Consider the following 72,089-nt stretch of genomic DNA (forward strand, 5'->3'; position numbering starts at 1 on the left):
CAGAACCCCACCTCCTGCAGAAGAAGAACCACCCTGCAAGCGGGCCCTGAGATCTCACAAGAAGACAGAGTAGGATGCCAAGACCCCCGCCAGCAAAGGATACCCCCTGATGTCATCCCACTGTCCCACATTGTCACCCTGTCCAAACTTAAACTGCCCCTGCTCCATCCTTCCACAGGCATATGGACAATGCACCTGTGAGACTGAAAACTGGACTCTGCCATGGACATTACTCCACCATCACCCATCACCATTTTACAATCATGTTCCTAAATTTAGCACTTTAATAAATTCACTTATTGCACTTAAAAAATCTGGAGTCTGCCTGTATTTTAAACAAATGTATTAGACATAACGGTGCCAAAATGTTTAGTTACATTGTGATGACAACATACCACTGTCACACAGCTGTAGTCCATGGGCAAACAAAGCAGAGGTCACGCAGTGGGGCCCACAGCTCTGAAAACGGAAGGGAAAGTCACAACTCAGTTAACTGGAACTGGGGGGAAACACAGACAGTAGAGAGGCAGGAGACTTTAAGTAAATGTAAAATGGCGGGGTTGATTCGTACCTGTGTGCTGCTGAAAATACTGTTGTATCACTGTGTCCCTGTTGTCTGTGTCGTCCCCGTCGTCTTCCTCCTCTTCACTCTCCACAGGCTCCACAGCTGCTACAACACCACCATCTGGACCATCCTCCTGCAGGAAAGGCACCTGGCGTCGCAAAGCCAGGTTGTGAAGCATACAGCAAGCCACGATGATATGGCACACCTTCTTTGGTGAGTACATTAGGGATCCACCTGTCATATGCAGGCACCTAAACCTGGCCTTCAGGAGGCCAAAGGTTCTTTCTATAATCCTCCTAGTTCGCCCATGGGCCTCATTGTAGCGTTCCTCTGCCCTTGTCCTGGGATTCCTCACTGGGGTAAGTAGCCACGACAGGTTGGGGTAACCAGAGTCACCTATTAGCCACACACGGTGTCTCTGTAGCTGTTCCATCACATAAGGAATGCTGCTATTTCGCATGATGTACGCGTCATGCATTGACCCAGGGAACTTGGCATTTACATGGGAGATGTACTGGTCAGCCAAACAGACCACCTGGACATTCATCGAATGATAACTTTTTCTGTTCCTGTACACCTGCTCACTTCCACTGGGGGGAACCAAAGCCACACGAGTCCCATCAATGGCACCAATGATGTTGGGGATATGTCCAAGGGCATAGAAATCACCCTTCACTGTCGCCAAATCGCCCACCTCAGGGAAAACAATGTAGCTCCGCATGTATTTCATCAGGGCAGACAACACTCTGGACAAAACCTTAGAAAACATAGGCTGAGACATCCATGATGATATGGCCACTGTTGTTTGGAATGATCCACTTGCTATAAAATGGAGTACTGACAGAACCTGCACCAGAGGGGGAATCCCTGTGGGTTGGCGAATGGGGGACATCAGGTCTGGCTCCAGCTGGGCACACAGTTCCTGTATAGTGGCTCGGTCAAGTCTGTATGTCAGTATGACATGTCTTTCTTCCATTGTCGACAGGTCCACCAGCGGTCTGTAAACGGGAGGATTCCTCCATCTCCTCGCAAGTCCCAGCGGACGGTGCCTAGGAAGAACAACATGGAGCACAGAGTCAAGCAACCCACATGTACGTAACCACAGCTTGCACAGTACACGATTCGCTATGCATTGATGGCTTGTATGATTGGCAATGCAAGGCCTAGGCCTGTGTGACGCAGTAGAAATTAAGCCATGTGGGCCCTTGAAATGGCGGCTGCCTGACCTGTGAAGTGTGACAATGGGATGTGAGGTCAATGCGCTGGCGAGGCACACCGTGGCGGTAGGCGGTCGAAGACCGCGGCGCAAAGCAGCATTGGTTAACAGTGAACGATGTGCGCCGGCGTTCGCGGTACGCACCACCGCGGTACGCACCGCCGCGGGCGTGACCGCCATTTTCTATCTGCTTAATCACTCGAGACCTGATCATCCACAGGAGAGGACCTATACTGCAAGTGCTGCTGGGACCTCGGTCTGGAAGAGACAATGGCTTCTGCGACTGGGGAAAGGGCCCCTGCCTTCACATCTGAGGAATTGGAGAAACTTGTTGATGGGGTCCTCCCCCAGTATGCGCTACTCTACGGTCCTCCAGACCAACAGGTAAGTACACAGGGAGCACGTTGTATGGACTATGCCTGTGTTGAGTGGGGTGGATGTAAGATGGAGGGGAGGGGAGCGAATGAGGAATGCAACGCACGACAGATGAGAGCATGTGCCACAGGGCAAGGTTGGGGTGGGAGGGCCACTCTTATCGACCATGCAGAAAAGTGATGATATTTCTTTTTCCACCCTGTACATGTCACACAGGTCAGCGCCCATCAGAAGATTGACATTTGGCGTGCCATCGCCAAGGACGTCCGGGCCCTGGGGGTCCACAACAGACGGGGCACCCACTGCCGCAAGAGGTGGGAGGACATCCGCCGCGGGAGCAGAAAGACCGCCGAGGCTCTGCTGGGGATGGCCTCCCAACCTAGGAGGGGTGCCACATGGCAATTGACCCCCCTGATGTCCCGGATCCTGGCGGTGGCCTACCCCGATTTGGATGGGCGCGTGAGGACATCACAGCAGACACAAGGGGGTGAGTATCAGTACATTCTGCTATATTAGCGCACAGTGGAGGTGTCTGGGTGGGGGAGGAGGGCTGTGGCTATCTCTAGGCCAGGGCGGTTTCTGTAGGCTAGGCCCCTCCATAAGGCATGGCCCTGTGCCCCGCCCCCCACCTCTGTAGGGTGCTAAGAACAGCTATCCATGGGACGGGCTCACCTATGTGTGCATTTGTCGTCCATAGACTTGTAGGCCCAGTGACAATAATTGAGTAGTGTACCCCGAGTGCGCGGCGTAGTGCAGGGGTCTTCTGTGTCTGTCCTCTCCGCCAACGGTGTCGCCAATGCATGCACTCAACATGTCTTTCTTTCTTCTTCCCCCCCTTTTTTTTGGTTTTCCTGTTCATGTGTGCCTTAGCATCATCAGGCGGAGGAGAAGTGGCATCAGCACACGAGGGAGCTGCATCTCACATGGCCCCGGAGGGCCATGCAACCGACTCCGAGTACACCAGTGAGACGGAGGGTGAGGGGAGCTCCACAACGGGGACCCGTGGAGACGTCAGCGACACCGACACGTCCTCGGAAGGGAGCTCCCTTGTGGTGGCGGCAACATCCGTGCCGACCGCAACAACAGGTACAGCCGCCACCCAGCGCACCAGCTCTGCCCTCCCAGCAGCCCCTCAGCGTTCGCCTCGTGCCCACTCGGCCAGGAAGCCAGGCATCTCCTTCGCCCCAGGCACCTCAGGCTCTGCCCCAGTTACTCCTGCTGCCCTCAGTGCGGAGATCATTGACCTCCTCCAGACGCTCATTGTTGGGCAGTCTACCCTTTTGAATGCCATCCAGGGAAAGGGAGGTGCATCGGAGCAATGCATACCTGGAGGGCATTCATTCGGGTCAGGCTGCCCATCAGCGATCGTTCAACGCTCTGGCCTCAGCACTGACGGCAGCCATTGTCCCTGTCTCCAGCCTCCCTCCTCCAACTCCCTCCACCCAGTCCCACTCCCCTGTTCCTCTGCTTATCCCTGACACACCTACAGACCAGCCTGCACACACATCAACACCCAAGGGCAGCTCATCCAGACATAAGCACCACAGATCACACAAGCATTCACCCAAGCAACATCCACATGCAGACATGCCAACAGCGACTGCCTCCTCTGTGTCCCCCTCCTCCTCGTCTCCCTCCTCCCTCCCTGTGACGTCTCCACTCACACCTGCATGCACACCACCATCAGCCAGTACGTCCATCACCACCACACCCACCAGAACAGTCCGCACACGTGCAGTCACCACCCCCACTGCCATTTACACGTCCCCTGTGTCCTCTCCCAGTGTGTCTGTCACCCCCTCTTCCAAACCACACAAACGCAGGCAGACACCCACCCAACAGCCATCCACCTCACGACAGCCTCCGTCACAAGCACGTGCACCCAAAGACAGCACACTTGACTCTCCTACAACCACATCCTCTTCCTCCACTCCCATACCCACTGCACCTACCCTTCCCATTGCTCCTAAAAAGTTGTTCCTCTCCAAAATTAACCTCTTTGCATCACCTGACCCACCCCTCCATCTCGTAAGAGTCCAAACAGCACCTCAGCCACCACAAGCCCTGCACCTACTAGGACCATCGTTCAGGGCTATTGGAGTCCACCAGCTCCTAGGGCAGGAACATCGGCCAGCAGCAAGGGGACAGCCAGCCCACCCCCTGGGAAAAGAACCAAAAAAGGGAAGGGCCGGCGCGACAGGCCTGAGACGGCTGCCCCCAAGGACACCACCATTGCACCGTCACCTGGCACATCCACAAAGGGAGGCAAGGGCCCCAGAGATTCGGCGAAGGAGGGCAAGGGCAGCAGGGCGGACAAGTCCGGCAGCAGGCGAGCTGCCCAGGAGGGCCCCACCTGCCCCATTTGGGGTGTGACGGAGGACACCCACGGGCCCAGGACTCCAGCACAGGAGGGCCCCGCAAGCAAAAGGTCGGATGGCGACTGAGCGGGAATTATTGCCCAGATCTGGTTCCCTAGGAAAACAAGACAAGCACCGCTGAACAGGGCCCAGCCGTGACAAGCACCGCTGAACAGGGCCCGCCAAGACAAGCACCGCTGAACAGGGCCCCGCCGTGACAAGCACCGCTGAACAGGGCCCCGCCGTGAGAAGCACCGCTGAACAGGGCCCCGTCGTGACAAGTACCGCTGAACAGTGCCCTGCCGTGAGAAGCACCGCTGAACAGGGCCCTGCCAAGACAAGCACCGCTGAACAGGGCCCCGCCAAGACAAGCACCGCTGAACAGGCCCCGCCGTGACAAGCACCGCTGAACAGGGCCCCGCCGTGACAAGCACCGCTGAACAGGGCCCCGCCGTGAGAAGCACCGCTGAACAGGGCCCCGCCGTGACAAGCACCGCTGAACAGGGCCCCGCCAAGACAAGCACCGCTGAACAGGGCCCCGCCGTGAGAAGCACCGCTGAACAGGGCCCCGCCAAGACAAGCACCGCTGAACAGGGCCCCGCCGTGAGATGCACCGCTGAACAGGGCCCTTCCTGTCAAGCACCGCTCCGCTGGGCCCCGCCATCTCTGAACTGGTCCGCTGGGCCCTTCCTATCAAGCACCGCTCCGCTGGGCCCTTCCTGTCAAGCACCGCTCCGCTGGGCCCTTCCTGTCAACCACCGCTCCGCTGGGCCCTTCCTGTCATTTACCGCTCCACTGGGCCCTTCATCTCAAGCACCTCTCCGCTGGGCCCTTCCTGTCAAGCACCGCTCCGCTGGGCCCTTCCTGTCAAGCACCGCTCCGCTGGGCCCTTCCTGTCATTCACCGCTCCACTGGGCCCTTCATCTCAAGCACCGCTCCGCTGGGCCCTTCATCTCAAGCACCGCTCTGCTGGGCACCGCCGTCTCTGAACTGCTCCGCTGAGCCCTTCCTGTCAAGCACCGCTGGCCCATTGGCAGGGCCGGATCTGTGTCGGGCAGGGCTTCACGAAGCACTCTGGCCAACATGCCTCCTCCATAACCAGTGGAGTCTGTAATCCACCTGATGGACTGTGGCTTTGCACTCCCCAGGATGGTACAGTGGGCAATCCACCCACTGTAGAGACTTGAGAGACTGTGGCTTTGCACTCCCCAGGATGGTACAGTGGGCATGGAGGCCCCTTGTGGATCTGGCGTCGTGGACTCATGTGGCTGAGGTGCCCCCCCTTCCCTTCCCCCTGAGGTGCCTGTGGTTTTATTATCTGATGCCCCAGCAGTGTTCTCTCCAATGGAATCGGGTCTCGTGTGTGGGCTTTGCCCATGTGTTTATGCACATTGGCCCACGAACAATGGAATGTAGCCAATATGTGCCGAACTTTTGGACTATGTATATATTGTTCATGTTGTAATATATTTATTTTATATATTTCATATTTCACTTGACTTCAAATATGCTATAATATACTTCAATTTTAATGATCATTTTATATTGTCTTTGCATTATTACGGGGGGTTTGTGGGGTGTCACTCTGACTTGTTGCTCTGCATTGGTGTGTAGGGATTTGGGGGTGGGGGGTGGGTGTGTCGCGTATGTGTGTGCCCGTAATCTTTTCTCCTCCCCCCTCCCCTGTGTCGTAGGTGCAGTACTCACCGTTGTCTTCTGCGCCGGCGTTCGTGCTCCTGGTAGAGGAGCAGGAAGACAATGGCTTGTAGGATGTTTAATTCGGGTTCCATGCTGTCCAGATTCCTCGTGGAGTGTGTATAGGTGAGCGTTTTCCCGTTCGTAGTCTGTTTCACTTCTTTCAAAAAGCTTGCAAGGAGACAAATCTCTGGGTCAGTACCTGAATGTCCAAGAAGGTACTGGGGGGATCACCAAAAGGGTAGACAGGTTCCAAACAAGACAAGAAAAGGGGGGAGGCGAAAATAAAAACAGTACTCAAAAGGCACAAAAAGCAGTTCTCAGGGGAATGAGTTCCAATCTCAATTTGACTCAAAGAAAGATAGTTATCCCGGAAAAAAATATTCTCAGGACATTTTCCCCTAAATCTAGGAGTGCTTCATGTAAAGACATGTCAAGGGGGACCCCACTGCCCTAAAACAGCAGTCCCTTATTGCTGGGCAGGCACCGGAGATGGCCAGTGTATTGCTTGGGTAGCAGGTTGCCCAGGTTAGTAAAGGGGGAGTGCAAAGGTTACTCTGATGTCCCTGGGTGACATAGATGATACCTAAGGCTCACTACCTAGCGATACTAAAATGTATAGGCAGTCAGTCACCCTCAATGGGCAGTGGGTGGAGGCTCTGAAAGACACAAGAGCCAGCATGACTACTGTCAGTTGTCATCTAGTGTCGCCAGAGCAGGTAATCCACAATGTATTCCACTGGGTTGTAGCAGGTGACAACCACAAATGTCACTATCATGTGGCTGTGGTTCCCTTTGATTGGGGGAGTCATGGGTTCCTTAAGGGTAGCTGTAAGTTCAGCCTTGCCTGTGAGTTATCTTCTTAGTAAAGACATGGAGCATACCATCTGGAAAGAGGTGGAGCTCCAGTCCCACGTAGAGATGTTAGGGTTGTCTGAGTAGGTGTACCTAACCACACAGTCCATGGCAGTCTGAGAGGGGAGTAAAGAGGACCTGGAGCCTGAAAAATGGCCCAGGTACTGACCAAAAATAGAAAGGGTAGGAGGCATGGGAAATCCACTCCTAAGACTCCCACTGTCCAGGAGGAGGATGAATCTGAGGGTGAAGACCCAGAACCTATATCACTACCTATTAGACCTAACTGAACTGGTCACCCAGCAAGTTAAAGGGGCGCCGTCCTGGGAAGAGGTCTACAAAGCCCAGCAAAAGTGGCCTACTTTTGAGAGCCTAAGGTGAAAGGCAGGGTTCAGGCAGCTGGCAACACCTTTGGTGATCACCGAATACATCTGGAGAATGATCTACTGTTTAGTAAGCCTGAAGTTCCTGAGCCTGGAGAAACCCATGTGTAGGTGGTCCCCCCAGAGCTACAGAGCCTTCCTATTGAATCAGACTTATGAAATACCCTTGGAAGTACATCTGGGACAGGCCAAAATGTTTGCAAAGTTGGTCACACACTTTTATTGGCCCAGGATGAAAATGACATCAGATGCCTTCTCTAGGTCCCATCGCGCATGCCAGGTCAGTGGGAAGTCAGAGGCAAAGCAGGAGGCCACCTTTCTTCCACCCCCTGTAGTGGGCACACCCTTTGAGAGGGTAGAAATAGATGTTGTTGGGCCCCTGGACTCCATGACTACCATAAGCAACAGATTCATCCTGGTTTTGGTGAACTATGCAACCCAGTACCTGGAGGTCATTCCTCTGAGGATAGTGATTGGTCCCACGGTGATGGGGATAGTTACCATAGTGGACTTCCCCAAAGAGGTTCTGTCAGACCAATGTACTAACTTCATGTCTGCCTACATGAAGTCAATGTGGGATGAGTGCGAGGTAACTAGTGGTGGGTGGAAATCACAGAATTTGTGAAAGTTGCAGAATTTCACATAGATTTTATGTAAAATGTGAGATTTTGCGGAGGTCTGCCAACAGGCAGATATTGGCATGTTGCATTGTTTGCGCTGTGATTTAGCGCCGGGAGTGCATTCCGATTTGAAAATCAGCAGGAACTACACCATGTGGTGCTCCAGAGGATGCATCCACTCAAGTTGATTTTGCTGTAGCTCTAGTAGATTTTCTACACAAGTTACAGCCTTCTGGCCACAAACAGTCACGAACGCCCACAATAGAAAAATCTCGCTGTATTTCCTTCTAGCAACTGGAACTCGCTAGGAAGACATCCGGCAATGGGGACACCAAATTTCTCTCACTAACTTACCATTCTGGAGCTGCACAAGAGAAGAAAATTCTGCAAGGTGGTGATTGGCAAAATTTGGCCAGAACTTTGTGTTTCAACAGTAAATTCTCCGGCAGAACAGAATATTTCACTAGTGGTAACTTACAAGTTCTCCATGCCATACCACTGCAAGACAAATTTACTTCTTGAAACATTCAACAAGAGCCTGAAGAGCATTACTATAGGCCTAGCAGAAGCCCTCTTACCATGCCTTCTTTTTGCCTACTGGGAAATGCCTAAGAAGGAAGTGGTGTTTCATAATTTTTTACTTCTGTTTGGCCACCATGTTCATGGACCTCTTGGTCTTATCAAAGAGGGGTGGGAGCAGGTTCACAAGAAATCCCCTCAAAATATATTAAGCTTCATATTGGAACTCAGGTCTCAGATGAAGCGCTTCTGGAAGGATGCCACTGAGAATATGAAAGGCAGCCAGGAAGTGAGGAAGCACTGGCATGACCAGAAGGCCACTTTGGTGGAGTTCCAACCTGGCCAAAAAGTGTGGGTTATAGTGCCTGTGGAGCCCAAGCCTTGAAGGACCAGTCGACCAGCCCTATGAGCTCAAGGAGCAGAAGGGTGGGGTCATCGACTTACTGTACCTCAAGACATCCAGGAACCACATAAGGATCCTTCATGTAAACCCCCTCAATCTCCACTATGAGAATTCCGAAGTAACCATGCTTCTGGTGATGGATGATGTTGTGGAAGAGGAGAGTGAGCCACTGCTTGACCTTGTATCTTCCAAGGAGCAGGATGAGTCAGAGAAAGGAGTTCTCCCTTCCTTTCGCCTACCCTGACCCCTGAGCAACAGAGTGACTGTCACCACTTGCTGGCGCAGTTTGCTTCACTATTCTCACATATTTGTCAAAGGCTGTAGCACCATGTTGGCCCCTGGACAGAGGTGACTTCTAAGTAGCAGCCCAAGACATTGAACTCAACAAAGGCATGCCAGAAGGCTTTTGACATCTGATGGAGGCCTTGTGCATAGCCCCAGTGGTCACAGCATTGGATTTCTCAAAATGATTCCTTGTCCAGGTGGACTCCTCAGAGCATGGCATAAGGACTGTGCTCTCACAGCTGAATGAAAAAGGCCTAGACTTACCTGAAGCCTTCATCATTAGGAGGTTTATTCCAAGGAAACAGAGGTGGAGTGCAGTTGAAAGGGAAGCCTTTGCAGTGGTCTGGACAGTAAAGAAGTGGAGACCATATTTGTTTTGTGACTCACTTCCTTGTTCAGACAGACCACAAACCCTCAGAAAGTTCATGCAGATGATGGGTGAGCATCTCAAATTATTGAGGTCCATCTCTCTACAGGGAATTAAATTTATGGTGGAATATCGCCCTGGAACTGACCACATCAATGATGATGGTCTCTCCAGGTTCTCCTGCCTTAGAGATGAGAACTCCCATCAGGGTAGGTAGATCTTGCTTCTTTCAGCTGGGGGACACATGTTAGATCTAACATCCATGGTGTGGTATTCCCCTCAACCTTTTGCCAGTAGCCCCCTGTTTTGCTGAATTTGTTTTTGTGGACTTGGGGACTCTGTGCTCTTTAGCACTGCAAACTAGTGCCAAACTACCTGTGTTCTCTCCTTCAAACATGGTAAAAATGGACTATGTCTAATTGGCACATTTAATTTACTTGCATGTCCCTAGTAAATGTTATTACTTGTACCTAGGGCCTGTAAATTAACTGCTTCTAGCGGGCTTGCAGCACTCATTGTGCCACCCAATTAAAGTGCTTTTTTAAAATGTGCCTCAGGCCTGGCACTGCATTTTCTAAACTGCCATTTCAACCTGGCTAAATAAACCTTTTTCCCAGGGCTAACTCATCCTTTTTAATACCTAAATGCCACCCATAATGACCCAGAGGGTAGGGAGCATTGTATATAAAAATTAGGACATGTGTGTGTATGTTTTACATGTTCTGACAGTAGAAAACTCCCAAATTAATTTTTCACTGTTGTAAGGCCTATATCTTCCATTGACTAACACTTGATTACCTTATTACCCTTAATAAATGTTATCTTTAGATAGAGAGGATATAGAAATATATATTTAACACTCAAATCAATTTTTATTTAAAATCATCTTTAATGGTAAAGCAGATTTCAAGGTAGAATCCTGAAAATGCCATTTTTAAAAGGTTGATATTTTCCTATCTCAACCATGTGTCCATTCTGCCAGTGACTTTGATCACATGACTTTGAATGGTTCTGCTGTTGGAGTTTGTGCATTGCTTCCAGACAGTAACAAAGGGTGGCATATGTGTGGGCAGATGGGACATCCTGGAAAGATAACTTGCATGGGCTGTACCCAGCCACAATTGCAATTCAAAGGGCTTTGCTTCCAGCACACAAAAAGAAGTCTGACAACAGGCCTTCCCTGCCTTTTGTCAACCCAGTTTTCAAAACCCGATGTGGGAGTAGGGAAGGGAGCACCCCCACACAAAGGCTGGCACCAAGTATAAATAATGGACTTCTGGAGCCACTCATGAGAACATTCTTGTATCTGTGGAAGTTATAGAAGAAGGACAACCCCGCTGCCAGAGGACTGCCCTGCTGCTTGACGGACTTCCTTGTTGTCTGTGCAAGAAGGCTGGACCTGCTTGCCTTCATCCAGGGCTAACCATATTGACTCAAAGGGGCAGCTGGCTGACTTCCTGCATGGTCTACAGAGACACAAGCTTCAGGGACCTCCGTGCAATAACCCGGCCGACCAGCGGCAACTGGATCCAACTGAACCTGCAATTGTACCTGCCTGACCTTGCTGGCCTCTGCTGGAGTGAATCTGTGATCTCCATGAGGTGCCTCCCCAGATCCTGGACTATTGGCTGGAATCAGAGGGCACTCCTTTTGAAGAAAAGGTGAAAATCCTGTTGTTTGGGGTCCTCACGTTTGTGACAAGGCTCTGCTGCCTGAGATGACCGCCAATGAGCTCTTTTGAAACATGCTTTTCACGCCAATGACTGTCTGCAGCTACAGGTAATGAGAGATCTGCACTTCGTGCTACAGCAACAACAGCCAGCAACAACTGCAGGTGTGAAGCTACAGCAAAGACCATCCATAACACCTGAGTGGCTCTCAACGCTACAGCGATGACCATCTGCGACTCCTGATCTGCTCTTCATGCTACCGCAACAACCATCCTCGACGCTCACCATTTTCCTCATGGCCTCTTCTAATGTGAATAGAACTCTTGATGCCAGACTTGGAAGGCAACTTTTCAGTGGGACTAACTTAGTCCCTGTATACAACCCTCACCTTCTCATGGCTGGCCTAAATCTGTGACATTACGTGCTCTTTTCAGTAAAAAATTTAAAATTGCATATCTCTGGTTCCGCTAATTGGATTTTTGTTGGTCTGGTATTATTTTATATTAAAATTGACTCTAATTTTCCAGATTGCTTAGGAATTTCTCTTTTGTTGTGTTTATCCAGCCTAACACTAAGCAGTGCATTTCACTGCCTTCTGTTACTCTGCATTAGAGAGGCGTTCCATAGGTCACTTAAATGATTTCAAAGGAGGAACATGACAGCAGTCTGAATCATCTTTTTGAGAGGCCACAGAACCACCAGCTCACATATACCCCCAGGTAAGAATTACCACAAGTGCCACAAGAATGAGGAAGAGATGACCCACTCCTGAATTCTTGAGAGGTCAGATTGGCAAGATATTGAGACAAGTGGGGGTTCAGAAATGGGGAGATCACTTAGAGAGGGCAAGCTTGATTTCATGGGAAAATCTGAGTGGATTGACCAATGAGAGGACTGAGAAATGTTAATATGCACAACTCCTCTCATGGTTTAAAAACATAAAAGTTGCCACACCAAGATATTTCAGATTTGATGGTGGACACACACAAGAAGGCACCTCTGAAAAAAGAGGGGGCAAAATGGTATAAAGCAATATGCGACATGGAAAAAGCAGTAATGGAGGTTCCATACTTAATTTGGGGAAAGTCTTTGCCAGATCAAGACCTTGGAAAGTTATGACTTTGAACAGCTTGTATTCTAAAGTCTGCCTCCCTCATTTCTTTAAATTAAATAGGTTGTACTAGACACATAAGAAGTTGAGCAATATTAGAGGAGTGTAGGGAACTGGCTCCAGGAAATGCAGGGCCCCATTGGTCGACTATATCCATATGTTTGCAACATGCCCCAACCTACAGTTATAGTGGATAAAAGTAGGTATAATTTGATCAGATATGCTCCAACAAGATATCAAGGAAAGCTCAGCACTAGCATTGTTTGTTGTTATCTGAGCAGATGATGGGGAGATGACACTGGGCAAACCATATGTAAAATAAATACTCTACTAGCTAGATGCTTGATCTATAGATACTGGATTAAAAAATCAGAACCTTCGGTATCAGAGTGGTTGAGGGAAATTTCAGCAGTGTACGAAATCTATACAATGTAGTGCTTGCGAGACTGTAGATACCTTGCAATTACAAGAAAATTGACTTGCGAGAAATGGGCACTAAAGTGTGGGAGTACACTTGGAAAAGTTAGGTCCAACAATTAAACCTCAAACACCAAGCACACGAGGCTGTATGCACTCACTTGTTTTCCATGATGTTGCTCATTGATAGTATGCTTGTGTGGCCAGATTAGGAAAGAAGAGCCTGCTACAAAGTTATATGTGGCCAACAAAAAATAAAAAAGGAGCCTCCCAACATCCACCCATGGATTTTGACACAACCCCAGATTTTCTAAGGTCAGTAAACCTTTGGATTGCATCAAAATGGTGCAGCTCCCAGACCCAGGTATAATGAGAAGAAATATCACTATTTCTCTGTGTTATTTCCTCTTTCCCTGTGGGCTGCATTTTACAGCACACATGGAAAGAGAAATATGGCTTCACAGGCTGTTTTTGTGCAGCAAGGTACTCCCTTCTTCACAAAAAAGTCCTCTCATAGAAGACACCCTTGCACCACGGCACAAGAGTACCTGCATTGGTGCTAGGCGGCAGACAGTGCACTGGCCCAGAGAGACTCCAGAAATGTGCCATATCTTTGTAAATATGGCGCATTTCTACTCTCTCCCTATCATGCAACACAGCGCAGCATGGTCCCTTACTGCGTTGCGTGACTTTTTAGCAAATCTGAGGCCTAGTGTGTTTATTTTGATTCACTTCTGTTTCAAATGTGCCTGTGGCAGCTCTGGTGAATATGTTTTTTGTGAGCTGTCTATGTATGTTTATATGGCTTAGGATATTAGACCTTTGTCATTGCCAAGGTCATCACTGGAGTTATTAATGATTATTGTAATGTTCTGCGTGTGGCCATTTGAACAAGACAGCCTGGCTCAAGGGCAGTTAGGTAATCATTTTGACAATTATTTTCTAGTCCTTAGAAATACGGTCCTATGAAGTACGGGAATCAGGACTATTGCTAGCTATATATATATAGATATATATATATATATATATATATATATATATATATATATATATATATATATATATATATATTCATTTAAAAAAAAAGCAAAGGTTTCAGGGATTTTATAGTTAGGTTCTGAATTTACTCACTCAAAACCAGAGAAATTCAGCAGTTAGAGTTAATTTAAATAACTATAACTTGCGCCGTAAGATAACTATAACTTGCACCCCCGTCAGGCACAGTTTTTTCATAATATTTTGGCTGCTAATCCTTCATTGAGATTTTTATTGACGTTATAAAAGTTGTCATGAGTGCTGTAATATCTGGGGTAATTAGACAGTGCATGGCAAAGGCGCGAGTTATAGTTGCCTTAGGCCACAAGTTATAGTTACTTGACATAAGTCTAACTATAACTGCTGTATTTCTCTGGTTTTGTGAGATTAAATTCAGAACCAAACTATAACATCCCTGTAACCTTTGGTTTTTAAGTAAATTTCTATATTTTTTAAAATTCTATTTCCTAACTATAATGTACCAGTAAACTTTGATTTATTCCATCAACTTCTATGTTTTTTTTAAGGTGAAGTAATTTTCTTTATTATACATTAATCCAACCACAATGACCCTGTGGCCAACCCCCATAACCACCCAACCCCATGCTGCACAAAGCCTTCGGTCATGCCTGGCAGGAGTTGGTCGCAGGGCCTGTCTCTCTGGGTATGAGAATAGGTGTGAGAGGGTGTTTTTGGGTGTGAAAGTGACCGCAGGAGTGCCTGTCTGGGTATGAGAGTGTCTATCCAACTGGAGTACTTTCTACTGGTTAGTTAGTTTGTGCTACCTCGTTGTGAGTGCTACCTCTTTGGGTGCAGTGTGCAGGAGAGGGGCTGTGTGGCCCCACCCTCCCTGGGCTAACTGTCCCCGGGGACCACATCCCCCGGGTCCTGGACATCTCTCCTGGGTGTCCTCCAGGGGCTCTTTAGACATGCCTGCAGCCTGAAGCACTGGATGGAATTACACTACATTTGACACAAAACATAGCTTTTGGTCCGCAGATCACGCTCTTTCTTATTCAGTGTAAATCCGTTCAGTAGGTTTGAAGATATTAAAGGGAAAATAAATGTATATATCTAGGGACACAGATTCAGAGAGATCTCCTGCTGAGATCTGATTGATCGTCTATGAATACTTCAAACAAGAAGTGTTGGCAGACATTTTGGGACTCAGCTTCAGCCCAAAACAAATATAAAAAAGGAAAGGTGCCAGGGTATGAGTAATTTGAGCCCCTAGCCTTGGTCTAGGGGTCCTACGTGGAACTCGCCAGGTCTAAATAGTTTTTTTTTTTAATCTTGGCAAAATCTGCTGCTGGATCCACATGTTTTGCTGAGATTTTCTTTAAAAAAGTGGTCTCCCGCGATTCTTGATTTTAGTTCCCCCAGGTGGGTCAGGTCACATGAGTATTTTTACTAAATAAAAGAGGGGGGCTCACAAGGCCCCCTTCTATGGCTAATGAAAGCCCAAGGGACAAACACCTCTCCAGGGCTGAATATTATAGTATTGGGTGGCTTCACACACCCCCCCTGCACTCGGGACCACCACCTCCAAGAACAACAAAAATTAGTAGGCGGTCCTGCTGATCCCCCTGGGCCACTAGGACTGCCACATCCCTGACTACATTATTAAACTACACGGGGGCAACGTGGACCCCCGCAACATAGAGGCCACCACCTCCCCAGGTCATCATCATCACTTTACTTTATTTCGGTAAAAACATACCATAAAAGTGCAATACATGACAATCCAGAAAAAATATTATAAATAACAAACTCTAAAAAGAGAAATGTTAAAAACAAGGTAAGACAAAAGTATAAAAAAAATATATTTCTCCATAAATATAATACTTGAGAAACATCCAGTCCCGACTAAAGCATAAAGCTAATAGACTTACACTTAAATACAACAAATGTGCACTATAATACCTGCTTCTAAGAACTACTACCAAGTCTTATTCTTTAAAAATCGCTAATCTAAAACGCCATATTGATTCAAGAAATTTTGCCACACGGTAAACTATTTGTACAGATGGATCAGATTTAAATACTCTCTCAGCAGATAAACATTTCCTAAAACCCATTTGTTTGCATGGGGGAATAATCTAAAACGCCCTCTGTCATATGCACAACATTGAAAAAGGACATGAAGATCAGACTCTTCATTCTTGCAGCCCATCGGGCATAACTTAGACTTGTTGGTAGAATTGGGCCATTTATAAGTTAATGAACACAGAGGAAGAGACCCTATTCTGAATCTGATAAAAAAGAGCATGCACAAATGGAGAGAGTACTGCATCCATAAAGGGCTCAAACTCATAATGACATTTGAATTGCAGAAAACTATCAGCCATGCAAGAGGGCAAAACTTCAGCCAATTGAACAGTTTGGACTTTGAGCCAAAAAGTGTCCTTCAATGTCTGAGCAGCATTTTTGGGAATAGAAGTGGGATCCTTCCAGTAAGACCCCAGGCCAAGATGAAATAAGGACCGTTCAACATAGGCACACCACTTGATTTTAGTGTTGAGGTTAGTACCCACCAGATTGGGCAGCCCACATCTAAATGGAATGAGAGCTTCTAATGACCATAGCCGGATCCAAAACAGTAGTGGCCTTAAAGCAGCAATCTGGTTGACTGGATTTTTTTAAAAATTCATTCGGATAGGCAAAGACGGGGTACTTGAAGGAACTTTTAACAACATCTTTAAAAACTGATTTTCCGCCCTAACCAGATTCTCCAAATTGCAGTGACCCCATAACTCAGCACCATACAAAGCCCCCCCCGCTTTGTGATTTGTATATTTCAAGAGCAGGAGTCAAGGCAAAGCTGAGGGATCTGGTTGCAAATCTCGCAATGTCACCCGCCTTTTGCTTCAGGCACATTAATGATTTCTGGAGATGGGCATGCCAGTAGTGTGAATCTTCTAATTATACACCTAGGTAATCAAAAGTGCCCACTCCATTAAGGCACCTTCTAAATAAACAGGTCTCTTCATTTTCTGCTTTTTGTCTCCAATCACCATATATTTTGTTTTTAATTAATTAATTTCCAGGCCATGATCTTTACAGAACTCCATGAACCTTACAAGCTAACTTTAAAGGCCCATGGCTGTTCGGGAAAGTAGCAAAGTATCATAAGCGAATAAAAGACATGGGAACTTCTGCCCTCCCATACTAGAGGCATCACTAGAACAATCCAAGAGGTAGGGAACACATGCATTGATAAATAAGAGAAACAGGGTGGGCGCAAGTACACAACCCTGTCTCACACCGCGAACTGTGGGAAATGCTGAAGTCAGATCACCTGCCAGACCTAATCATACTTTGGCACAATTTCCTGAGTAAAAATCTTTGTTTATATTAAGCATGGAGCCAGGGACTCCAGTTTTACTCATGACTTCCCACAGTTTGGGACGCGGGACAAGGTCAAAAGCGGATTTCAAATCAACAAATGCCACAAAAAAGTGGCCTGAGTCCACATCTACGGTCTTCCACTTTATGGTAGTGAAGCGGAAAACCTGGTCGATAGTACTGACCTTGTCTCTGAACCCTGCCAGGAGGTGACTTAATGCCTGATTTTTCACTATTCAATGCTTCAGCCTACTTAACAGCTGATAGCAGAATATGTTTTGCAAATTGTCTAGTAAGCTGATAGGTCTATAGTTCCCTGGAAGAATTTTCTCACCTTTCTTGTGCATGGTCACAATTATGTACCGAGTCCATTTGGGCAAATCTGATTTATATAAATCTGGGGGAATTCCATCCGGCCCAGGAGCCTTCCCTGATTTTTGGGCAAGAATTGCCAACTCAGTTTCTTTTAAAGTGAAAGGAGGCAGAGAGATCGCCGAAGAGCAAAGTGACGATATCTCTCCGGAGCTGATGACAACGGATTCAGGTGTGGAGCCACACAGCTCCCTAAAGTGAGTTAACCAGATGTCAGCGGCAAAATGGCATTCTGGGATGGATGAGAGATTTGAGACCAGAAGCCAGAAAAGTTTAGCATCATGGGCCCTAGCCGCCTCTGCCAGGTCGCCCCATAGTCTCTCCTCATGCTCGAGTTTGCACATCTTGCATGTGGTGACGTAAGTTCTTCTTGCTCTCACAATAGCTTCCCAATCCTTAGATCTTAACGCTTTGTTAAAAAAACTCTTGGCCTCTCGGCACCTCTTATCAAACCACTTGCTGCTAGATGGAGAGTAGGAAGTTCTTCGATTCATCACAGTTTTAATAAACAGCTCCTTAAGGGCCGCAAAGAGGTCCACGTGAGAGGACATAACTTCCAGTGAGGTTAAAACAGAATGATCGTCAAAAGTCTGGAGACTAAGGCACGCAGTTTATCCCTTAACATTTAGGACTTCTGGAACGAAACCCATCTCACAGCACGCCTGTTGCTGGACAGCTTCAAGGCTCCATGAGCATTGGAAACAAAAAAAGACACAGCTCCTGATAAAAGAGTTCTATCATACACAATTTGTAAAGGCGCATGATCACTAGTATGCCGTGGGCCCACCTTCACATCTATTATGGAATGCCAAACCCTCAAGTAAAAAATAACATAATCTAGAGAACTGCTATATGATCCCCTAAAAAAAGTTGATCTTGCGGGAGTATCAGCTGGAAACCGACCATTGCCAAGGCGAAGACCATGTGTTATTGTAAGATCTATTATCTCTGACACCCTACTACAAACAGTAGATGATGCTGGCTGGGTTGGAAGAGGGGGAATATTCTACACTTTATCTCCAATCTGCGTTGCCTCAGTAAAGACCGAGTTGAATTCAATTTGCACATTAAGGTCGCCTGCAATAATAATGCGATATTTGGGACGAAAATCTAAAATAAGATTATGCAGGAGATCGATGGTAGCAGACCGACGATTGGAAGGGCATGGTCTGTTGTAGATAATAATACACAAGACTGAAGTGCCTGAGTTTGGCAGTATTGCTATTGCCAGAATATTAGGGGAATCTACAAAAATCTCCTTTACTTCACCCACCTCAGTCGTCCTAACCCAGGTGCATTATCCCCCTATTGCCCTACCTATGGGAGACTGCATAGCATTTTTACTATAAGAACAAAACCCTTGCCTGTACACACTTCCCGTAGCCCATGTTTCCTGGAACATACAAATGCAAAAGGTTTCAACATAAGCCCCCCATTCAGAGTTGACTAATTTACTTTTATTGCCAGCCACATTCCAGGACAAAAACTTCCCTGTTAAGTGTGCAGTGCAGCGGGTAGGTTCACTAGATGAATCAACTGGGAAATGATTGTTGTTATGTTCAACATGCAGTACAGGATTAGAGTTCGCAATAAAGACAGTTTGAGGATCCTGTGAAATATGGGCACCTGGACTTGGCGAAATTCTTGAAAGTGATGAGGTCTGTAAGTCAGGTCTAATACTAGAGTTACAGAAACTGGAAAAACATAGTTAATCAACATCTGAAGTGACCCCCTGAAGCTCAGGATCACATGCACTAGTACGTTTGGGAGCGGAACCCATATCAGTCTCAACAGCTAGGCTGGATGTCGGGCCAATAAAAACATCATGGCCTGTTGCATTGATTGGTGCTGGCATAATCATGCTTGATCGAGTGGGCAAACTCATGCTTCCCAAAGCAGAACTGCTGTCACTGAAAAATATATCAAAATTCCTTCCTTGTGTACTTGCATGCTTCCATCTGTAATAGGCCCGTGACCAGAAGGGGACTTGAAAGGTTAAGTTTAATGATATCCCGCCTGCCAGATCGGCCACTTAACCGTTTGGCCGATACGATGTCGGCATGGATAATTGAGCCACAACATCTGACATGCCGAATCCAATGCAAAACCTTGTTGATTAAGGAAGATTTGTCTTCCCGCGATTGTACTGGAAGCAAAGGGACATTGCACATATAAATGCAATTTTCAATGGGCATATAAGAAGACTGGCCAGATACTAATGTAGTGTCCCGATTCCGATCAAGGTTAGAGAGAGAAGGTATAGATTTTGCCAAAGGTGGCACAGCATTTCTACTATGATGAGACCTATGATTGGGACCCTGGATAACCTAAGAGTTCGACGACAAATCTGCTGGCGAGGACACAGGAACTGAGGAATGGTTACATGGCAAAGGCAATGGCTTCAGTACACGAGGAAGAGGTAGATCAGGTTTCTTGAGAAGCTTGAGAACTTCAAGTAATAAATACTTCAACTCTCCTACTTCACTCCTTAAACTGGAGACCAGTGCTAGAAGTTCTTCTCTAGAAGGATCGCAATTGGAGAGCAAGGGAACCAGGGGGATCTGTTGAGCACTGCCCAAATCTAGTTGGTCCAGAATAGAAAAACGATTTGAACAGGAGATCCCATGAATAATAGTATCAGTGACTAAGGCTTCCGAGTTGGACATGGGTACAGAATGTAAGGGAGAATTGACATTTCGAGAGGGGCTATTAGAAGCAAGTGCTTGAGGTGGGACACTCACAGGCTGGGCATCAGTAGAAGAATTAGTTCCAGTTGTTAGAAACGGCAATAGAGTTCCCGATTTCAGCCTCTTCCAAATGTTCCTCTCTTTTTTATTAAGAATTAGCTCCACTTCTATTAAATTATCGATCTCTCTAGACACACAATTGGTGTGGGGTTGCGTGACTCTATTAGGTTTTGACATTTTTGATTTAGCAGGGCCCAAATCAGCACTAGTTCTCACCTTGCATTTTGCCCATTCTGTACAAAAATCTCTCCACCAATATGGGGGCAATTTGAAAAAAGGTAAGCACTACTGTATCAAAGAACCCCAAACCGTACCTTGGGGCCCAGAGGGGGAGCCCAGCCCGGCATCAGATGGTCACTGTCGGTCACAGACAAGCAAGTCCGTGTTCAGAGAGTGCAGCAGGGATCCTGGAGGATTGGAATAAGTCTAATCTCCTCAGGCCTCACTAATCTCTAGTTCCCAGTACAAAAAATAAAGAGGTGTGGCCCAACCCAGCCTCTTCCAGGCGATGACAGGCGCAGGACAGGCCCGCCCTTGGCCCGGGCTTGGCCCGGGCGCGTCCTGCGAAGCGGGCACACGTTGAGATTTAAAGGGGCCTGGCGGTCCCACCCCGATCAGCTGCTCCAAGTCCTGACCCCAGGTCAAGAAAGAAAAAAATTCATAGGGGGGCCTGTGGACCCTCACAGGCCCCAGCGACCACCACCTTCCAGGGGCTACAATATTGAAATATGCAGGGGGCTGCATGGACCCCGAGGCCCAGGGGACCACCACCTTCCCGGGGCTTTTTTAATGGAAAGTAGGTCCTTCCTGTAACTTCCTTCTAGTAGTCGCCAGTAGGTACTAAATATATATATACCTATATTTTTATAAATATTTTCTTTTCACTGAAAAAACAAAGGTTACAGGAACATTAAAGTTAGGTTGACGTTCTACCCATGTGAAACAATGACAATTCAGCAGTTACAGTTATACTTATAGTTATACTATACTTACATTAAGAAATTAGAACTCGTGTCCCAAAGTTACTTTCAGGCATGAGTACTAGTTTCTTCACATAAGCATGGTATGTTATGTTGTGTTATGTTAACTTATAGAGCGCATGGCTACCCGAAGGCCTCCAAGCGCTAGGGGTGGAACTCTGAAAAGTAGACCGAGGAGTTACGCTTTGAACAGCCAAGTTTTTAGTGCTTTCCGAAAGGAGAGTTCACGACTGGTAGGGAGTTCCAAATCTTGGCTCCATGATAAGCCAGAGAGCTTCCACCCCATCTAGAATTATTTACTCTAGGAATAAGGGCCAAAGCAGCTGTCGAGGACTGAAGCTGTCTAGAAGGTATGTAGAAAGAAGCCAGTGTCCTAAGCAAAGAAGGAGCTCTATCATACAGGGCTCTGTGAGGAAATGGCTGACTCATGCCTCAGTATATTCAGTATATTTAGAAGCAAACGGGCAGAGACATTCTGCCCCACCTGCAGCTTTCTGATCACAAATTTGGGGGATCCAATGTGCAGAGCATTACCATAATCTAGGCACAAGATGATCAGGGCCTGGATGATAAGTCTTTTGGCAACAAATGAAAGGATTTTAAAAACCGTCCTCAGAAGCCTAAGCAAACCAAAAGAGGTTGAAGAGACCTTATTGGCATGATGCACTATAGTAAGCTGAGGATCGAGCCAGACTCTCAGACTCTTGATGGGTTCTTTAGGGGGAGGATGATTTTCCAAATAGAAGGGTTAGATCTCAGATGTGAGTGATGTCCAAGTATCATTACCTCGGTCTTATTGTCGTTAAGTTTAAGCCTACTTTGGAACATCCATCCAGCCACTGCTTGAAGGCAGGGGGCGATTAATTAACAGTTTGTGCTGGTGTTTGAAGATAATGAAACTACCAACTGAGTGTCGTCAGCATACAATACTAGGGACAGTCCAAATGGCTTAACAATCTCTGCCAAAGGTAACATATAAATGTTAAATAAAGTAGGGCTAAGTGAGGATCCCTGTGGCACTCCACAACTGATCTTAAAAATGTCAGAAAGAAAGGACCGGTCCAGGACCTGAAACGATTTACCCTCCATAAAAGATGAGATCCAGTCCAGGGCAGCACCTGAGATTCCAACCTCTCTTATTCTACGAAGTAATATGTCAGAATCAACAGTATCAGGCGCAGCACTAAGATCTCGTAGAATAATTGCCGTTACAATAACCTGATCAAGACGCCGTCTAGCCTCTTCTGTGACTGCAATCAGAGCTGACTCTGTGCTGTGAAGGGGTCTGAATCCCATCTGGGTAGAATGAAGGATACTGTTATCTTCCAGGAAACAGGATAATTGAGTATTGACATGCCTTTCAATTATTTTGGATAAAGCAGGCAACAGAGATATAGGCCTGTAATTACTAATTAGTGAGGTGTCTAGGTTAGGCTTTTTCAACAGGGGTTTGACAATGGCATGTTTCCACTGTTCTGGTACTATACTCATGGACAGTGAAAAATTGCAGAGATTGGTAATAACAGGTACAATAAAATGTGCACCAAATGCCAGAACATAAGGAGGGGCTGGGTTGAGAGGGGAACCTGACTTAAGAGTAGTAAGTGATTTCAAGACCGAGTCTTCGGAAATAGGACAAAAATCCGAAAAGGAGGTAGGGCATAAGGTCTGCTTGCCTATCAACTCAGAGGACTAAGTGGCAACTGCTGGGAAGGTACAATCGATGTCTAAAACTTTTTGTTGGAAAAAACATGCAAGGTTGTTGCTGTGTTCTTGAGAGGCCTCCATTAGATCAGGATGATGGTGTGGCTGGATAAATTCTTTAAGAATCTGAAAAAACTCCTTAGGGGAGTTCGACGCATGCTCAATTCTGGAGGCATATTAAGTAGATTGGGCTAATTTAATTTCTAAATGGTAAAACCTGATAGCTCTCCTATATTCCTTTTTTAAGGGATCGTCATAGAATTTATGCCATCTTCTTTCCAGTCTCCTACATTCTCTTTTAAGGTGGTGAAGGTAAGGGGAAAACCAGGGGGCGTCTTTCCTATGACATCTTCCATCTTAGTACAATAGGGAAGCAGCATGTCTAGACCATTAGTAATCCAACCATTGAAGGTTCCTAGCAGACTCGCCATTTTGTCCTTGGGAGAGGATTTCAGCTTCTCCAAGGTGTTAATCTATGTGCTGACTTTAAGATTATGCCAGCGTCGGGAGGGTTGAATTGTAGTCTGAGGAGATCTTCTACTAATTGGGGTAGCTAATTTAAGAGTTATTAGAAAGTGATCAGTCCAAACTAGTGGGAGGGGAGGCATGGAAGTCAGACTCTTAATGTTTGTAAAAACTAAATTGATAGTGTGCCCCTTCACATGTGTAGGACCCTAACTAGTTAGGACCCTAACTAATTGGTCTAAATCTAGTACATCCATATCCAGAAGTAGGGATCTGGTGGAACAATTTTTTGGGTCCTCGGCATGAATATTAAAATCACCCAACACCGTAAAGTTGGGTTTGGTACAAATTAACTCAGAAATGTGTTCTGAAAGAGAGTTTAGAAAGGTTTCAAGTTACCTGGGGGATGATATAGCAAAGCTCCTGAAAAGGTCAAGTGAGGATTCAGTGTAAAGGAAAAATACATACTTTCACAGCCTATTAATTGCATAGGAAATGAAGTAAACTGTAATGTGTCTCTATAAATAATAGCAATTCCCTGACCTCTGGAGGCATCTCTGTGGAGCCTATTTATCAAATAACCATGAGTTAGGGCTAAAGTGACTTCAGGGGCAGAACGCTCATGAAGCCAGGTCTCAGTGAGAAAAACAAACAATGGACGAGAGCTCACCCAGAAGCAGATTTGCATCCAATTTGTGTGCTGCCAGGTAACGACAGTTTGCCAGGAGAAAGGTACATGTGTTTCCATCCTGGAGAAAAGATCCAGAACCCGATTCAGGCTGGGGGGACCAGAAACATGTAGTGCTAAGACCAATGGCATTAGTGGGTCGAAACTATGAAGACATGTTCCGAGGGAGGCAGGCCTAATTGAGGAAGTCAGAAGAATATGAAATTACTTTCCTCCTAGAAAGGAATGGGGTACTGGCCCCTGGGCCTGTCCAGGCGTGGACGGGTGCAGATGGGCATGCCTTTGGAGCGCCAGCGGTGCGTCTGCTGCGTGTCAGGGATAAATATAGGCCGGGAGACATAAAAGGGGCAACTAGGCCACTGACTAAATAAAATGGCAGCTGGAGGAGTGCTAGTGGAGAGGAGAAAAAAAAGACAGCCTCTGTGACCGAAACATCAACAGAGTTGCTCCACTAGCCACCGACAGCAAAGTGCAGGCAAAGAGGAACAAAATAAATATCTGCCCCCGAAGCCACTGAATATTTTTAAAGAAATATATGGTTTCCCTGGGGGCCATGATCACAACGCCCCCCCAGGGAAACCACACAGCTAGTAAAAAAAAATATACATACACATTTCCTTACAATAGAAGAAAATGTCAGGACACAATGCTACAGCTGAAACGCATTGGGAGGAATGCTCTGTGTGACAGTACACTTTTTGCATGTGGCTTGAAGTGTCCTAACCTTTTCTTCTATTGTAAGGAAATGTTTTTGCATTATTTATGGAATTCCCGAATCCATGGTCGGACCGCCACGTGAAGAGCCTCGGTATTTCTTGAACAGTTGGGTGGAGTTATATATATATATATATATATATATATATATATATATATATATATATATATATATATATATATATATATATATATATATTTGATATAGAGAGAGAGAAAGAGAAAGAAACTTTAAAGAGGGAGAGAAATCTCTGTCTCTCATATATATATATATATATATATATATATATATATATGTGTGTAAATATTGTATATACATATGTGGTTATATGTATATATATGTATAGCATGATCACTTTTGTCAATAGATGTGTGGTTTCTCTGGGGGCTGTGATTGGCCCCCATGGAAATCACACAAACATGTAAAAGTGATCTCTTTACATAGACACTCTCTCCCTATATATATGTATATTATATATATTAGCCATTTGCCACTGGTTGTCTCTCAGCGGGCATCTTCAAAGCAATGCACATACTCCAACCAACGCATTTCGACCCTAGGTTTTAGGCAGCAATAAAAATGTCAATATAACTCTTGTGATTATGTTCGTGCTAGAGAATGAGATCAGACTTTTGTCTAGTGGCAGTTTTGATACCATAAAATATCGCAGAAGGTTTATATGCCTGCTGCCAAGAATAAATCTCTGTATTTTATGTGAATAGCCAAGTGGATTAGTGAAGCCAGCCATTGCCTGCACTTTAAAACAAATTAAATGTATGTGCGAGAGGGTCTATGGAGAGATGAAGGGCACTTTTGCTGGGTTGTAGTGAGGGAATCTGAGGAGGAGGTAATGGGAGTGGGAGCACCAAAAATGATTGTGGGACTGGGCGCCACAGGCGCTAAAGACTTTGATGATGGGTATGTGGCAAGGTGAAGTAATAGTGTGTCTTTTCTTTTGTTCATTGTCTCAGAGAACCTGCTGATTGAGGGAAGAAGTGAAGGTAAGCTGACTGACATTTACTGTTGCACACATGACACACACACACACACAGCCACTAGCAATTTTGTTACAGTCTACGTAGGCTAGTGTTTTAGCAGGACAGTTTAACAAGCAGCACAGATGGCGCTTTGTTGGATGACTGGTGTTCAAGCCCTAAATCAGATTTTGGAGGACAATTCTGACGCACGATCAGAGACTGAGACAGCAGATACTGAGACAGCATCTGAGGGAGAGGACAATGAAGCAGACTCTGGGACTGATTTTTTAATTCGGAGGAGTCCCATCAGACAACTCTTCTTTTAGTGATTCTGAGGGAGGCCATAAGGCCAGTCATGCTGTCCCTTCTCAAGCACAGTTTGTGCAGCTAACAGTCAGTTAGTCCAACCCGGGGAGCAGGTACATGCTGCGGCAAGCACAAACAGAGTGCTCTCTTGGCAGCTCCTCAATTTAGTTCAACCCCAAGTTCCCCCTTTTACTGGTGACGCTGGATGTAAAGTCAATATGGCCAACTTTTTGCCAGTCCACTACGGCCATCTCTTTTTGCATATTGACTTCCTTCAACAAATTGTGCAGCAAATTTGTTGACATGCTTTCTGGGGGACCATGGAGGCAATCTAGGGTCCCGTTCTAGGACAAGCCAGTGGACTCCCACTTTGCTGGCAGAGTTGAGGATATCTGGGGCCTTACGCTCAAAATGGGGTTAGTGCTGAAACCCACCTTGCAGTTCTACTGGACAACTTGCATGGTTTGGGTAATTCCCATCTTCGCACAGGGCCACAACAGAGAAGGGCCCAAATTGTATGGTGGAAACGTCAAAGTTATCTTTGACAAAAAACAAACTGGTTTTGTAAGGCATGCACCTGCGTTTTCCGTCCTGGACTCAGCTGCAATATAGAGAAACCTATCAAACCTAGGCATTTCTGAAAACTAGACACCAGGGGGAGTCCATGGAGGTGTCACTTGTGTGGATTCCCCAAAGTTTTCTTACCCAGAATACCCTGCAAAAGTGAAACATTGAATACAAATTCTATTTTTCCTTGCATTTCTGTCACACAACCTATAGAAATATGCAGGGATCCACAAAATTCCTACCACCCAGCGTTTCCCCATTTATCCTGATAATGACGCTACCACACTTGTGTGCATGTGCCTAGTGCTTGCGTCAGGGATGGATCTCCCCAGGGTCAACAGTTGCCATCATGTGAGGACTACCGTTGACTGTTGACTGTTGAGTGATGCATTCATGTCATCGGCACTAGGCCTACCCACACAAATGAGGTACGATTTTTATCGGGAGAGTTGGGGAAGTGCTAGATAGAAGGAAGTTTGTTGCTCCCCTCAGATTCCAGGACTTTGCATCGCTGAAATGTGAGGAAAATGTGTTTTTTAGACATATTTTGAGGTTTGCAAAGATTTCTGGGTGACAGAACCCCACAAGTCACCCCATTCTGAATTCCCCTAGGTGTCTATTTCACAAATATGTATAGTTTGCTAGGTTTCCCTAGGTGCCGGCTGAACGAGAGGACAAAATTCACAGCTAGGCACTCAAGTTAGTTTTCAGCTGAAAAATGTCATGTGTCTATGTTGTCTTTTGGGGTGTTTCCTGTCGCGGGCACTAGGCCTAATCACTCAAGTGAGGTACCATTTTTATCGGAAGACTTGGAGGAACACAGAATAGAAGAACAAGTGCTATTGCCAATTGTCTTTCTCTACATTTGTGCCTTCGAAATGTAAGACGGTGTGTAAGAAAGAAGTCATTTTGAGAAATGCCCTTTAATTCACATTAGTATGGGTGATTTCAGAGATGTACAAGTAACCACTGCCTCTAAACTCCATATATTGTGCCAATTTTGGAAATACATAGGTTTCCTTGATATCTATTTTTCACTCTTTATATTTTACCAAATTAATTGAGGTATACCTGGTATACAATGAAAACCCATTGCAAGATGCAGCTCATTTATTGGCTCTGGGTACCTTGGGTTCTTGATAAACCTACAAGCCCTACATCTCCCCACAACCAGGAGGGTCCAGGAGATGTAACAGTATATTGCTTTAAAAAATCTGCCATTGTTGGAAACAATTACAGAAGAAAAAGTACACAAAATGGCTGTTATTTTCAACTCAATTTCAATATTTTTTTATTTTAACTGTTGTTTTCTATAGGAAAACCTTAAAGGATCTACACAAATGACCCCTTGCTAATTTCAGAATTTTGTATACTTTCCAGAAATGTTTAGCTATCCGGGACCCACCATTGGTTTCACACCCATTTCTGTCACTAACTGGATGAAGGCTGAAAGCACAAAAAATTGAAAAAATGGGGTATGTCCTGGAAAAATGCCAAAACTATAATGAAAAATGTGGTTTTCTGATTTAAGCCTGCCTGTTGCTGAAAGCTGGGAAGATTATGATTTTAGCACCACACACCCTTTGATGATCCCATTGGCAGGGAAAAAATGGATGTGTTCTTCTGCAGCACTCTTTCCCATGTTTCCCAAAAAAACTCTAGCTCTATTTTGGCTAGTTTCTCTGTCTCCTCCAGGCAAACCCACCAACTCTGGGTACCTTGCCAGGACGCAAGGACACAAAATGGGCTTGGATAGCTTATGTCGACAAACAGTTATGGGGACCTAAGTGCAAACTACCCCAAATAGTCAAAAAAGAGCTACATTACATAATTTATTTTATATTTTGTATTTATATTTTATATATCATTATTACAATATATTTAAATTGACATGCTTAGTAACAGTAAGATCTTTAATAACATTTACAATACTTTGCGGTACATACAGAGTTATACTGTAGATCTTCTCCACTTTGCAGAGGAAGCTTATGCAGCTAACTAGGGATACAGTTATATTTCCCTTAAAACTGTAGCAAAGTGCAGCATCTGGTTGTGATGACCTTGGGATGTCAGTATTAACACCAATGCTTCTTGAGGTGTCCAACCGGGGTCACACTTAGGCCCACGTCATGCCCTTAATCATTTTCTTTGTTGAGCTCACTTTGAGGTTTCTGCTGTAGGTGTGCAGAGGGTCACAATGTGTTGGGCCACTAATGAACTATGGGCCAGTGACTGGATCACAAATCCCATCCTCCTGCCTGCAACTATGCCCATTCTTGAATGCACCGCTCAACAGGATCAGCTACTTCATGTCAGAAGGGGAATGTGGTTCAGTTTTAGGCTCTATTAGCAACTCTAAGAAACTCATGTAAGTAGAGGGTTCAATTTCAGACTAGGGTCCTGATTTAGAGCTTGTAGGAGGGGGTTACTCTGTTACAAACGTGTCAGATATCCCGTCCACCATATTATGATTCCATTAAACCCAATGGAAATTATAATATGGTGGACAGGTGTCCATCTCATTTGTGGCAGAGTAACCCATCTGCCAAACTCTAAATCAGGCACTACGTCTTTTCCAAGTGCTTTTGAGACCTACCTCCTTATTTAGCACAGCTCAACAGAAGTGTCTCGTTTCTATAAGTATAGCCCATACCTCTCAAAGGGAGCCAGTCAAGAGGTCCACCTCTGGCCTTTGTGTAACTCTACAAAGGTGTAAAGAGCTCCTTCACCCAAAGGTGCTCAATGAAGAAGCCAAAATAGGCAGCTTATGTCCAGTCTTAGGGCTGTTGGCCTGAAGAATACAACTGTCCAAGCAGATTCAAAGTTAGCACCAAACGTTAAGAGGCAACAAATACAAGATAAGTATGTGCAACGGAGACAACCCAATAACCCCAAGAACCACGGTAGTTATATAAAATCAAAAGACTGTGGTTTAACCACAAGGAGTGATGCTATAAAAATAAATTAAAACACATGCATGGTTTTGCAGTAAGCTTAACACCCAAAAGCACTCCAACATATATACGCCCAAAATAAATTACTAATAAATCCCTAATATGATACCAATGACCAAAAAATGGATAAATATTACAAATTGTTCTTTGTCAAAGAAGGAATTTAATCAAGCACAGTTTAAGAGCAGCACAAAAAGGACTGGCATAAGCTGTAGAGCGTAATAGGCTGCCACTAATTCAGCAAAAAACAACAAATAATTAAATCTGATAAAAAAATCTAATTTGATTACAAAATCAAACATACTGATTTTTCAACCAGTTTCAAAATTAGCCCCAGGGAGGTGGTGGTCCTCATGGTAACTAGCTCTTCCAAATGTTTTTTTGCCTGCTTTTAGTGCGTCCAACAAACAGATGTGCAGCTGATATTCAACCTTCGTAAACATGCAGTATGGTTGCTGATTTTGCAGACTTTGCCTGCAAGATTGGAAAAAGAACAACCATAGAAGTGACTCTTCGTATAGGTGAGAATTATGAAGAGTCCTCTGGGGGAGTGTAACCTTAATGGAGGGTAACAGACCTGAAATGTATCTGCAACAGAGAGTGGCCAGTCCAGATAACTATGCATATGAATTTAAACACAATGCGAGAAGGTCAGTTTCAAGCAGTTGGCTTCTCTTCAGTTTAGGAAAGCTCTCAAAGCCCACATTTTCTCACATAAGTTCTTACCTTTGTAAATGCTGTCATGGTTTGCCACTATCTTCCCGAGCAAGATACCCTGCTGGGTGACAGTTCACGCTTTTTAAATGCCCCATCATCACATGTTGAAACATATTTGCCATGTTCTCTCTCTCTCTAGCATAGATACTTTGTAATTATTTTCTTCGTCTTACTTTTTTCCAGTGTCAACTTTTGGTTTATTAAAACAGATAAGGGGTCCGTTGCAGATCCTTGGCCCCAGGGCTCACCCCCTCCCTGGGGCTATTGATGTCAAAGGGGGACTGCGCAGCCATCCTTGCGGAGCCACTTATGGTCCTGGGGATTGCCACATATAGGTCTAACTCTTGCTATGTCCCGGGGTGCCCACCCCACAAGAGACATAGATGTTTGCTCTGACTTGACTGGAGCTTTGACAGCTCCCACCAAGACAGAGCAAACACTTCGCTCACAGTTAGAGAGATCTCTTAAATTGCTCTTCTTACTGTGAGCAGAGGTTTCCTCTGTTTCCCTGCCCATAAAGGTGCTGGCAGGAAAACAGAGGAAACATTGCTGTCACTGAGAGAAAGCTGCTTTAACAGCTCCCTCTCTATTACAGCAATGCCGGCTCCCAAAGGAGGTGGGGTGCCAGGCTGGACCGTGGGGGCCTTCAGGCTCACCCCCCAGTCCCCAACATTGTGACTGGGTGCCCTGGAGGGCAGCCAGGTCACCTGGCTGGGTCCCGGGGCATGGGATCCCTGGGGCTGAGATTGGCTGCAGAAAGGGGGGCTGCACACCCCCTTCTCAAAACAATAATTAGGCTGGGCCTTGGGGGATGGGGTCCCTGGGGCCGAGATTGGCCTAAGGAGTGGTGTCATGCCTTTGACCCCCCTTCAGCCATGCCCAGCTCAGCGTTGGGTGATTATAGGGGTTGGACGCCTGCCAGACCCTGTGGCCAACCCCCCGTGCATAATAGAAAGCTGTGCCCAGCACGATGTGTAGGAGGCGCCTGGCTGTGCATGGCCAAATGCTGTTTCGCAGCATAGGGTTGGTGGTTATAGGGGTTAGCCACAGGGCCTGGCTGCAGACCAGGTGCTGTGGCCAACCACCACCGCAAAACAGAAGACCAAACCATACAAATTCACCTGTTTTAGTTAGAGTTATCTCAAGTAACTATAACTTGTGCCCTACGGTCATAGGCTGCCAGTCATTACAGGACCCAGGGACTCAGGGAATCATTACGAACCCAGTGGTTCAGAGGTCTTTTCTGCCGCCGCCGGCATGGCAGTCTGAACCACCATATAATTAACACAGGGAGGGCTGCCTGTAGCGGCCCTCCGCCACCGCCAGTCTACTGCCGACAGGCAGCCTGACGATGGCGGATTACATTATCCGACAGGGCAGCGCTGCTCGGGATAATGCACCCTGTTTCCCCCAGCCTTTCCCTGGCGGGCTCCGCCTCCAGGGAAAGGCTGGTGGAAGGGGTGCTCCGGGGCCCCTCTGGGGGCCCCTGCACTGCCCATGCACGTGGCATGGGCAGTGCAGGGGCCCCTGAGCAGTGCCCTGCCACGCAGGTCACTGCCCGGTTTACGGGCAGTGATCTGCGCAACGGGTGCTGCTGCACCCGCTGCACTGAGGCATTGCCAACGGCTCCATGTGGAGCCAGCGGCATTGTCCCGGCCCTGCATTCTGCTGGGCCAGCTGGCAAAAACACTGATTCCGCCCGCCGGCCCAGCAGAATGTTCATTATGCGGCCGGCGGGGTCTCTAGAGGGCTAGCGGTCTATGGAAAGACCGCCAGCATGAACACGGCGGTGTTTACCGCCGTGTTCAGAATGACCCCCTATGTCCCCTGTCCTGAAGTTATACAACAATTAATATAAAAGGCCAGGGTAGGCCTCCATGGGGCTAAAATTGAAAATAAAATGACAACTTTTGCCAACATTCTGCAGGAATCCTGTGAGATTGAAAAAAAAAAGAAATGGCAGCCCGGGTGCATGCTTTAATTAAGGAGAGGGCGCCCGCAGACCCTCTCCTCTGCTGTTTTCAGACCTGGGGACCCCATGTGGCCCAATTTATTTAATGAGTGGGACAGCACAGTCCTAGCTGCATTTGGCCTGGGGCCTGATGTAAATTACTAGTGGAAGGAGGCTCCCAGCTTCCCACCTCATGCCATTTTCATTCCCTTGGGCCCCATCCCCTGGGACCCGATTTAAATAATCGGAGGAAGGGGGCTGGAGGCTTCCCTCCCCAAGCCAAGCATTCGGCCCCAGGGACCCCATCCCCGGGGACCGGTTTATTAAATATGGGGAGGGACCCCTCCTCCCTTAGCCAGTAAAAGATCATGGGGATCCCATCCTCCAGGGCTGCTACTTTTAAAAATAGGGATCGAGGCCATGTGCCCCCCACTCCCTGAGCTATTAATGGCCCTAGGGTCCCGATCCCCCAGGGCTGGCTCCTATAATGTGTCCAGTGAAGCCCAACCCAGAGACACAACAGTTCCCCTGCTTGCCCCGGCGCTGACAGGGAAAGTTGTGTCTGCTCTTGCCTGGCAGGAGCATTTTTAAAACTCCCACCGAATGGGAGCAAACACAAAATCTACTCCCAGTGGGTAGGAGCTTTAAAAATGCTCCTGCCAGCCGGAAGTACAGTTGAGATCTGTTTCCGTGCCTGGAATTATACAGGCAGGGAAACAGATCAACAGATTTCTCCCCTCCGGAGGGAACAGCAAAAATAGCTACTCCCTCATACGTGAGCCATGCCAGCTCCCACTGCATGCTGGGAGCTTGCTGAGACCACAGAGGCTGTGGGGAGGGGCTCCCTCCACTGCACCTCAAATGTGTTTGTGGGTGCCCTAGGTGGGCACTGGGGCACCCACCTATTTTAAAGGTATGCCCGGGGGATAGGGTTCCCTGGGTTGAATACGGCTTGGGGTGGTGGCATGGCCTCTCCTCCCCCTTAAAATATGCTATGGGGGAAGAGCCTATGGCTCTCCCTTTTAATTGTTGCTGATTTTGCAAAGGTGCCAAATCACCTACAAGCTTCACCCATTTGGTTAGTACTATGCATTGGTGTTTCCTCCATTTTCCAGGTTGATAGACAGTGTTTTTTGTTTGTAATTACATGTTGAAGGACGATCTGGAATCCTTGATGGAGGTGAATGAATCATTGATTTATTGTAGCACACTGAGTTCTGTAATGATTGTCCAAGATGAGTGGGGTCTTTCTTGTTATCTCCTGGTCTGAGAGCAGAGTCTATGGTTCTTCCGTTTAATTGCTGTTAGGTATGCAAAGGTGCCAAAACACCTACAATGTCTGCCTTTTTGGCCCCGCCCTTTCTAGTTAGTAGAATACAACAGTGTTCCTGCTATTTTCCAGGCTGACAGACAGTGTGTTTTCTTTACAATTTATGTTGAAAAACAATCTGAAATCCTGGATGGATGTGACTGCATTGTTGATTTATTGGAGCGCAATGTCTTCTGTAGTGACTGTCCAAGATGAGTGGGTTCTTTCTTGTTGTCTCGGTTCTCCCTTTTAATTGCTGCTGAGTATGCAAAAGCACCAACTCGTCTAAAAGCTCCACTTGTTTGGCCCTGCCCCTTACAAATTATTAGTAAGCAATGATGTTGGCTCTGAATTCAGTTGGTCCCTTCAGCCAGGTGCTGTTGCTAGCCCCCTGCTGTGCACATCCAAAGGCCATGAGCAGTTTGGGGTTGGCTGCCTATAGGGGATTCTGTTACAGGGCCCGTTGCATGGCCAAAGAACAGCTGGGGTTGGCTTTACATATGATAATTAAATATTATATTACATCACAAAATCCTGTAGAAATTCACTGAAAAAACAAAGCTTAAGGAACATTATAGTTAGCTGTGATAAAAAGATATGTTTTTGTTAAAACAAACCTTAGTAATTAATTGCAAAAACTAAAACAAAGGTTAAAATAACGTTAAAGTTAGGTGAGTATGTCAGTGACAACATTAACATTTTGAACAAAAGAAAACAAAGAAATTCACTAGTTATAATTAGCAGAGCTAACTATAGCCTGTGTCCCGCCATACAGTGCTTATTACTTCACATATTGCGTCACTCATGACATGTTCCCTGATGTCATTTATAACATCACTCATGGCATCTCAAATATCATCATTAATGACATCTCTGATGACATCACTGTAAAATGTCAAAGATATATTAAAAAGTAAGTAAGTTAACTTCTGCAGGACTTCCACCTTGACCAAGTTGACTCAACCAAACTCTGTCAAGTGTAAATTGGTCCATTTTCTAAAAAGCATTTTTTCATCTCTCCTACCACCCTTTTTAAATTCAACACCGGGATCCTCTATCGTTAATATCTCCTGCTGCAGATGGGACAAGCTTTTACCTACATCTGCAGTATAGATAATAAGGTCATCTACATACAGAGCTACCTTCCTCCTAAAGCCCTTGCACTCAAAGGGAACTATCATTTGATTCAAACTGAAGCTTTGTACAATGGATTCTATATACAGATCAATTAAGAGGGGAAAGGGTACCCTTGTGTTGTCTCCCACCTTATTCTAACCTGCCCTGTTAGATTTTAATTTACCAGAATTCTTGCAGTTGAGGCTGTGTATATTATCTTAATGAATTTAAAAAACTGTGAATAGTCCCATATGCTCCAGTATATCCACCAGGTACCATCAATTAACCTAGTTGAATGCCTTAGCCACGTTGGTTAAAAGCACCGCTAACGGAGAAGAATAAGTTGAGGTCAAGTACACAGCACCAATCTGTTATATGTCAGTTCATGCAGACAGTGGCCGGGGGTAAAACCCTTCTGAGCTTTATGGACCAACAATTCTACTTGTTGAGTGTAGGAAGTTGGCTCTGTGTACACTATTTCAAAGTAAGAAATAGTGTGCACAGAGTCCAAGGGTTCCCCTTAGAGGTAAGATAGTGGCAAAGGTAGATAATTCTAATGCTCTATTTTGTGGTAGTGTGGTCGAGCAGTAGGCTTATCAGAGGGTAGTGTTAAGCATTTGTTGTACACACACAGGCAATAAATGAGGAACACACACTCAAAGACTTACTCAAGGCCAATAGGTTTTTATACTGAAAAATATATTTTCTAGTTTATTTTAAGAACCACAGGTTTAAAATTTATATTAAACACTTTCAATGTAAGGTACGTCACTTAGATACTTTAGGAACTTTGAATAAAAGCAATATCATATACAGTCTTCGTAAAAAATGGCAATAAGCTATTTTCAAAGTGGACAGTGCAAAAATCAACAGTTCCTGGGGGAGGTAAGTAAAGGTTAGATTAGGAGGTAAGTAAAACACTTACAAGTCTCAGTCCTGGGGCATTGGCAGCCCCCCGTTGGGGGTTCAAGGTAACCCCAAAGTTACCACACCAGCAGCTCAGGGCCGGTCAGGTGCAGAGGTCAAAGAGGTGCCCAAAACACATAGGTGCCTGTGGAGAACAGGAGTGCTCCGGTTCCAGTCTGCCAGCAGGTAAGTAGTTGTGTCCTCGGGGGGCAGAACAGGGGGGTTTTGGGGAGACACAAGTAGGCACACAAAACACACCCTCAGCGGCACAGGGGCGGCCGGGTGCAGTGTGCAAAGCAGGCGTGGGTCTCAGGTAGGAAACAATGGAGGGACCTGGGGGTCACTTTAGCGGTGCAGGCAGGCACAGGGGGGGCTTCTCGGGACAGCCACCACCTGGGCTAGGCAGAGGGTTGCCTGGGGGTCACTCCTGCATTGAAGTTCGGTTCCTTCAGGTCCTGGGGGCTGCGGGTACAGTGTTGGTTCCAGGCGTCGGGTCCCTTGTTACAGGCAGTCGGAGTCAGGGGGAGCCTCTAGATTCTCTCTGCAGGCATCGCTGTGGGGGCTCAGGGGGGTCATCTCTGGTTGCTCACCGGTTTGCAGTCACCAGGGAGTCCTCCCTGAGGTGTTTGTTCTCTGGACCTCGAGCCGGGGGCGTCGGGTGCAGAGTGTGAAGTCTCACGCTTCCGGCGGGAAACGTGCAGTCTTTGAAAGCTGCTTCTTTGTTGCAAAGAAGTAGCTGGTTTTGAACAGGGCCGCTGTTCACTGGAGTTTCTTGGTCCTTTAGTCCAGGGCAATCCTCTTAGGCTTCAGAGGTCGCTGGTCCCTGTCGGATGCATCGCTGGGGCAGGTTTTCGAAGTTGGAGACAGGCCGATAGGGCTGGGGACAAAGCAGTTGTCGTCTTCCTCCTTCTCTGCAGGTTTGTAGGTCAGCAGTCCTTCTTGTTTCTTCAGATTGCAGGAATCTGATTTCCTGGCTTCTGGGGTGCCCCTAAATACTCAATTTAGAGGTGTGTTTAGGTCTGGGGGCAGTAGCCAATGGCTACTGTCCTTGAGGGTGGCTACACCCTCCTTGTGCCTCCTCCCCGAGAAGAGGGGGGGGCACATCCCTATTCCTATTGGGGCAATCCTCCAAAATCAAGATGGAGGATTTCTAAAGGCAGGGGTCACCTCAGCTCAGGACACCTTAGGGGCTGTCCTGACTGGTGGGTGACTCCTCCTTGTTTTTCTCATTATCTCCCCTGGACTTGCCGCCAAAAGTGGGGGCTGAGTCCAGGGGGCGGGCATCTCCACTAGCTGGAGTGCCCTGGGGCATTGTAACACACAGCCTGAGCCTTTGAGGCTCACTGATAGGTGTTACAGTTCCTGCGGGGGTGTGAAGCACCTCCACCCAGAGCAGGCTTTGTTTCTGGCCCCAGAGGGCGCAAAGGCCCTCACCCCAGGGGGTCAGAAACTTGTCTCTCAGCAGCAGGCTGGCACAGACCAGTCAGTCCTGCACTGAAGGATTGGGTAAAATACAGGGGGCATCTCTAAGATGCCCTCTGTGTGCATTTTTTAATAAATCCAACACTGGCATCAGTGTGGGTTTATTATTCTGAGAAGTTTGATACCAAACTTCCCAGTATTCAGTGTAGCCATTATGGAGCTGTGGACTTCGTTTCTGACAAACTCCCAGACCATATACTTACTATCGTCACACTGTACTTACAATGTCTAAGAACTGACTTAGCCACTGTAGGGGCATATTGCTCATGCAGCTATGCCCTTACCTGTGGTATAGTGCACCCTGCCTTAGGGCTGTAAGGCCTGCTAGAGGGGTGACTTACCGATGCCACAGGCAGTATTTTGTGGGCATGGCATCCTGAGGGGGATGCCATGTCGACTTTGCCTTTTTCTCCCCACCAACACTCGCAATCTACAATGGCAGTGTGCATGTGTTAGGTGAGGGGTCCCTTAGGGTGGCACAACATATGCTGCAGCCCTTAGGGACTTTCCCTGGTCACAGGGCCCTTGGTACCACTGGTACCTTTTACAAGGGACTTATCTGTGTGCCAGGGGTGTGCCAATTGTGGAAACAATGCTACATTTTTAGTGAAAGAACACAGGTGTTGGGGCCTGGTTAGCAGGGTCCCAGCACTTCTCAGTCAAGTCAGCATCAATATCAGGCAAAAAGTGGGGGATAACTGCAACAGGGAGCCATTTTCCTACATTGAGCTAACCTCTTTGTCAGGATGATCGTAATTTTTTTATAATTGCAATTTAATATTGGCCTATAAGACATGCATCAATTCGGGGGGTTATTTGGTTTCCGAGTTAAGGGAATTACAGCTTCCTTCAACGAGGCTGGAATTTGAGAAGCACCTTCAACACTGGGGTTATTTTTTCCAGCGGGAAAAAAATAACATAGAGCTCTGTAGAAATGTCACCCGGCCTCGAAGACTTCTCTTTCTCGCTCTTTTTATTCCCTCCATAATCTCAACTTCACTATTTTCCTCAATGGGTGTCCTTTGTTGGTCCAGGCCTAATCTATTTATATGCATTTTACCTAACCAAGATCTTAGTTTAGCAATATCCGAGTTTAATTCATCCCTATCCCCCAAAAAATATTTGAAAAAAGTATAAAAGGTTTTTCCTATTTCCCGAGTAGTGTTAACGGAACTATTTACACTATCATCTATAACTTACTTTATATTGTTTCTATTCCACTCAGTTCTCGCTTTTCCAAGTTAGCAGTTTCCCACACTTCTCACTATATTCAAAGTTAACACCCTTACTAGCCTCCTGTTACACATCATCTTACAAAATCTTTATAAGCATCCCATACTGTGTGAATGCCATCAGTTTCTCAACCTAAAGGAAAATAACTCCCAGTTTCCGCCCTCAATTTTTGAATTATATTTTCTTCCAAGTGGACCCTTCTATCTGAGATCCATCTTGACTCACCTCAATATTCTTGTTCAGGGTACCATGGCATCCTGCTGAGCCAGCAGGACGGCAGCACATTTGCAAGACCAAGAGGCAGATACTGTAAACGGTAATGGCAGCAGTAAAGAACAGTGAATCAATGGACATTTAACTAAATTTAAAGAAAAAGGAAAGGATGTAGAGGAAAATACTGATTCTGCTGAATCTCAGATATACCTCCCCGCATGTTGCCAGATGCACCGCAGTGGTTTTGTGCGGCGCTGGAGCTCGGGAAGGGTCATGCGGCGTCCCCACCTATACTCTACTGGGTAAGAGTGCGTAGAGTCAGTACAATCACCGGGTTCTGCAGTGCTGAGAAGCAGTGGATGAGTAGTCTGAGGGGAACCGCTGACCTACTGATTGGGCAAGTGACCCACAGGGTGTGAAATCACAGCAAGGAATGGGCTGCAAGCAAGGGCACTAAGGCAAAAGTGCAGGACACTGCAGGCTCCATGGATCTCCAGGGACTGCCCCCAAGTAAAGAGGGAGAATCTGCACTTTCTATCAGAACTGGGACCAGTGCCAGCAGGCTTAGGAGTGCAGTCTGAGGTATTGGAAACCCCATGAACTGGGGAGGATTTGTGCTGTGGAAGGAGGAAAACTGTGTGACTCTCAGTGTGGAGAGCTAAAGGAGGTGAAAGGAAAAGACCTGAGCTCAGGAATAAAGTGAATGTAAAATCTGAACTACACCAGGAGGTCAGCACCATTCTGGGAGGTAGAGGTAGGCAGGTGAAAGGGCGAAGTCCATCCTTAAGGTAACCACCTCACTTCGCTCCTTTTTTAAAGTAAAAACTAGGCACAGGAAAGAGAAAGATATCTTGAAAGGTCAGGCAGCGGAAAGCCTGAGTAAAAACCCTATTGAGGTAGCCCTGGGTACACTCAGGAAGGTGCGAGATACAGAGCTTGTGTGTTACCATTAATAATAGATATGAGCCCCTTGACACTTTTAGTGTTGAAGACACGAAGAGGGGTATTTGGAGGGAAGTATGACATGTGGAGAGAGGGGATACCAGAAACTGTGCACTGTAGAACTATGGAGACTATAAGGTCTGGAGGGATGTGGGGTCCAGTGAAGAAAAGACCACTCGGAAAATGCTCCCAAGGCTTTTTGCAGAAACGAAGAGGGTCTTTGAAAATTCTTAAGTAAACCAGAAGTAAATTCGGAGCACATGTGCAGGTTTTGAGGAAAAAAAAACTGCATAGTTTAGCCACCCATACTGAGATATTAGAAAAGCAAGTTGAGAAACTGAACAGGGAGGCAGAACGGATAGGGTGGAAATTCAGCTGCAGAAGCAAAAGAATAGAGAAACCTTGGTTAAGGTGGAAAGACTGAAGAACAATGCAAAAAGGAAGAGCCCACGAATGTTGAAAATTAGGGAGGGTGTACAAGGTAAATGACCTTAAAAGTTTTATACTGCGTCTCACTCACACACTCAAAAGTACTTTATTTCAGTTAAGAATCTTAAAAAGCTGTACATAAATAAAACACACAGTATCACACAATTAATTATCATAATATAATAAAGTGCATCATAGCAATGGGGGGGTCCAGAAAAAAAAGAGAAGCTCAACAGAGAATTTGTGTCAAAGCACAGTCCAGTGCAAAAACCTAAAGACTGGTCTGTCATGCCATGCAACTGTGCTTAAAATCTACTGATAGAACCTATAGACCTAGGCCCATAATTATACTTTTTGACGCAAACCAGCGCCGGCGCTGGTTTGCGTAATTTTTTTTACTGCCGAGTAACATCTTTCCTACGCGCCAGGCATATTTAAGGATTGACGTTAGCTGGCGCTGCGGGCTGGTCAGAATAAAAAAAAAAATGACTCAAACGAGGCAGCGCCAGCGTAGGGAAAAATGGGGGTTGTGCGTCAAAAAATGGTGTAAGTCAGGTTTGAGTCAAAAATCATGGTTTAAACCGGACTTGCGCCATTTTTTGACGCACAACCCCCATTGAAATGATTCCTGTCTTAGCAAAGACAGGAGTCATGCCCCTTTGCCCAATGGCCATGCCCACGGGACTTGGGCACAGTGGCATGTAGGGGGATCCAAGTTAGGCCCCAAATGCCACTTAAAAAATATATATATATATACTTACCCCAACTTACCTGTACTTACCTGGGATTGGTCCCCCCATCCATGGGTATCCTCCAGGGGTGGGCGAGGGTGTCAGGGGGTGTCTCTGGGGGCAGGGAAGGGCACCTCTGGACTGCTTCCATGGTCAGAGACCATGGAAGTGGGCCCACATGTCCCTTAACGCCTGCCCTCACCCAGGCGTGACAAAACGGTGCACATAAGGCTATGCGCCGTATTTAAAGCCTGCCCCCTCCTGGGGAGGAGTATAAATAAGGCGCACAGGCCTTAAAGTCATTTTTGGATGGGAACGCCTACCTTGCATGTCATTAATGCAATGCGGTTTCCCACATCCAGAAAATGACGCACACAGAGGGATTTTGACGTTAGCGGGGTCGGGCGTCATTGTATAAATATCGGGCAAGATTTGCGCTGAATGTGCGTCAAAATTTTTGACGCACATTCGGCGCAACCAGAGTATAAATATGGGCCCTAATGTCATAGAGGTTAACCTCCTTGTGCCTAAACATAAGTGTGTGATAATCAATCAGTCATGCTGCATCTCGCTGTATCCAGCACAAATAACATACAATAAATATAGCAGAAAATGCATTGATCGTAAAAAACAATTTGTTCATATAACAAAAATACAAAAATGCATTCATAGTATGAACTACTATGTCCATTTAAAAAATAGAAATACTTTAGATGAAAGTCATTTCAATGGCCTTAGCATGTGCTAAAAAGAATTAAAACTCTTTACCATTCGTCTTTCTAATTAAGCATACAATGTGCAAAAAATGTGCTCAGGTCAAAGACAATAAAAAGGGAAGTATCAGTTAAAAGTATTCTAAGCGCTAGTTGAAAAGTTCAGATACCCAAGGTAAGACACAGATGTCTAATCTACTTACTTCTAGGTTTTGAATATATTGGACAGAAAAGTAAAATATGTTTGATATTTTCAACAGCCCAATTAATGCACATTTTGCATAAGGCCCCATTGTCGGATCCCTTTTCACTCTTGGCTATATGTATGTTAATTTTAAGGACTCCAACGCAGCTTCATAAACAAGGACCTGGCCAACGGTGGTAGAATAAAATCTACATATGCTTCATACCTAGGAAATGGCTCATGAAGTATGAACCTGTTCGTGAAGGTGCCTAGGGAGATGCGCCTGTGTGGGACAAGTTGGATATATTCCGAAAATGCTGCTTTAACTATCCCTCTAGAACTCTGTGGGATTGTACTAGGGTTACTCCAAAGATCACCTATGCCCAATTTCTGATACCATTGGCAAATGTGTTGGGACCATGGAAGACTGGCGGTACCAGCCAAGGAGAGTTTTTATCTTTTAATGCTTCCCTATATACAAGCAGTTCATCAGTTACCCACGGCCTAACTCAAAATAAGAGATGTTGCAGGGAAGCACAGAACTAAATACGTTTAAGGGGGATGTACATAAACATGTGAATTAAACGGGCTCTCTGGGGAAATTATTTTTTTGAACAGTTAGATGGGTTCCAGATGAGTACTCTCAGATTTCAGCCTCATAAAGTGCTGTAGTTTGGGCTGACAGACCTCAGCAGCTGGTGAAAGGGCCCTGAATCGGGCCACCTTAAAGAATTTCAAAATAGCAACTGACCTATGAGTGAGAGTATCTTTGCTCTTCTCTAGGTGTGGCTGCCAACAATGTCTGTCATCAAGTTTAATTCCCAGATACTCAGAACTAGCAACTCGTATCTAGCACTCTTCACTCCATTCTGATATTCTCTTTATAGCGTTTATGTTAGTTGCAGATCATTATCTCTGACTTAGAGATGTTTATTTCCAAACCCTTTTATTTGATATACAATATGATTGAAAAGAGGGTAATACATTTTCCAGGTCTCAAGCAGAGATCAAAGCAGTGTAATTGACAAACAATAGCACCAGAACAGATAGCCCATTTGACATGCGGTAAGATGGTCAATGACATTGTTTATACATAACGAAAAAAGCCTAGGGGCCAGAACACATCCTTGTCTTACCCACCTCCACACAGGAATGCATTCCGTAAGTTCACCATTACTGCCTCACCTTACCTGTGCCGAATGTTCCTCATGAAGCCCCACTATGATGTTAAGAAGGGCAAATCGAACTCACATGGATAGAAGTGTTCCCCCTAGGAGAGATCTTGGAACACTGGTTAATTGAGTGTACTTCCATAAGAATAATATCAAATGAAAGACCTGATCAATCATCCCTATTTTGCTCTAAAGCATTCTTGAAAGGGTGACAATATGCTGTTTTGTATCATTCAGTCATCCAATGTATTTAGGACCTGGTGAGTGAAAATAATTTTAAGGTTATCCTAAAGGCTTATGAGCATATATTTTGAGGGATGTCCTTTGTTGCTTTTTTTAAAAAAAACTGGCATTATTTCGCTCCCTAGCCAGGTAGATGTTACTTGGGCACCTGCAACAATAAAGTTAGACAACATATTGAAAAGGGACCCAAATAGTTAGTTTTGATTGGAATAAGTCTCCTGGTATTTTATCAGCCCCATTGGCCCTATCTGGTTTTAATTTATCTATGGCAGCCACGGTTTTGGTCATGAACGAAAAATCAATGTGCAAGGGATGTGAAAGGTTTCCACCTTCTACTGGATAGACAATACCCTGGGAGCAATAGCTACCGTGATTCTTCCACAGAGTATGTGCAAAAGGATGCTCCCACTTGGGCAGCTCAATATGATGTACAGTAGTGGTAAAAGCCTTAGTGCTTCCATGGGCAATAATGTGCCAGAATAATGCTGTGGCACTATGTTTAGAGACCTAAAGTAAGTCTAACCAGTTATCTTCCTCCCATTTAGATTTGCAAGAGCGAATTATCTTATAGTAACTGGTTCTAGCAAGTTTAACTCCTTCAGGACTACCTTGCTTAACAGCTTTAATTAATGTAGGTTTGGGCTTGCGGTACTCCTGGGTGAACCATGGAGAGTAGTCTTTGTTTCTGGAGCTCTTTGAAAAAAAATATTTTCAATAATGTTCTTTTAATTTGGCAAATAATTGCTCGTGAAGCTTAACTAATGGGATCTGGTTGACCGAACAGTTAATGTGAGGATCAAAAATATTGTAAAAACTCTGGTACATTAAATCTACTGTGTCCTTATTTTCTACAATTCTTGGCCATTTGACAAAGCTATGACTGTTCCCAATCTGAAAGACACAGTGAACACTCCCAGAGGAATCTAATGATCCTTCTAACATGGGGATAGTCAATGTCAAGCTCAACAAAGTGTGGACGATAAAATCAATCATCTTATGTCAGAGAGATATGTAGAGTAAAATGTAATTTATATGGCTATAATACAAGCCTCTGGTGAATATAGATGATCTTTGTTGGTCAGACACACAGGCCATGGGACGAAATTAAAGAAGCCAATTGACTGATTGTGACTGTATGGGGAAAGCAGAAGGAGGAGTCAGTAATGGAAATTCCACTCTGTTCAGCTTCCTCGTTTGTATTTAGTTCTATACATTCAAGGGGCTTGAACGTTACATACAAATCACCCCTATAAGGCAAATAGGCTTAATGCTAATATTGGCTAAATAATGATCCAATGTTACAACACCAGGAGACTCTTGTACAGAGTATATATATATGTAAGGTTTCTTGCCCTATCCCCACAAGTGATATACACAAAATGACGTTACAGACAAGTAATAGTTGTTTATAATTACATTTGGCAAAGATCTTTGCCCAGATCAGTAGTCCTCCAGATGCTCTTCCAGAGGTGGAAGCCTCAGCAGTAGTGAAACAAGTTACTTAGTCTGAGCAGAATGCTAGTTGAGTTAGACAAGTCTCTTGAAAAAGACATATATGGAAATTGTTCAAGTAAGTGAGCCAGTCTGGGTTGCTTAATTTAGACCAGCCACGTTCCAGCAAAGAACACTTAGGGAGAAGGATTCACTCACCTCTGTAACAGTAGCAACACTTGCATTCCGGGGAGGAGGTAAAGTTGCTCTATAGGGAGTTAGACCTATCTGTGATTTCAAATCCTATTCGAATACTGGACTAGACTCATGGCCAGGCAAATGGGGATGTTATTGGACTTATCTAGATGGTGATCAGGGATAGAATCAGCTCCCATGGCTCCTCTCACTCCTCTCGCCTACTAGCTCCTCAGGCCTCCTGAGCGAGTCCTGCTCTCCTCAGATGTAACTGTAGAGCATTGGGACCAATTATTATGGAGGGTGGCTTTAACATTCTGCTGGAGAACAGAATGGATAGATTCTCTGGGTTTATGGAAGTGCAGAACCCCAAAACATCGGCATACCTGTTCTTTTTTGAGAATTGGGACTTACTGATGTATGGAGGTCAAAAGCCAGGAGAGTGTAAGGGTGCACCGAATTCTCTGCAAAGTATAGTTATTACTCCGGATTATGCTACTTTTTAAGAGATAGCAATAAAGTTGGTGATGTGACTAGAAGTGAACATCGTCCAAAACATATATCAGACCACGGTATGTTTTATATGGCTTGACTAATGTCAATCAGTGTATGTCTAGGACTTATGGATCTATGTTCAAGCTTTCAGAATAGCAGCATAAGATTTGTTTAACCGCAATTAATCTAAATGGAAATAACTTGCATGCTGAAAATGTAGCATGAATTGATCCACTTGCACCTACATTGGACACCCTCATTAATAACGGTTCCATTGAATCTACGCCCCTCAGGCCACCTATGGATTGCCTGGGAGCACCTGTAACTCCTTCACTATCTGAAGACTGAGGAGCCCTCTTTAGATGCGGCTCACACACGACATTTTCAGCTGCCTGGTCTGGCTGCCCACTTGGCAGGCAGCCACTCACGGACGTGCCTCTCTCCGGTGGAATTTCACAGCTCAGCCCATGATCAATTGCCAAGTCACTAGACTCCTGTCCAAAGGGCGCTCTGTAGCCCCTGACAGAGCTGAAAATATGTGAAACCTTGTAGCTAACAAAGCGTTGGCCCTTCATGCCAATGAATCCGCTGGCAGCTGCCAGCCATGATGTTCACGCTGAACTAATGAAGGCTCGGCAAGGAGACAGCTGTACATCAAGGTCCTACACAGCAGAAAAAACATCTGTGAACAGACAGGGCTGGGAGGCAACAAAGATGGAGTTTGTATAAACGGTAGACCGATGAAGATATCTGATGTATCATTATGAACAGTACGCACTAAACCATGACACCATCGGTTGACAACTTGAATACCAAGAAACATCCCACACTGCTGAGGCATTTACTCCCTGTTATTTCATTCTAAGATGTTCTCATAATTCAGGGTGCTTGTAGTTCCCCTGGGTATAATAACCATCCCGAGTTTCGCACGTGGGGTAAGGGTAACAGAAAGGGTACCGTAGATGCGGTTTCACCACATGGTGCAAAACTCAGAATCCTGCAGTTTTTCTTATCTCGATTTCTGTAAGAGACTACTTTAAGATCCTACCTGCATAACCAGCATTCAGAGGAATATACGAATCCATAAGGGATATACCTACAATTATCTATTATCAAAAGAAGTGTAGGCATATCTGTTTTAGCAACAAACACTCTAGCACAATTTTGGAAGTCTGCACATGTTCATTCAGCAAAACAAGAAACGATTCCTTAATACATTGCTTTAAATGAGGATACAGGTGGCAGAAAGTAAAACAAATTGCCAGGTAGACCTGCTCTCATGAGAAAAGTGAGAAAAGCACTATAGAGATACAAGATATGTAAACTTTCCATACAGAGCACATATTAACATGAGACGCTTAAGGTAATCAAAACATAGCTTTTTCCTGGGCTGATCTCTAACTTATCTTGTTCAACTTTTGGAACAAGAAGGCACACAGGGGGTCATTCTGACCCCGGCGGTCAGAGACCGCCGGGGCCAGGGTCGGCGGGAGCACCGCCGACAGACCGGCGGTGCCCCGCAGGGCATTCTGACCGCAGCGGTTCGGCCGCAGTCAGATTCGGGAAACCGGCAGTCTCCCGCCGGTTTCCCACTGCCCAGCAGAATCCTCCATGGCGGCGGAGCGCGCTCCGCCGCCATGGGGATTCTGACACCCCCTACCGCCATCCAGTTCCTGGCAGGTCTCCCGCCAGGAACAGGATGGCGGTAGGGGGTGCCGCGGGGCCCCTGGGGGCCCCTGCAGTGCCCATGCCAATGGCATGGGCACTGCAGGGGCCCCCGTAAGAGGGCCCCACAAAGTATTTTCAGTGTCTGCTATGCAGACACTGAAATACGCGACGGGTGCCACTGCACCCGTCGCACCTTCCCACTACGCCGGCTCAATTCTGAGCCGGCGTCCTCGTGGGAAGGCTGATTTGCCCTGGGCAAATCCCAAAATACCCTCAGCGGTCTTTCGACCGCGGAGCGGTATATTGGTGGGGGAACTTCGGCGGGCGGCCTCCGCCGCCCGCCGAAGTTAGAATCACCCCCACAATCTTTAAACAAAATGTACGTACTGAGGAATCTTTTCGATCTTTCTTACAAGAGCTAATGAAATTTACACTCTACTGAATTTGCGCAAGCTTCCACTCTGGATGATAACCGTTTGGTGTGTGAACTAATAAAGTCCCACCTTTCCATAGTATTTCTATTTGGATTTATTTTATTTCTGAAGAGCAAACAGATGCCAAAACAAGCTATCAACAAGGTGCGAACAAACAAAACAATACAATAACACCAAACATTGAATAAATAACAAAACATTAACATAAGCTAAGGTAAAACAACTCAACAGACAGAAGACAGGAAAGGAAGTAGTCCTAATAAATTCTAGCACATAATTTGTATGATAATTCCATATGCAATATGATTCTATAATGACAAAAGCGGTTCTGGGAAGTCTACAGTCTAGATTAGAGCAGCAACACTGTTAGCCATTTGTGGTTGGGTTGCACGAAGATATACTACTAAATTATCGAATTCTAAACATCATGTTACAAAAATGTAACAAATACTGAGAAAAAACAACATCAAGGAACGTATATAGGTAAGTATAGATTTACCATACCTCACTCCACAGCAACATGCCTTTGTTAATATAAATATAGATAAATGTATTGTAAAGGTATGTAGCTTTGGAGTTAATAACAGCAAATCTATTCTTCTTACTTACTTACCTGCACAATATTTTGGTTTACAATAATTTTGCTTCAATATATTAGTAGAAAAAACATGTTTGTGGTCTATATTCTGACATACAACCTCCTCGAGATCAGAATGCATGATATTTGCACGGATTTGGGAGCACTTTCGTGCCCCTGTTTTTCTTACCTTACGAGCTTTAAAACATGCACAACATCTGATCTTTACCCACTGATGTCTTACCGTGTCCTTTGTGAGAAAACCGGCAGCAGAGATTTTGGTAGAAGTTCCAGTATGAGTTTGGAATAAAAGAAGGTATATAAGATAAGCCCAAGGAGCGCAGGCAGGAGCCTCAGGAAAGAGCTGTTGTCCATTCCAGCAATCCATTGTAGAATGCGTGATGGACAACAGCAGGAGCTAAGGCAATAGAACTACAAGTCAGTCATATTAAAAACAAACAAGGCATTTAAAGTAACATGCATTGTTATACAATGTGTAAAACAATAAACATGTTAAAGCCCAATACAACATCTCCTTTTCTATCAAGAGAACAGCAAAAGAAAAATGAAAGAATAAGTAAATAAAGCAAATATCAATACATATAATATTCATTATACTTTGAGGGCAATACAACTTCCCCCTTCATACCACTAAATGAGGAGTCAGAAATGGTTAAATTAGAATCATTTACAATTTGACCCTCACCATTTACAGACACATCAAACTCAGAATTTTCTCCATTGTTGTCATCCACTCTGCACATTTCTGAATAAACAGTGAAACTTCCCATTCACGACTGGTCTTTGAGAGAAGCAGTCTGATGTGCAGAACTAGAAACATCATTACCCATTCAGAAGTCCCATGTGATGCATTAATTCTCTTCTTTGCACATTTTTTTCATTTATCTCCTCCTGAAAGAGTTTGATATTCACAACCGCTCCTTTATTTCATAAACATAGTTTTTAAGCAAAACCACAGAAGGTGTGACCCTTACGAATTGTACAGGATCTGAAAAGTTAGAATCACCTTTAACTGTTTTCTTAGGTTTCTTAACCAACACCCATTCCCCTATTTTAAAATGTTTGGAGCACAATTCTTTGTCACTGATAGATTATCTTTGAATTTAAAAAGCTTTATACCTAAGTGCAAAATACTCTCACACACATCAATACTCAAAAATTCCTTCAACCTTTTTTCAATACAACCCTTTTTGTAGGATCATTCCAGCTAGGAACCAACATATTCCTAGAAAATCTTTCTTTTAACAGAAAGAAAGGAGAAAATTCAGTTACGGAATGAAGGGGGTTATTCCAACTTTGGAGGAGGTGTTAATCCGTCCCAAAAGTGACGGAAAAGTGACGGATTTACCACCAGCCGTATTACGAGTCCATTATATCCTATGGAACTCGTAATACGGCTGGTGGTATATCCGTCACTTTACCGTCACTTTTGGGACGGATTAACACTCCTCCAAAGTTAGAATAACCCCCGAAGTGTGTTCAGGTAGCTCGAAGTATTATACCTTTCCACCAGACCATTAGCTGCCGAAAAATGAAGAGGTGTCTTCTCATGTTTTATGTCATGTTTTTAAAAAACGCAGTATTTTTGTTAGACGAAAAATGAGTGCCACTGTCAGAAACCAAAACCTTTGGACTCCCTCCAGTAGCAAAAACTTTGTTCAAGAATTCAATTACTACATTGTTTGAAGGCATAGCTACAAAATCATAACTTATCCATTTTGAATAATTATCTGTTAGAACAAAAAGGAATTTCATATGCTTTTGTAATCTCTGAAAAGGTCCCGGATTATCTATGGCCAACTTGTACCATGGTCCTTCAGGCTTAGGATTGACAGCTGTTTTGACTTTATTGACTTTCCAATGTTTATCGGAAACCAGACTTTCTGGACAGTTGTTTACAAAACGTTATTGTCGGAAATGGCCTTTCTGCAGGGTCACCCCCAAACTTGTTTTGCCTTCCGCCTTCTCTTTTTCTGCCCTAATTTTTGATGGCTTTAGGACTCTGCACATTTTATTACTGCTAACCAGTGCTAAAGTGCATATGCTCTCTCCTTAAAACATGGTGACATCGGCTCATACCCATTTGGCTTATTTAATTTACTTGTAAGTCCCTAGTCAAGTGCACGACATGTGCCGAGGGCCTGTAAATTAAATGCTACTAGTGGGCTGCAGCATTGGTTGTGCCACCCACATAAGTAGCCCACTAACCATGTCTCAGGCCTGCCACTGCAGTGCCTGTGTGTGCAGGCAGTTTCACTGCCACTTCGATGTGGCATTTAAAAGTACTTGCCAAGCCTTAAACTCCCCTTTTTCTACATATAAGCCACCCCTAATGTAGGCCCTAGGGAGCCCAGAGGGCAGGGTGCTATGTAGGTAAAAGGCAGGACATGAACATGTGTGTTCTATATGTCCTGGTAGTGTAAAACTCCTAAATACGTTTTACACTGCTGTGAGGCCTGCTCCTTTCATAGGATAGCATTAGGGATACCCTCATATACTGTTTGAGTGGAAGATCCTGATCTGAAAGGAGTAGCCAGGTTATATTTAGTATGGCCAGAATGGTGATACAAAATCCTGCTTAATGGTGAAGTTGGGTTTTATATTACTATTTTTGAAATGCTACTTTTAGAAAGTGAGCATTTCTCTACACTTAAATCCTTCTGTGCCTTCCAATCCACGACAGCTCCCTTGTGCATTCACTCAGAAAACCCCAAACACAGGATGCTTTTGCACACTTACATACATCTGCATATTGAATGGATCTTTCTGGGCTGGGAGGGTGGAGGGTCTGACACTTACATGTCAAAGGACAGTAGCCTGCCCTCACAAAAAGGACTGCCACACCCCCTACTGGGACCCTAGCAGACAGGATGGAACTGAAAGGGGTCCTTGTGCACTTCTAAGCCACTCTTTGAATTTTCCCCTACTTCAAAGGCACATTTGGGCATTTAAAAAGGGCCTCTGCCCCTACCAACTCAGACACTTCTGAGGTAGACACTCGACTTGATCAGACACTTCCTGGAGAAGAACCTGAAACAGAACCTGCAACCTACCAAGAAGAACTGCCTGGCTGCCAATGCACCCACCTGACTGCTTTTCAGAGAGGGACTGCTGCCTTGCGGTGTCCCCTGCTGCCTTGCTGCTCTCTGGATGTGCTGAAGAAGTGCTCTCCAAGGGCTTGCATAGAGCTTGCCTCCTGTTCCCTGAATTCTCAGGACCAAAAATACTTCATTCCTGCAAGAAGAACTCCCTGTGTGGCAAAAATCGATGCACAGCCTGCAAGAAATGACGCACAGACTGCATTGCGGTAAGAAAATTACTGCACGCCGAACCGGAACGATGCAGCCCGACTTTGCAAGGAGAAGATCAACGGAAATTCAACACACTGCCCACTGGATCAATGCAAAGCCGAGCCGGACTGACGCAGCCCGACTTCCTAAGAGGAATCGACGCAGCGCCTGCTGTGTGGTAGAAATTTTCACGCAACGCCCTCTGGATCGACACAGCTCCTGTGACTTCGTCCTGCAAGTGCTGGATTTCAACGCATCATCACCAGGGCGTCCTGAAACCCCAAAACCCGAAGAGGATCCAAGTCCGCGTGCCAGAAATCAACGCAAAGCCTTCCCTGCGTGAAAAATAAATGATGCATCGCCGTGTGCGGCCCAAGAAATCGACACACACCTCCCTGTTTTCCACGCATCTCCTCCTCTGCAGTTCCTTGTGGAGACTTGTGAACGCAAACCAGGTAGTTTGTGCTTGCAAGAGACATTTGTTGCTTTTAAGAGACTAAAGACCCTTTATATCATTTTTGCAGTGATATTTCAACATATACTTATTGCATCTTGATCCTTTTGACCTGCGTCTTACCATAGAAATATTGTATATTTTTCTAAACAATGTGTGGTGTATTTTTGTGGTGTTCTGCTGTGTGATTGAATGATTTATTGCACGCATACTTCACACATTGCCTTCTAAGTTAAGCCTGACTGCTCAGTGCCAAGCTGACAGAGGGTGGGCACAGGATAATTTCAATTGTGTGTGACATACCCTGACTAGAGTGAGGGTCCTTGCTTGGACAGGGGGTAACCTGACTGCCAACCAAAGACCCAATTTCTAACAGTTATACATTACCACCTATTACTGGCCACTAATAATACTTCCTAATTAATTTCTTGGTACTAGACATTCCAGCATGCACCTTATTAGCAGCACCAATCAACCTGCCTCTCAAACATTCAGGTGGGATGAACAGCTCTTGCCTAGTGATCAACTCATTTTCTAGGGATGATTCTGCAGAGATTTGTTCATAAGGAACAAGACTCTAATGCAAATTTCTGACTGGTGGCCATCAGTCTTTTTTCTTACTCTTCTAAGCAAGCACAGGATTTTGTCACAAGCTATGATCCACCCAGTTACACCAACACAGCCTGAAGAATGAACCGATGCATCAACAGCTGATACAAAACATGATTGTTCTTGATTTGTCTCATATTAATTTTCAGATTTGATTGGCATATGAGATAAGCAATCTGCTCTGTAGTTTTTTCCACTTGGAATGTATTTTATCTTGAAATTGCACTCTTGTAATTTAGACAGCGGCCTTACAACATGGCTGAAGCCATCCCAGTGCTATTACCATTCATAGCATACATAAGTGGTTTATGGTTTGTGATTAGATCAACGTCATGACCCAACAATACAATTTAAATTTTTCAACAACCGCCCAGGCACTGCTGTAATGAGATTCTGTGTTGGTCAATGATCTCGAACTGAAAGCTATTGTGTGTTTTTTCCGTGATGTGACTGTGTTAGAATTGCTTCAAGTCCAATTGAACTAGAATCCACCATAACTGCACATCTATCAGTACTACAAAAGGGTTGCAAAGCAGGTGCTGTCATAATCATGTTTTTGACTACTCGAAAAGCATAGTCATGCTCATTTTCCAAATGAACTTCTCCTTTTTTCTCAGTAAACATCTCAAAGGTTCAACATAGATAGCATATTCCTGCACAAATTTAGCATAATATTCACTGACACCCAAAAAGACCGCAGACAATCTCCATCTCTTGGAGCATGAGTTTGGCTGATAGCTTCAACCACGTCTTTTTTTGGTTTTATGCCCTCTGCAGTGATAGTTTGCCCTAAATGCACAAGGTCTTTAACTAGAAATGTGCACACCTCCTTTGAGACAGTCAAGCTTTTTTTATTATGCACATGCAGACCATTCTCTAGAGTGGCATGTGTTCTGCAATACTTCTACCATAAATGAGAATATTATCTTGAAATGCCTGCACATCCTTGATGCCTTTAAATAACAAGTCCATTCGTTTCTAAAATATGCTAACAGCAGATGCTAGTCCAAAAGTAATCTCATAAATGTAAAGGTGCCAAAGGGTGTAACAAACAAAGTTTGATCTTGTGATAGTAGTGACAAAGCATCCTGATGAAATGCCAATTTGAGATTTATGATGGAGAAATACTGAGCATCACCAATTGCCATCAACATTTATTGAATTTTTGGCAATGACTTACAGTCCATCACAATGTTAATGTTGAGTGTACGCAAGTGAGCACATAAATGCTACTTTTCATGCTTCTTTTAGCTAGAACAATGGCTGACACCCATTCTGAAGAATCAGTAGGTTGTATAATGCTGTTGTAGCACAACTCCTAATGCAATGGGTTGATCAGTTTTATCCTTCCTAAGTCACGACAACCAACGATGTCCCAATCTTTTTTTGCAACATATACTTTGGTTTTTATTTTGCAACCTAGAAGCATCAAGACATCCTCAAAGTAACCTAGCATAGCAATGTTATGATCACCACATGCTTTCCGGTGAAAATAAGAATTGGTAAGATTTCTACTAAATCTTTTAAAGCTTAATGCAACATCAGACAGTATCATTATAGGCGAACCAGAGTCAGCCATGACTTCTAATTTTTTGTCTCCAATGTCTACGATACCAAACTGTCTACAGATATTGTTAAAATAAATTTGAAATAAATAAAAGCACTACAAAGAAAAGTAATGTAAAAGTAAATTAAGAAGCTCACTTACTTATTTTGTGGCAAAAGGAGGCTTAACATACTGTGGAATGATGTCTTAAAATATTTTTCTTGGATGCCGATGTACAGAGCACCCCACAATGCTTAGCATGTGTTTATTTTTGAATTGCGTGTTGAGCACGCCCCCGATTGTACTCTGCTTTTACATAGACATACGCTTCTTTGTGCCCCAGGATTTCTTGCGGGTAGAAAATGGAGATTCCAACACGCGCTTGGCTGGAGAATTAAGAAAGACCAATCTTTCTTGCGCTGACAATATTACACATGCGCTGGGATAAGATGCACTCACAAGGAGATGAAGCTATTAGGTGGCTGGCAAGTGCAGCTTTGAAAATGACAATAAAAGTACAGAAGGCGGAGAAAAGCAAAGTTGATAAAGTCTCACCTAATCCGATAATTATGATGATATATCGTAAAGTACAGATGACGAGATGCCAAAAAATCCTCCTATTGAATCCGAAATGATTAGAAGTGCTACGGTGGGCTAAATTGTAAGTTGAAGATGAGTTTCCCCTCATTGGCAATTTATAGTGTGTCCTTTGTGGGGAAAAAGGCAGCGGAGGTTTGGTAGAAGTTCCAGTATGAGTTTAATGAGAATAAAAGAAGGTATACACCGTAAACCCATGGAGCACAGACAAGAGCCTCAGGAAAAAGCTGTTGTCAAGTCCAGCAATTAAATGTAGAATGCCTGATGGACAACAGCAGGAACCAAGGCAACAGAAATACACATCACACATATAAAAAACAAACTAGGCATTTAAAGCAACATGTGTTGTTATGCAACAAGTAAAATAAACATAATAAACCCAAAAACAACACTAGCTTAAAAGCATTCATAACATCTGATCTTTACTCACAGATCTCTTACTGAAAATACATTGCTCCAAATTGAGATTACAGGCATTGTTTGTTTCTCTGGTGAGCTGTGTAGCTGTTTCTGGGTGCACAGCATATCAGAAATGGCGCTTGAATACTCCTGCCCTGAACCAAGTGAAGGAATATCATCTCTCCCACCTTGGGAAGCCAATATTAGCTTGCTGTGAATTAGACAACGATGCCTCAGTTATCTTGTGGGGGTTTATTTAGTGTTTGGCAGGATGGGGGAAATGCTGTAAATCGTCAGTTTTCCTTTACTGTCAAATTCATGGTTCCTGCTGAGTGACTTCTGATTGACTGCTGATAGACACACTGCTGGCTCCACTGGCTGGCAATAAAAGGTGGTGCGCCCCCCCCAGGTATTACTGAGATAGAATCTGGAGGAATTGCAGATCACCAAGCGCATTTACTCAAAACTATCCCAAACAATAATTTTGCTAGTTCCATCTGTAGCACTTGGGAGGCAGTATTATTGAATTATTTAGTGTATGGGGCAATAAGCACATAATGACTGTGCCTCTTCTCAGCATCTTCGCCTGTAGTCTGCATTGGCTGTAAACAGTTATTTTTCTGAGTTGTCTATATGACTGCTTGTGGTATGTATTTCTTTATTGATGTCTCTTTAAGTGTTTGGAGACTTATGTTCTATGTTCCAAATGTGTCATGGGGTTCCATTGAACATCAGACAGGCAGTTGGCTTTCGAGTGCTGGAGAGGACACGAGGTTTGCTGTCAGCTGGATGTTCTATGTTGTGGGTTCATCTACATTAGGAAATAAAGGATTTGAATCGTTTTCCACTGCTTGGCTGCCTATGTTTTGATATCTCACTCCGGCAACTCTACATTTTGGTGTCAGGAGTGGGGTTAAGTTTATGTCTGAACCCACCAATGAGAATTTTTTTTCTTTGTTGGAGGAAAAAGACCGGCGCTTCCAGATGATGGTTAGCAGCGAGGCAATCTTGTCCTGAAGAAGCAGGGAAGCTACATTTATTCCGAAGGACCGGTTTTACTTCAACGCTCGTGCGCGTGTGCTGTGTGCTTGAAGCCTTGTTGCCTGGCAACGTGCTATCGTTTACGCTTGAGTAAGCGTGTGAAGGACTCCAAGGGTTACTGAAAGCTCCATGGCAATGCTTCTTAGCAACCAGTGACGCGCAGTTTTCACGCTGAAACAAAATAACTTGTAAAGAAAGAATTGTTTTAAGTCTGTTTCAGAACTGTCTGCAAGTGTTGTGTTCTGCTTTGAAACCTTGAACATTTCTGTGTATAAGGAGAAAAAAAAGGCTTAAAAGTTCCTGAACTTTACGTTGCCAAATTGTGGAGATCTTTATTTTGCCTACATATGCTCTGTGTTTCATCCAATGGCTACAGTACAAGATGCTGTGCAACCACCTCCATTTCTGTAGCAGGCCGGCAAACCTGACAATAAATGGAAAGAATGGTTGTGAATTTTTGAGTTATTTACGGACCATAAGCCTCTTGTTTTTCTTTTAAGTGGTAGTGGTTTGGTAAAAGCTTCTGCAAGATTAGTTAGGCTTCTATCCAAATTAAAAGAGTACAATTTTAAGATCAAGTATATACAAGGTGGGAGAAACTTCAGGGCAGACTGTATATTTCGGATACCTCTCAGGGAAGATAACACTGAGATTTTCAAAGAAAAAGAATGTGTCATAGCTGTTGTTGATGTTTTATCAAACTGTGCAGGTATAATTTCTGAACAAGAGTGGTTGGAGGCTATGGAAAAGGATGAAGTATTAAGAAAAGTACTTCACTTCATAAATGTGGGTTGGCCTGAGGATAGGTCACTTTCAGGTGAGCTCAAATGTTTTGCACAAGTGGCATCTGAATTGTCTTGTGAAAATCAAATATGTGTATGCAAAGATTTTATTGTACCACCTACTGCAGTAAGGAAACGTTTATGTTCAATAGCACACGAAGGACATTTAGGAGTTTCAGCCACTGTCAAAAAACATAAACAACATTTTTGGTGGCCAGGCATAGACAGAGCAGTTTCTTAATTTATTGAACTTTGTCCTCAGTGTATTGTTTCAGATAAACATTGGAAAACCAAACACAAACCTTTATTTCCTGTAGAAATGCCTGAGTCTCCTTGCGTGAAGGTGGCTTTAGACTACTATGGCCCTTTCCATATTCTTCCTAGACAGCAACGTTATCTACTTGTGCTAGTGGATTCTTTTTCTAAATGGATCTATTATGATTTTGTCGAGTCACCCGGTACGAAGTCAGCTATTGATTTTTTAAGAGAACATGTCAAATTGAAGGTCCTCCACGCTACATTGTCACTGACAATGGAATGCATTTTGTGGCAAAAGAAATGAATGAGTTCTTGATAAGCTTAGATATTTCACACATAAAAGTTGCTCTGTACAGTCCATCTTCTAATGGCTTAGTAGAGCGAGCCAATCGTTTCCTCAAAGAGGGTATTCGGACAGCCATTTCATTGAACATGGATGTAGAGAGTTTTCTAAAAGAAAAAATTTGAACGTATGTATCTACTCCTCATTCCACTACTAATTTTTCTCCTTTCAGAGTGCTACGAGGCAGAGACCCTAGGACAAAACTTATTCCTCAGTGGTTGAATTTAACACCTGATATCACTGACATTACTACAGATTTTGAAACTGTTAAGATGAATGTACTGGTCAAATAGATTAAACAGAAGGACTATCATGATAAGAAGAAGAATGTACGCGAGGTAACAATAGAAGTGGGTGATTGTGTTTTAATTAAAAAACCTAACACATTTCTAAAGGGGGAAACAAAGTTCATGTCTCCTGTGAAAGTATAGAAAATCACAAAAACATCTCTTTTGTTACAAGGGAAGAGATGGTGGAACGCAGATAGTGTGGTTCCTATTTCTGATTTGCAGGCTCACATTTATCAAGATTTCTGTAAAGTAAAACATTCAGAAGATTCTATGCTTTCTACTGATGTTTGTCAGGATGTCAAGTGTGTTGATGACAAATCTGGTTCGTCACAACATGATAATCAGCATCCAGCTAGTGGGGGTATTACATGTAATCAAATGACGGGGAAATTGCAAAATACATTGGGGGTCATTACAACATTGGCGGTAAAAGGCGCTAACCGCCGTGCCGAAGACCGCCAATACACCGCTGCGGCGGTGGGAGACCGCCACAGCTATTATGACACACATCACGGAATCCGCCGAAATTTAGACACCCACACAAGTCCGCCACACCAAAGGTCAGCGATAAATATGCGGAAACAAATCCTCCACCTCCACGCCAACAGAAACACGCCCATGCTATTACGACCCACGAATCCACGCGGCAGTCTTTCAACCGCGGTATTCCATTGGCGGTACACACCGCCGCGCTTAAAATACACACACATCTCCAAAACACTGCCACATTGGACAATTCAAAATACACACACCTGATACACATACACACACCACTCCCACACATCCAATACAATATAAAACACACACTCACATCATCCACAAACCCCTACGACCACAAATTAGAGACGAAGGCCAGAGAGAGACAGCACAGAATAGATAACACCATCACACAGAGGCACACTACACCATCACCCACACAACATCCACGCACAAAACACCACATACCACTACACCCACCACACTCATCAACACATACACCACCCCACACATCACACACACCACCCCATGTCACGCCAAAGACACCCCCGCTTCTCTGAGGAGGAGCTCAGGGTCATGGTGGAGGAAATCATCAGGGTAGAGCCACAGCTATTTGGCGCACAGGTACAGTACACATCCATAGCCAGGAAGATGGAGCTATGGCAAAGAATAGTCGACAGGGTCAACGCTGTGGGACAGCACCCAAGAAATAGGGAGGACATCAGGAAGAGGTGGAACGACCTACGGGGGAAGGTGCGTTCAACGGTATCCAGGCACCACATCGCGGTACAGCGGACTGGCGGTGGACCCCCACCTCCTCCCCCACAACTAACAACATGGGAGGAGCAAGTCTTGTCCATCTTGCATCCTGAGGGCCTCGGAGGAGTCGTCGGAGGAACGGACACTGGTAAGTCTAATCTTCACTATCATATCCCCCACCCTACCTGCATGCTATCACACACTCCAACCCTCACACCCTCCCCTATCACCCTAACTCCTCACTAATCTACCCATAACACCAACCACCCATCCCAACCCCAAAACCTGCATGACACAACTAAGCATGGACACCCATCACTAAAGCATGCCCACTGCACAGACCCACAACACCCCACAACCATCACCACACAAGCCCCCACACAGGAATGCCTGCACTGGGGTTCACACACACCCATCCATAGCACACCATGAAACACACACATGCAATAATCATGTTCTCATACCCCTGCAGGAACCCGAAGGACCGTCACCATACCAGAGGGTCCAGACAACACCACTCAACCCCAGAAGAGGCCCACAGTGACGACAGCAGCTCTGCCCTACTGGATCTTGATGACCAGCCCGGACCATCGTGGGCCTCAGGACAGTCGGTTCCCCTTGCCCAGCCACAGGCCAACACCGAACTGCCACCCTCTGGGAACACCAGCACAGCACCCACCCAGCGGACCTATACCTCCCTACCCAGGACAGGTCAATCAGCGGTGTGTCCACCACTACAGGGCACACAGGCTAACCCACCACCCCAACAACAACAGGGACCTGGGGGCAGTGGTAGTGGGCACACGGTCCAGGGGACGGAGGCACAGGAACACAGGGGAACTGGGAGGGCTGATGTGAGACAGAGGGAGGACAGGCCAAGGGAACCCACTCTCCACAAGGCCCTATCCTCCATCAGGGGAGCATACCACCACTCCCAGGAGACGATGGCAACGGTCCTGGACAAGTTGCAGGAGACCCTGCGCCTGCAGGAGGAGCAGTATTTGGGGTTCAGGGAGGAGCTCAGGACCATCGGCTCCGCCCTGGGCACCATCGTAGGGGGGCTGACGGACATTCAAAAGACTTTGAGGGACACCGTGGCACTCCAAGGGGCCCCTGACACTAGCCACGACGACGAACTGCCCACCACCTCCGCCGGCGCTAGTGGACAGGAGGCCCGGCCACAGGACCACCACACCAGCACCCCACCCCCTGCAGACGGACAACCACCACGCAAGCGGGCCCTGAGATCCAGGAACAGGACACAGCAAGAAATAAGACTACCTTGATTGTCCCCCCACTGTGCCACTTTGTTACCCTGTCCAGATTCGAACTGCCCCAGCTCCACTTCAATGGCCAGATGTGCAATGTACCTGTGAGACTAATAGACTGGACTCTGCCATGGACATTATTCCACCATGACCTCTCGCCATTTCACAACCCCCCTACATTTTTATGCACTTCAATAAACACCCTTGAAACCTCAATAATATTGGAGTCAGTCAATGATTGTGAACTTTGTATTGTCAATTACAGTGTTAAAAAAGGTTAGCCATTGGAAGGTCAACATACCTATGTCACACATCACAAGCCTTTCAAGGGTGCAAGCTGTTGACAGGTAGGTCAACACATTAGTGAAACTGAAATGGAAGGGGACAACTCAGTTAACAAATAGTGAGTGAAATGTAGGTACAGGATAGACATAGACGTGTGAGATGTAATATAATGTGAAACATGAAATTGTACTCACCTGTGTCTCATTGAAAATATTGCAGTATGACTGACTCCCTGTTGTCGTTTTCATCTTCATCAGCTTCATCCTCATCACTGTCCACAGGCTCCCCAGGCTCCCCCGCTGCAACAACACCGTCATCTGGATCATCCTCCTGCAGAAAAGGCACCTGGCGTCGCAATGCCAAGTTATGGAGCATGGAGCAGGCGATGATGATGTTGCACACCTTTTTCGGTGAGTAGAATAGGGACCCACCTGTCATATGGAGGCACCTGAACCTGGCCTTCAGGAGGCCGAAGGTCCGCTCGATTACCCTCCTAGTCCCCCCATGGGCCTCATTGTAGCGTTCCTCTGCCCTGGTCCTGGGATTCCTCACTCCATGAGGATTCAGACACCCCCTACCGCCATCCTGTTCATGGCGGGAAACCCGCCATGAACAGGTTGGCGGTAGGGGGTGCCGCGGGGCCCCTGGGGGCCCCTGCAGTGCCCATGCTAATGGCATGGGCACTGCAGGGGCCCCCGTAAGAGGGCCCCAAAAAGTATTTCAGTGTCTGCTTTGCAGACACTGAAATACGCGACGGGTGCAACTGCACCCGTCGCACCCCTGCAACTACGCCGGCTCAATTCTGAGCCGGCGTCCTCGTTGCAGGGGCATTTCCTCTGGGCCGGCGGGCGCTCTTTTGGAGAGCGCCCGCCGGCCCAGAGGAAATGTTTGAATGGCCGCCGCGGTCTTTTGACCGCGGTGCGGTCATTTGGCGGCGGTACCTTGGCGGACGGCCTCCGCCGTCCGCCAAGGTTAAAATCACCCCCTGTGTGTCAGCCTTGTGGGTTATTCGACTTGACCTATACTACCAACTGTTCTACACTCATCCTGGCCATTAATTTGTCATCATACATAAGGCAGGCCACTCCTCAAAAAGTATCCATTGAGTCATCAAAACATCAATGTATTTAAATAGTTCCACATAGCATTCTGGAAATTTCCTGCAAAGAAATAAAAATTTAACGTGCATAATAAGAACACTAATGTTTAAGTATGTACATTCTGGATACCTTCAGCCTCCTGGCAAGCCCTTTTTCCTCATCCTTGGGAAATTCTTTACAGCACATCTCCTTGTGCGGTTGCACTCTAGATCAGATCGTAGCTTTGGTAATTTTTAATATGGTCCTTATCTGAAAGGACTGACCATCATTATACAATTTTTAAATAGGTTTTAGATTGAATGGACAATTTGGAGGGTCACTGCTGGAAACCAGTCCTTATTTATGATCTGTCAAGTTAATATCATGTTACACTCATTTTTAAGTAGGACATTTTCTTACTATGACATTCCAGGGGCCATATGTATGAACATATTTTCCCATAGACACAAAATGGGTAAAACCGTTTGATACATATGGCCCCAGAATACTCCTTAAGTCTAAGGTACTCTTATGGAAACTCAGGTAGAAATATCAGTTTAACTGAAAACATGAAAACATTGTGATCTAGCCAGCATGCAGTGACACATAGGTGGTCATTCTGACCTCGGCGGTAAAAGGCGCCTACCGCCGGTCAGAAATCCTCCATAATTCCGCCGCGGTCGCGGTAACCCGCCACGGTCATTCTGACCCGCAGCAGCCAAACCTCCGAAAATCCGACAGCCACAACAGACCGCCAGACCAGCGGTCGGCGGAAAAGTGGAGGTGACCAAACCTCCACCGTCACGCCAACAGAAATACGCCCATGCCATTACGACCCACGAATCCACGCGGTGGTCTTTCAAACGCGGTTTACCATTGGCGGTACACACCGCCGCGGTCAGAATACACACAAACGAACAAAACTCAGCCACATTGGCCGATTTGAATTCCACACACCTGATACACATACACACACCACTCCCACACACACAATACAATATAAAACACACACCCACATCACCCACAAACCCCTACGACAAAAAATTCAGAAAGAAGCACTGAGAGACACATCAGCGATCACAGAATACCATCACACAGAGGCACACTACACCATCACCCACACAATATCCACACACAAAACAACACACACCACCACACTCAACACACTTAACTACACATACTCCACCCCACACATCATACACACCACTCCATGGCACCCCAAAGACAGCCCCGCTTCTCAGACGAAGAACTCAGGGTCATGGTGGAGGAAATCGTTCGGGTAGAGCCCCAGCTCTTCGGCACACAGGTCCAATACACCAGCATTGCCCGGAGGACGGAGCTATGGCAGAGGATTGTCGACAGGGTCAACGCTGTGGGACAGCACCCCAGAAATCGGGAAGACATCAGGAAGCGATGGAACGACCTACAGGGGAAGGTGCGTTCCATGGTATCCAGGCACAACATCGCCGTGCAGAAGACTGGCGGAGGACCCCCACCTCAACCCCCACAATTTACAACATGGGAGGAGGAAGTCTTGAACATCCTGCTTCCTGACGGCCTCGCAGGAGTCGGCGGAGGAATGGACACTGGTAAGTTGAAGCTTCACTACTGCTTCCCCCCCACCTGCATGCCAAATCATACCCCAACCCTCACCCCCATCCTCGAACCCCACCCTCACCCCCACCCCCATCCTCACCCCCACCCTCACCCTCACCCCCACCACCATCCTCACCCCCACCACCATCCTCACCCCCACCACCATCCTCACCCCCACCACCAGCACACCTATTCCCTGCCAATGTCTCACCATCACAACCCACACATCCCAAAACCTAGGCCTGCATGCGTCCACTAAGCATGGACACCCATCACCAAAGCATGCCCAATGCATATACACATCCCCCCCACAAGCCACCCTCACCAAAGCCCCCACACACGAATGCCAGCACTTGGGGACACGGGAACCCACAGATACACCCATATGCCACACATTGAAACTATAACCATACCTCTATACCCCTGCAGGACCCGACCGTCAACACACCGCCACGGAGGGCCCAGAATTCTCCACACCCCCCACCCAAGAGGCCGTCAGCGATGACAGCAGCTCTGTCGACCTGGACACCGATGACCAGCCCGGACCATCGGGGACCTCTGGACAGTCGGTTCCCCTCACACAGGCACAGGCCACTACAGACCCAAACCCCTCTGGGAACACCAGCACAGCTCCCACCCAGCGGGCCCATGCCTCTGTCTCCAGGGCGCGTCAATCTGCGGTGTGCCTACCACTACAGGGCACCCAGGATAACCCACCACCCCAACAACAACAGGGACCTGGGGGCAGTGGTAGTGGGCACACCGGCCAGAGGGCAGAGGCCCAGGGAAACAGGGCAACTCGGAGGGCAGCTGTGCGACAGGGGGGGGATGGGCCCAGGGAACCCACTCTCCACGAGGCCCTCACCACCATCATGGGAGCATACAACCGCTCCCAGGAGACGATGGCGACGGTACTGGCCCGGTTCCAGGAGATCCAGGTACTGCAGGAGGAACACTATCGGGGGTACAGGGAGGACATCAGAGCCCTCACCTCCACCCTGGTTACCATGGTAGGGCTGCTGCAGGACCTCATCAACACCAGGACGGACACTCAACAACAACAAAGGGCCCCTGCCACTAGCCTGGACCAAGAACAGCCAACCACCTCCTCCGGCGCTAGTGGACAGGAGGCCCCCACACAACAGCAGCCCACCAGACCCCCACCTCCTGCAGGAGAAGAACCACCCCGCAAGAGGGCCCTGAGATCTCGCAAGAAGACAGAGTAGGATGTCAAGACCCCCGCCAGCAAAGGATACCACCTGATGTCATCCCACTGTCCCACATTGTCACCCTGTCCATCCTTGAACTGCCCATGCTCCATCTCTCCACAGGCCTATGGACAATGCACCTGTGTGACTGTTACTCTGGACTCTGCCATGGACATTCCTTCACCATAGCCCCCACCCACTTGAAACCACCCATCCCATTTTGAGCACTGAAATAAACACCCATTTAGCACAAAACTATCTGGAGTCTGGATGTGATTTCAAAATATTGTAATTGACATGACAGTGCAAATATGTCCTTGTACATAGTGAAGTCAACAAACAGCTGCCACAAAGCTGTAGTCCATGGGGAAACGAAGTACAGGACTCGTAGTGGGGACCCCAGATCTGAAATAGGGAGGGAAAAGCCACAACTCAGTCATCATACACTGGGGCAAATAGACAGGCAGCAGAGATGCAGGAGAGTAGTTCACATTCACTAAATTATGTTTGAATTGTTACCTGTGTCCTATTGGAAGTACTGTTCAATGATTCTGTCCCTGTTGTCTGTTTCAGCCCCGTCGTCTTCCTCCTCGTCACTCTCCACAGGTTCCACAGCTGCCACTACACCACCGTCTCAACCATCCTCCTGCAGGAAAGGCACCTGGCGGCGCAAAGCCAGGTTGTGAAGCATGCAGCAGGCCACGATGATGTGACACACCTTCTTAGGTGAGTACATTAGGGATCCACCTGTCATATGCAGGCACCTAAACCTGGCCTTTAGGAGGCCAAAGGTGCGTTCGATCACCCTCCTAGTACGCCCATGGGCCTCATTGTACCGTTCCTCTGCCCTGGTCCGGGGATTCCTTACTGGGGTCAGTAGCCACGACAGGTTGGGGTACCCAGAGTCCCCCAATAGCCATAGACGGTGTCTCTCTAGCTGTTCCATCACGTAAGGGATGCTGCTATTCCTCAGGATGTAGGCGTCATGCACTGACCCAGGGAACTTGGCATTTACATGCGAGATGTACTGGTCAGCCAAACACACCACCTGGATGTTCATGGAATGGTAACTTTTTCTGTTCCTGTACACCTGCTCCCTGTCTCTTGGGGGAACCAAAGCCACATGGGACCAATGACGTTGGGAATATGTCCAAGGGCGTAGAAATCACCCTTCACTGTAGCCAATTCGCCCACCTCAGGGAAAATGATGTAGCTCCTCACGTATTTCATCAGGGCAGACAACACTCTGGATAACACCTTCGAAAACATGGGCTGAGACATCCCAGAAGCAATTCCCACTGTTGTCTGAAATGACCCACTTGCCAGGAAATGGAGTACTGACAGGACCTGCACCAGAGGGGGAATCCCTGTGGGTTGGCGGATGGGGGACATCAGGTCGGGCTCCAGCTGGGCACACAGTTCATGTATAGTGGCACGGTCAAGCCGGTAGGTCAGGATAATGTGGCGTTCTTCCATTGTCGACAGGTCCACCAGCGGTCGGTACACACGAGGATTCATCCGTCTCCTCGCCAAACCCAGCGGACGGTGCCTAGGAAGGACAACATGGAGCACAGAGTCAAGCAACCCACAGGTACGTACTCACAGCTTGCACAGTAAACGATTCTCTATGCAGTGAATGGCGTGTCTGAGTGGCTATGCAAGGCCTAGGCCTGTGTGACGCAGTTGAAATTGAGCCATGTGGACCCTCGAAATGGCGGCTGTCTGACCTGTGAAGTGTGACAATGGGATGTGAGGTCAATGCGCTGGCGTGGCACACCGCGGCGGTCGGCGGTCGAAGACCGCGGCGCGAAGCCGCATTGGTTAACATTGAAGCCTATGGGTTTCAGGAGCGAAGGGCGCCGGCGGTGGCGGTACGCACCGCCGCGGTACGCACCGCCGCGGACGTGACCGCCATTTCCTATCTACTTATCCACTTGCGACTTGAACTTTCACAGGAGAGGACCTATACTGCAAGTGTTGCTGTGACCTCGGTCTGGAAGGGACAATGGCTGCTGCGACTGGGGAAAGGGCCCCTGCCTTCACTGGAGAGGAGTTGGAGAAACTTGTGGATGGGGTCCTCCCCCAGTATGCGCTACTCTACGGTCCTCCAGACCAACAAGTGAGTTTAATTCAATATGGATTTGGGGCCACTGGCTGGCTTGGGGGCCTGGCGGGGGGCCTGGCGGGGATGGGGGGCATGTTGGGGCTGGCGGGGGGCCTGGCGGGGGGCCTGGCGGGGATGGGGGGCATGTTGGGCCTGGCGGGGGGCCTGGCGGGGGGCCTGGCGGGGGGCCTGGCGGGGATGGGGGGCATGTTGGGCCTGGCGGGGGGCCTGGCGGGGGGCCTGGCGGGGATGGGGGCATGTTGGGCCTGGCGGGGGGCCTGGCGGGGATGGGGGGCATGTTGGGCCTGGCGGGGGCCTGGCGGGGGCCTGGTGGGGATGGGGGGCGTTGGGCCACTGGCAACGAAAATGCAGACAAACTTGAACGTGGTATTTCTCCCTCCCTGTACGTGTCACATAGGTCCGCGCCCATGAGAAGATCGGGATTTGGCGTGCCATCGCCAAGGAAGTCCGGACCCTGGGGGTCCACCATCGACGGGGCACCCACTGCCGCAAGAGGTGGGAGGACATCCGCCGCGGGACCAAGAAGACCGCCGAGTCTCTGCTGGGGATGGCCTCCCAACGTAGGCGGGGTGCCTGCCGTCAACTGACCCCCCTGATGCTCCGGATCCTGGCGGTGGCCTACCCTGATCTGGATGGGCGCGTGAGGGCAGCACAGCAGACACAAGGGGGTGAGTACAAGCATCATCTACTCTGTTGTCGCGCAGTGGAGGTGTCTGGGTGGGGGAGGAGGGCTGTGGGTCCCCCTAGGCCAGGGCGATATCTGTAGGCTGGGCACCCCCGTAAGCCCCTGTGTCCCCAGCCACCACCCTCAGTAGTGTGTCAGTACAGCCATCCCTGGGCCGTGTCATCCATGGGTGCAGTTGTCAACTCTAGGCGTGTAGGGCATGTTCCACGGAATGCGTAGCGGACCCCAAGTGCGCAACTTAGGGCAGGGGGCATCTGTGTCTGTCATGTCCGCTAACTGTACCGGTGATCCATGTACTCAAAATCTCTTTATTTCTCTCTCCCCCCCCCTTTTTGTTTGTCTTTCTGTGCTTGTGTGCATCAGCATCATCAGGCGGAGGAGAAGTGGCATCGGGGCAGGAGGGAGCTGCATCTCACATGGCCCAGGAGGGCCATGCCACAGAGTTTGACTGGACCAGTGAGACGGAGGGCGAGGGGAGCTCCACAACGGGGACGACTGGACCCTGCAGCGACACGGACACGTCCTCGGAAGGGAGCTCCCTTGCGGGGGTGGCACCATCCGTGCCCCCCGCCATTACAGGTACAGCCGCCACCCAGCGCACCATCTCCGCCCTCCCAGCAGCCCCTCAGCGTTCGCCCCGTGCCCGCTCTGCCAGGAAGCCGGGCATCTCCTTCGCCCCAGGCACCTCAGGCCCTGCCCCTGTTACCCCCGCTGCCCTCAGTGAGGAGGTCATTGACCTCCTCCGAACGCTCATTGTTGGGCAGACTACCCTTTTGAATGCCATCCAGGGGGTGGAGAGGGAGGTTCATCGCAGCAATGCGTACCTGGAGGGCATTCATTCGGGTCAGGCTGCCCATCAGCGATCGTTCCAGGCTCTGGCCTCAGCACTGACGGCAGCCATTGTCCCTGTCTCCTGCCTCCCTCTACTAACTCCCTCCTCCCAGTCTCCTGTTCCTCTGCCTGTCCCACCCACACCATCAGACCAGCCTGCACACACCTCAACACCCAAGAGCCGCTCATCCAAACATAAGCACCACAGATCACGCAGACATTCACACAAGCAACATTCCGATGCAGACATGCCAACAGTCACTACCACCTCTGTGACCCCCACCTCCTCGTCTCCCTCCTCCCTCCCTGTGACGTCTACACTCACACCTTCATTCACCTCACCATCAGCCAGTGTTTCCATCACCAGCATACCCTCCACGCCAGTCCGCACACGTGCAGTCACCACCCCCACTGCCATTTACACGTCCCCTGTGTCCTCTCCCACTGTGTCTGTCACCCCCTCTTCCACACCACACAAACGCAGCCACCCACCCACCCAACAGCCATCCACCTCACGACAGCCTCCCGCTCCTGCACCTGCACCCAAAGACAGCAAACTTGTCTCGCCTACAACCACATCCTCTCCCTCCACTCCCATACCCACTGTACCTACCACTCTCCATTGTCCCAAGAAAATCTATCTCTCTACTGCTACCTTCTTTCCTGACCCTGAGCCCCCCCCTCCTTCTCGTCGGGGTAAAAAGAGCACCTCAGCCACCACCAGCCCTGCAGCCCCCTTGACAAGGGTGCAGGGGTATTGGAGCCCACCAGCCCGCAGGTCTGGATCTTCGCCCAGCAGCAAGGGGACAGCCAGCCCACCCCCTGGGAAGAGGAGCAGAAGGCGGAAGGGCCGCCGCCGGAGCCCGGATTCGATATCCCCCCGGACACTAGCCAGCCACCGTCAACAGCCACAGCTCCAAAGGGAGGAAAGGGCCACAGACTCCCGACTAAGGAGGGCAAGGGCAGCAAGGCGGAGAAGTCAGGCAGCAGGCCTGCTGCCCATGGAGGACCAGTCACAGCTGCCCAGGAGGAGCCCGCAACCCCCATAGCCGCTGCCCCGGGAGGAACCGGCACAGCTGCCCCGGGAGAGCCCACCACCCCCATAGCCGCTGCCCAGGGAGGACCCAGCCCAGCTGGCCAGGAGGGCCCCACCACCCACAGCCCAGGTGGGCATTGAAGGAGCACCATCCCCGCTGCCCAGGAGGGCACCACCAGGCAATGAGCAGTTGGCCATAGAATGGCCGCCGTCTCCAGCACCGCTCCGCTGGGGACCGCCGTCTCAAGAACCGCTGAACTGGGCCCTTCAAGGCAAGAACCGCTGAACTGGGCCCCGCCGTCTCCAGCACCGCTCCGCTGGGGACCGCCGTCTCAAGAACCGCTGAACTGGGCCCTTCAAGGCAAGAACCGCTGAACTGGGCCCCGCCGTCTCCAGCACCGCTCTGCTGGGGACCGCCGTCTCAAGAACCGCTGAACTGGGCCCTTCAAGGCAAGAACCGCTGAACTGGGCCCCGCCGTCTCCAGCACCGCTCCTCTGGGGACCGCCGTCTCAAGAACCGCTGAACTGGGCCCTTCAAGGCAAGAACCGCTGAACTGGGCCCCGCCGTCTCCAGCACCGCTCCGCTGGGGACCGCCGTCTCAAGAACCGCTGAACTGGGCCCTTCAAGGCAAGAACCGCTGAACTGGGCCCTTCAAGGCAAGAACCGCTGAACTGGGCCCCGCCGTCTCCAGCACCGCTCCGCTGGGGACCGCCGTCTCAAGAACCGCTAAACTGGGCCCTTCAAGGCAAGAACCGCTGAACTGGGCCCTTCAAGGCAAGAACCGCTGAACTGGGCCCTTCAAGGCAAGAACCGCTGAACTGGGCCCCGCCGTCTCCAGCACCGCTCCGCTGGGGACCGCCGTCTCAAGAACCGCTGAACTGGGCCCTTCAAGGCAAGAACCGCTGAACTGGGCCCCGCCGTCTCCAGCACCACTCCGCTGGGGACCGCCGTCTCAAGAACCGCTGAACTGGGCCCTTCAAGGCAAGAACCGCTGAACTGGGCCCTTCAAGGCAAGAACCGCTGAACTGGGCCCCGCCGTCTCCAGCACCGCTCCGCTGGGGACCGCCGTCTCAAGACCCGCTGAACTGGGCCCTTCAAGGCAAGAACCGCTGAACTGGGCCCTTCAAGGCAAGAACCGCTGAACTGGGCCCTTCAAGGCAAGAACCGCTGAACTGGGCCCTAAAAGGCAAGAACCGCTGAACTGGGCCCTTCCAGGCAGGAACCGCTGGCCCTTTGGCAGACGTGGCAGGGCAGGATCTGTCTCGGGCAGGGCTGCAGGATGTCCTCTGGCCAACATGCCTCCTCCAGTGGCAGTGGAGTCTGTTATGGACTGTTTGGACTGTGGCTTTGCTCTCCCCAGGATGGCCCAGTGGGCAGGCCACCCACTGTATGGACTGTTTGGACTGTGGCTTTGCTCTCCCCAGGATGGCCCAGTGGGCAGGCCACCCACTGTATGGACTGTTTGGACTGTGGCTTTGCTCTCCCCAGGATGGCACAGTGGGCAGGCCACCCACTGTATGGACTGTATGGACTGTGGCTTTGCTCTCCCCAGGATGGCCCAGTGGGCAGGCCACCCACTGTATGGACTGTATGGACTGTGGCTTTGCTCTCCCCAGGATGGCCCAGTGGGCAGGCCACCCACTGTATGGACTGTATGGACTGTGGCTTTGCTCTCCCCAGGATGGCCCAGTGGGCAGGCCACCCACTGTATGGACTGTTTGGACTGTGGCTTTGCTCTCCCCAGGATGGCCCAGTGGGCAGGCCACCCACTGTATGGACTGTTTGGACTGTGGCTTTGCTCTCCCCAGGATGGGCCAGTGGTCATGGAGTCCCCTCGTGGATCTGGCGTCGTGTACTCAAGTGGCTGAGGTGCCCCCCCTTCCCTTCCCCCTGAGGTGCCTGTCCTTTTTTCTTTCTGATGCCCCTGCAGTGTTCTCTCCATGGAGTTCTTGTCGTGGGACTGGGCCTTGCCCCTTTGCTCAGGACCCCTGTGGTCCACGGACAGTGGTTGGACTACATTTAGTAGCTGTATATATTTTGTACATAGTTTATTTATTTATTTGGATTACTGCTGTCCATTTTTCAATATATCTGCCCGTTTGAGATCTCTTCTTTTGGTCTTTGCATTATTTCGGAAGGGGGGGGTTTGTGGGTTGTGACAGTGATCTGTGGGAATGCATTGATGTGTGTGTTGTAGTGGGTGTGGGTGGGTGGGTGTGTGCCGGTAATCTTTTCCCTCCCCTGTGTCGTAGGTGCAGTACTCACCGATGTCTTCCGCGCCGCCGGGCGTGCTCCTGGTACAGGAGCAGATATAGGAGTGCGGGGATGACCTGCAACTCGGGTTCCATACTGCCGGAATCTCGCGTGGTGTATGTGGAGGTGAGCGTTTTCCCGTTCGTAGTCTGTTTCCGCCGTGTTTTTATCGGCGGTGCTCCCGCCCCGGAAAAGGTGGCGGATTGGTGGGTCGTGATAGGGTGGGCGGTACATTGTCTGCCGCCTGGCTGTTGGCAGTGACCGCCGCGCTGTTTGTTTGTTCCGCCGTGGCGGTCGGAGTGTTAATGCGGCGGGCTGTGTTGGCGGTTCCCGCCAGGGTCAGAATTGCATATTTTGGACCGCCGGCCTGTTGGCGGGTTGGCCGCCGCTTTATCACCGACCGCCAGGGTCAGAATGAGGGCCATAGTAGCTTATCCGCCAAAATCTAATTCAGTCTAGGTCCTTAGACTTCAAAAAATTGTTAAGACCTGGTTAACAAGTGCTTTCACACACACTTCCGCTCTGTCCTTAACCAGGTGTCCTTGCAGGACTCTCCAGGATCAACAGGTAACCATATCTGCACAATACTTTGTAAACACTCCCTTACAGATATCAGCGCAAAACCAGATCACCGTACGAACATACCAACCATGCTTATGTCTCAAAAATATATAAAATAATTATAAATGCAGAGATTTATGGATATTTCACTGTGGGTAAAACAATCACAAGCTCAACTGCAGTTGTCAACCCCGCAATATTGCCCTGTGCTATTTGTTCTCCCTCTTCCCACCCTTCCGAGGGCATTTTGCCATCTTCTGCATCGTTATTTATGTGGGGCATGCAGGCGGTTAAATGCCAGCAGGCAGGAACGATGTAGTACAAAGGCATTATACTGGATGCAAATGACAGAGACGGTCCACTTTTTCAAATCTTATCTTAAAAACTTAAAGGGCCAGCGAGAAGGGCATACCATATGACACAGTACCTCATGTGAGAAAAATTAAAGTACCAATCTGTAA

This window comes from Pleurodeles waltl, chromosome 3_1 (genome assembly GCF_031143425.1).
Source record: "Pleurodeles waltl isolate 20211129_DDA chromosome 3_1, aPleWal1.hap1.20221129, whole genome shotgun sequence".
Taxonomy (NCBI): Eukaryota; Metazoa; Chordata; class Amphibia; order Caudata; family Salamandridae; genus Pleurodeles; species Pleurodeles waltl.